This window comes from Hyperolius riggenbachi, chromosome 2 (assembly GCF_040937935.1).
Source record: "Hyperolius riggenbachi isolate aHypRig1 chromosome 2, aHypRig1.pri, whole genome shotgun sequence".
Taxonomy (NCBI): domain Eukaryota; kingdom Metazoa; phylum Chordata; class Amphibia; order Anura; family Hyperoliidae; genus Hyperolius; species Hyperolius riggenbachi.
The window spans coordinates 116,627,710-116,699,798 of NC_090647.1; the positions used below are offsets into that span (position 1 = coordinate 116,627,710).

General features: G+C 43.8%; 1 protein-coding gene across 2 annotated transcripts; it reads right to left on the reverse strand.

Annotated features, from left to right (window-relative positions):
* Positions 1–8,328: 8,328 nt before the first annotated feature.
* On the reverse strand, positions 8,329–44,906 carry RACGAP1 (Rac GTPase activating protein 1). Of its 2 annotated transcripts, XM_068267253.1 has the most exons (17): positions 44,739–44,906; positions 32,293–32,381; positions 29,790–29,992; positions 29,434–29,570; positions 26,681–26,750; positions 24,663–24,716; positions 23,974–24,051; positions 23,301–23,415; positions 23,093–23,217; positions 22,673–22,837; positions 21,174–21,269; positions 19,518–19,716; positions 12,532–12,637; positions 11,944–12,076; positions 11,728–11,857; positions 10,053–10,161; positions 8,329–8,548 (listed from the first exon to the last, which is right to left on the reverse strand). In XM_068267253.1, the coding sequence occupies exons 2-17, from the start codon at positions 32,375–32,377 to the stop codon at positions 8,473–8,475; spliced, it is 1,881 nt and encodes a 626-aa protein (XP_068123354.1). In that variant the 5' UTR covers positions 32,378–32,381; positions 44,739–44,906; the 3' UTR covers positions 8,329–8,472. The 2 variants fall into 2 exon arrangements, with proteins under 2 accessions (XP_068123354.1, XP_068123355.1); XM_068267254.1 differs by lacking the exon at positions 24,663–24,716.
* Between the last annotated feature and the right edge of the window lie 27,183 nt (positions 44,907–72,089).

Sequence of the window (72,089 nt, forward strand, 5' to 3'; positions counted from 1 at the left end):
GGACCGTAAATAGAATCATAATCAAATTGCACAAAGAATCGTATTGTGTAGATGGGGCTTTACATGTGTTGGAATGCCTAGTCAAATTCTTTTTCAGTGAGAGACACGATTGTCCAAAGAAAAAAAACAAAACACAGCATATTAGAGTGCTAGGTACTGCACATACACTTCTATCTCATGTTCTCCTTTAAATCAACAGGATTGAATTTCACTTCTTTTAGTATTGGTCTGAGGTGGTTAGTAATGGTTTGTCCATTTATGCGGTCTTGGCTGTCTACCTCACAGTGTGCTATTATCATTGGGTTACTATACGCAATATTGTAGTCACTATATGCTAACAATAGAACAACCCTCTGAATTTTTTTTGCATTTAATTTTTCTGGTCTTTTCTGGAAAGTTATTGCAGATATATTAGCATAGTTCTGTATTAAGAGGTTATTCCTCTTTTTCATTAGGAGTATAGAGGTTAGTTTTTACCTCTTGTGGTTTACTCATTCTTCTTGGCTGTATTTTTCTATCTAAAGCCCCATATACATACACTCAACAGCAGTCTTTTAGGGTCTCACAACTTTTCTTGCGAAACACCTAACAAAATCTCTTGCTATTGTTCAAGCAGCTGATAAGAAGTCAATCCAAAATGTTGAAAAGACTTCTTATCAGCTGCTTGAACAATAGCAAGAGAATTTTTATAGGCATTTCACAAGAAAAAGTTGCGAGAGCCTAAAAGGTGCGTACACACGTCAGATTTGCGCAAACGACTGGTCATTCAGACATCAAATAGGGCGTGTGTACAGTCTGTCGTTCACCTGAAAAGAGCTCTTATCAGCTGAACGACAGACTGTACACGCGCCCGATTTGATGTCCGAACGACTGGTTGTTTGCACAAATCCGACGTGTGTATGTACCTTAAAAGACCGCTGTTGAGTATGTATGGGGTTTTACGCTTTTTTCTTTTTCCAATTGGTGACAAGATTGGAGCTCACAATTGGACAAAGTAAGAAAAGGAACCCCCATAAACAGCACCAGACTAATAAGTATCAATATATTAACCAATCTTTATTGTATTCCAAAAAACACCATCAAAAATAAAAACATTTAAAAAAGGTCATAACACATGACCAACCGGGTCTCTCAATCCCATACATTAAATAAGAACATATAGTAACAACACCTGGCTTCAAAGCGATATTATAAATACATATCAACACCTAGCTGCTAAAGAGATATTAATTGGGTAGGCGGAATCGCCTCAAAAAATGGGATTAGTGTAAAAACCACAAGGGAGTTTATATTGGATATACCTGTGTATCTAAATTAATCATACATATAAATAAGTGAAAATAGATACTGTGTGCAAGCAAGCTAATATGGATAAAGTGCATAATAAACCGACTCTTCTGAAGCGGGTTGAGCCCGCGTGGTGCACTAAGGCTGCTCGTTCGGGTACCTCTCTTCTCCCTCCCTGGCGTCTGGCTAGCTGCACCAGCTTCTTCAATCTATCACGTAAGTTCCACAGTGTTTTCTATCTCTCACTGGTACTGCGCTTTTTTACCCAGTATATGCTTATATACCTGGCTCTCTCCTACTTTTTCCACGCTATGGCGGTTTATTATGCACTTTATCCATATTAGCTTGCTTGCACACAGTATCTATTTTCACTTATTTATATGTATGATTAATTTAGATACACAGGTATATCCAATATAAACTCCCTTGTGGTTTTTACACTAATCCCATTTTTTGAGGCGATTCCGCCTACCCAATTAATATCTCTTTAGCAGCTAGGTGTTGATATGTATTTATAATATCGCTTTGAAGCCAGGTGTTGTTACTATATGTTCTTATTTAATATTGTATGGGATTGAGAGACCCGGTTGGTCATGTGTTATGACCTTTTTTAAATGTTTTTATTTTTGATGGTGTGTTTTTTGGAATACAATAAAGATTGGTTAATATATTGATACTTATTAGTCTGGTGCTGTTTATGGGGGTTCCTTTTCTTACTTTGTCCAATTGTGTATCTTCCCCTGTTCCCCCCTAGCACATTCTAATTGATATATTGTTCTAATATATTATACATATAAAATATTATTTTGCATGGTGCTGGTCCCAACTTTTTTGAAAATTGGAGCTCAGACATTAATCCCAAGGACTCCTAAAGTGATACCAATTTTATTTAATTATGGTTTCTGAGATTGTTAAAGGGACTCCGAGCTCATCTAAAAAATAAAAGTTGTACTCACCAGGGGCTTTCTCCAGCCCAGTGCTGGTCGGGAGGTCCCACGCCGGCGTCCTGGCTGGTCTCCTTCTCCCCGCTCCGGAATGGCTGACAGGCCGCAGCCCGGGCGACACTCTCCCGAGTGCCGGGCTGCTCCTTCCGCATATGACGCGGATTACGTCACGGCGGCCGCCTCGCGTCATCACGGCGGCCGGCGTGAAAGTACTGCGCATGTGCGATTAAAGCGCGCATGCGCAGTACTTTCACGCCGGCCGCCGTGATGACGCAAGGCGGCCGGCGTGACGTAATCCGCGTCATATGCGGAAGGAGCAGCCCGACACTCGGGAGAGTGTCGCCCGGGCTGCGGCCTGTCAGCCATTCCGGAGCGGGGAGAAGGAGAGGAGCCAGGACGCCGGCGTGGGACCTCCCGACCAGCACTGGGCTGGAGAAAGCCCCTGGTGAGTACAACTTTTATTTTTTAGATGAGCTTGGAGTCCCTTTAAGCAACCTTTTTTGGATTGTGTTTTTCCAGAGATATCCATGTTTGTTTTTAGACTTTTTATTACAAAGGCCTGATGAAAAGCTATTACAGCTTAAAACAAACTGGTGTTGTTGCCTAAATGTTATGTAAACTACCCTAAGCAATCCTTACATTATCTGATTTTTATGAAGAATTAGCGGGCCTGACAAGTGATGCGATAGCCCTAAGCCATTAATATCCATGCGATTCTCGTGAAGATTGATTAAAAACACACTAATTTTTGTATTAATGTGCAATAAAGTTTAAAACAAATTTCTGGACTGCAGAGACTTCTAGTTTTTACTGAACTATGATATCCTAATGCAACATGTGGATACTGTGGGTGGCAGGTTCATCAGAAAACTGTACTTTCATGCAAGTGTTGCTACATTTTTTTCTTTTAAAATAAAGACAGGCATACTAAGATAACAACCAGACTTTTAATGTCCTCTTTCAGACACTGATAATATTAAGTCAACATTTAACTTGATTAAATGGTTAATACCTCATGGAAGCAATAAACAGGCGCTGTAAAAATGTAAAGTCCAAACAGAAACACAAAAGGGGTCATTGCATTTACAAGCCAGATCTGGGCAAAGTCCTCCAGCTGACTAAGCTAAAATGTAAAGTGAACCGGTCTCAAATTCGCCATGCCCACTGAAGTTAAATTTGTATTTTACTTGACAATAACTACCACCCTGCTCATCCACTTGACCATACTTTAGCCTTTGTAATGGATGAGGATTGGTGCATCCATGCTCCTTGAAACCAAGCTATCAACCTAGTCAGCAACACATTTGAATAAGTGTATGACCAGGTTGGTGGGAGACTAACAATGGGGGGGGGGGGGGGGGGGGGGAAACCAACTCTAGTCTCAGAGGCTGATGTATTGAAAGACAGGAAATGTCAATGGCCATATCTAATACTTGGGAATCTTGAGATCTAAAGAGGAAACGAGGCAAGCAGGTTTTCTGCCTCTATCACATGAATACAAGACTACCATTTTTACTTTTTCGTTATGCTGCATTTACAACTCCATTATTAGCAGCACTGACATTTCAGTAAGTCTTCTACATGATATTACACCTGCTTTCAGACGTTTTACAAAACACGACGTTTGTGCTAAAGAGGGTCCCATGGGTCTACTTATAGTACTCTAGAACAGTGGGCCCCAACCTTTTCCGGCCCGGGGAACACTTTCCGGTGTTTGCGCGACCTAGTGGACAGTGTCGTGCGCAGCGGGTTATGGGGGGGGGGGGGGGGCTGGGGTGCGGCTGCATAGCTAGCATAGTTGATCCAGTATAGGGAGTTTAGTTGCCCCAGTATGGCTAGTATAATTACCCCAGTATAGCTAGCATAGTGCCCCAATATAGCTAGTATAATGACCAGTATAGCTAGTATAGTCCCAGTATGGGTAGATAGTGCCCCAGTATAGCCAGTAAAGTGCCCAGTATAGCCAGTATAGTGTCCAGTATAGCTTCCTAGTATGGGTAGGTAGTGCCCCTCCCCCCTCCGCTCCTGTTACCTTATGAGCGGGCGGCCGCTTGTCCGATTAGATTCCCCCGTAGCCGCTCTCCTCAGTGGCATCCCCTATTACAGCAGCACGCTCGGCAGCTGCTGTGATGAGCAGGAAGTGGTACAGCGGCTTCCTGTAGCAGTGATATGCATCGCCGTTACCATGGGAACCGTTGTACCACTTCCTGCTCATCACAGCAGCCGCCGAGCGCGCTGCTGTAATAGGAGATGCCACTGAGGAGAGCGGCTACGGGGGAATCTAATCGGACAAGCGGCCGCCCGCTCATGATAAGGTACCAGGAGCGGCGGCCGCGGGGAGGAGGCCAGACCTGCCGCGGCCCGGTGGTTGGGGACCCCTGCCATACGGCACACCAGGCAACATCTCGCGGCACACTAGTGTGCCGCAGAACAGTGGTTGAAAAACACTGCTCTAGAAGACATTTTACCACTTGTCCAAGTAGCTTCCACCTCTTCAAATTGGGCAAGTAAAATCTCCAGCACTTAATTCTTTATTAACTCATTAGCATAAGGAGTTTAACACCACTATAGTCGCAAGATTATGTCTCAAGCAGAGATTACTGTTCAGGTTTGGACTAATATTCAAGGACCTTTGACTTTAGTTTGAGATCAGTTCAGCATGCGAGATTACTGTTCAGGTTTGGACTAATATTCAAGGACCTTTGACTTTAGTTTGAGATCAGTTCAGCATGCGTTCAGCTGGAATTTCATGCCAGTTAGTTTGTTTTTTAGTTCAAGCCCATTCTTACATCAGGTAGATCCCAAGTTTCTGTTCAATAGTATTAGCTGGGAAATAAACATGTAAAACTGAAAGTCAACTGTAATCAAAGATCATGTATACAAGGGCTACTACAATAAAAATGTCAATGTCCAGCTACCCCAATGGTCAAATCAGTATGTTGAAGGTATTCTGCTGTAACTACTAGTGGGTCAAAAATGAAAGAATTCGCTACACCTTGTGTAAATGTCTCTTCAATATGTGACATATCCTCATCTGCCAGCAGGGCAACTGACAGAACAATTTCTTCCTTTAACCTGGTCTCTTCCACCTGACAAGACTTCCAGTTAATGTTATTTAGCTGCAAATATCTGCTTATCAGTGTACTAAAAGTGAAGCAATTTTTTTTTTCAGATGAAAGAAAAGGGCCCATATGCAATTAAACTTTTCTCCTGCGTTTTCTCCTAGATAATTTTTCATCTTCTATTTAGAATAACTTTTCAGCACTTTGCAATTGAAAAAGTACCGAAAACCAGGTGGAAAGTACCATCAACTCTATTTTAAAGCGAGTCTGAAGGCTATGCAGCAGCGCTGTAAAGGAGATCGGCGATCCCCGGCCTCTGATTCGCCGGGGATCGCCGGCATCTGATAGGCTGAAGCCTATCCTAGTCGGCACAGCCCATAGAAAGAGGGAAAGCGAGGTAAGGGCAGAAATCGCTGCGGAGGGGGGCTTTGAGGAGCACCGCCCCCCCCCGCAAATCACAGGCAGCCGGTGGCGATCAGACCCCCCCCCCCCCCCCAGCAGGACATGTTCCCAAACCTGATCTGTGCTGTGGGCTGGTGAGCCCACGCTGCACAGATTAGGCAAAAAGAGCCTGGTCCTTAAGTGGTTAACCCCCTTGGCGTTGATTCTTTCCGGATTTTAGGATCTAAAAGCAGTGCAATTTTTTTGCACCTTTTCAGACCCTAAAACCTGGAAAAAAAAATCATGCTGCCAGGGAGATCTGCAGCAGTCCTTCAATCACTCACCTCCCTGGCTCCAGCACTGCAGTTAGACCTCCATCCTCTGAGTGGTGCTGCAACTCTAAAGTGAAATTACCAGCTGTCATGACAGCCAGCGCTCTCACCAGCAGGAAGCAGAGCCCCAGGGGAGAGGAAGAAGAATGCCAGCCGACGGCAGGATACCCAGGAGGTATGTAGAAACGCTCCCGCTGCGCGCATTGCTCTGCATACAGCCTCCGGCAGCTATCCCGGGCAGAAGTCGTGCTTACCTTTTAGCTGCGGTTTTCCCACCCCAACCGTAGCTCGGGATAACTGCCAAGGAGGTTAATTATTTTTCCTACATGCTGGTGATTTAAAAGGCATTTTATTGACAAGACTGAAAATATCATCTGGGAGAAAAAGTCAATTGCATACGATCCAAAGGGTGAAATTTCGTTCAAAGCCACCCCTGCTGCTGGTGAGGATCAGATACTGAAAAGAGCGCCATTTGAGCTTTTTTCCAAAGTGTATTGAATTTATTCTGCTCCTAATACATAAATGACTACAGTAGTGGCAGAATATTAAAGCCTTCTCTATAGAGGTCAAGTAAATTGCTGAGGCCTCCGACAAGTTATTCACACTGTCAAAAAACCCAAACATTTGCTTTGTGTTAGCAGCCAAAACAATACAAATGAATATCATAACATGAATCCACAATATATACACTGTATACCTATTTTTTAAACTTATGTCCCCAAACAGCCATTATAGTAATGAGATATAGAAAATCTCAATAGGCTGGTTTATGATTAGGTTTGCAGCCAAAAGCTATTCCAGTGAGGACGACCATCCTCACCAAATGAATTCAGTTTCGTAGTAGCGGCAAGCTGTAGTCTTCCAAAGTTTACATCAGAATGATATAGCTTAAATCAAATCAGCTATGGGGCTTACAGGGCAAATGCAGAACTTGTAAAACAACAACATTAAAGCCTGAGATGAATAAAAAAATAAAAATACAAAAAATAATGTATACATACCTGGGGCTACCTTAAAGAGACTCTGTAACATCAGAAACATCCCCTGGGGGTACTCACCTCGGGTGGGGAAAGCCTCCAGATCCTAATGAGGCTTCCCACGCCGTCCTCTGTCCCACGGAGGTCTCGCTGCAGCCCTCTGAACAGCCGGCGACAGACCAGACTGTCAAATCAATATTTACCTTTGCAGGCTCCAGCGGGGGCGCTGTGGCTGCTTTTTGGCTCGGATAGACGGAAATACCCGATCTCCGTCGGGTCCGCTCTACTGCGCAGGCGCCGGAGACTTGCGCCTGCACAGTAGAGCAGACCCGATGGCGATCGGGTATTTCCGCCTACTTCGGAGCCGACAGCCACTAGAGCGCCTGCGCAGGAGCCGGGAAGGTAAATATTTACGTCGCCGCTGTACGGAGGGCTGCAGCAAGACCCCTGAGGGACGGAGGACGGCGTGGGAAGGGAGGCTTCCAACACCCGAGGTGAGTACCCCCCAGGGGACGTTTAGACGTTACAGATCCTCTTTAACGTTGATCGGTCCCTCGCCATGTTCCCACACCGCTTGGATCTTCCGCTAGGCGGGCTGGTAATTCTGACAGTTGGGGCTTACTGCGTATACATGGCCCGCCTACATGCCCTGCTGACTGACAAAAAATGCCTAGGCCACCTACAGGAAGATCCAGGTGGCGTGGGAAGATGGTGAGAGTCTGATCAGCCTGAAGGGGGCTGGAAGAAGCCCCAGGTATGGGATAGATTTTTTTTTTCTTTAAATCATCTTGGGTACACATTAAGCAGGAATGCCAGATCACACCGGAACCAACATGTAAACGCAAGTGTAAAATCCTCTACTTTTTATACATGAAACAAGTAGATTCCCTTTAACTCAGACAATTAGAAGGAATAACCCACACAGACTTTTTTTACACTTGGGATTAAGGATCATCAATCAGTGATCTATTTACAGAAATTACACAATATAAAATAAAATGTACACGTTATTGTGGTAATGCCCACAAGGCGGTTTGCAAGTCATTGTGATGTGTGACTTTTCCCTTTGAGTAAACCATATTTTCTACAATATAAAAAAAAAACGTATTCCATGGTAAAAGGCGTACAAAGAAAAAAAAAGTTATGCAAATAGAGAATTAGAATGGAACTGCAATTAGCACCTAGGCTTAGGGCTACGCTGTTACTGGTCTCTCCAGCAAAAGGGAGGGGCTTAATTTTAAATGAAACAGTTTATACCATAAACACAGATGAAAACAAGAGTTAAAATTAAATATTCTAATACTTGTAAAATGTTGACACTGAATAACTAGCTTTAAAAGCAAACTTTAAAATGCAGAATATAATAGTCATGCGGCGATGCCTTTTGCATGTTACAGTATTAATTTGTTTTAAAACTGTGAAAAGTCCATAAATCAAAAAGCAGGTTATTGGAAGGGGCTGTGCAAGATCTTCCTCAAGAGCCAGCAGCTCACTTCAGCAGAGGGGAAGAAAAGAAGTTGCCTTGTCGGGCAATGCTAGTAACCGACTTGCTTTTGCTTCCAAACCTAGAAAAGAATAAGTGGTTTTATTCATAAAGCACACAGAAGTTTAAGGATACTTTAGTGCCGTAAAAAAAAAAAAAAAAAAAAAAAACAGTAGAAGGTATGTGCAGGAAGCACTCCTCATACCCACTGCTCCCCCAGTTCTACTTCACGGGTCTGCCAGCAGTGCGCAGGTGCTGCCCAGCGCCGCATGTCCTTGATTGCATCCGGGAGCCCGCTGCCCCTGACGTCTCAACTACAGTGTCCATGCACAAAGCACTCTCCGCCACAGGCGCGATCAAGGACACATGCTGTCAAGGAGCAGCACCTGTGCATTACTCATCGACTTGGCCAACCTGAAAGCATCTTCCAGGGGGTGGGGATGGGAGGGTGGTAGTGGGTTCAATGGGGGGGGGGGGGGTTACACTTCCTACACATGCCTGATCCCTCCCAGTTTTTAAAGGGAACCTGAACTTAAAAAGGATATGGATTTTTCCTTTTAATACCACTTGCCTGAATCTCCTGCTGATCCTGTGTCTCTAATACTTTTAGCCACAGCCCCTGAACAAGCATGCAGATCAGGTGCTTTGTCTGAAGTCAGACTGGATTTGCTGCATGATCGTTTCAGGTGTGTGATTCAGCCACTACTGCAGCTAAAGAGATCAGCAGCACTGCCAGGCTGGTACTGTTTAAAAGGAAACATCCACACCCATCTCAGTTTAGGTTCCCTTTAAAATTGACCAGAGCTAAGGTATCCTTTAAAGTAATTTCTAGAGGAGGATTTGCTAAAGAAGAAATGTGTTCTCTAACAGGCACAATATGGGGAGAGATTACAAGGGCGGCATGTTTGTACTCTGTTTACACTAACAGCATGCAATCAGAGTAGGAGAAGCGAGCAATGTAAATGTAGGAGGCAGGAGAGCAGCAGTGTTTCATTTGACTTGCACAGCAGAAGGGAGGAGGTGGCACTGCTGTCCTGACTGAGGAGGAATGGAGTGGCTGAGGGCGAGCAGTTTGTCACAGGCAGCAGAGTCCAGCCCTGGCCAAGTCTATTATCTACTTTAGAACCGCGGTGATTGAAATCTACACCCTGTTTTGGCAGCGCACATTCGCCGTTTCCGTCGCTCCCAGCGGATCGCGCTGCAGCTCACAGGCTCTGCCTGTCTCTATTATGGAAGAACCATGTGAGCCAGTCAGGAGCTGATTTCATTGGCTCCTGGCCATGTTTATCAATGTAAGCTGCTCCCATTGGCTTACATTGATACACTGTCAGGAGCCAATGAAAGCGGATCCTGACCATCTCAAATGACTCTGCCGTCATAGAGACGGCAGAGTATGTCCTGAGGATCCCGGCGTGTGGCGGTTATGCACGGCAATTCGTCGGGATTCCGTTCTTGGACCAGTGGTCTCTGGTCCTTAAGGGGGCAGAGACTGCTGGTACTTAAGTGGTTAAACAAAATGCTTGCATTACTGGACATGGCTAAATATACAGTGAGGAAACCGTGTTCTTGGGCTGGTGGATACTTACTTTGGTGTGTTTTTGCTAATGGTAGATCTAACCATCTGGGAAAGGGAACTTGAGGAAGGTGTTTTGGTGATTTGCTGCTCAGGAGTTGTCAGAGGTCCCAACATGCTGACTGAAAGAGAACAAGAAATATTAAAAAGGCAAAGGTAAATGTGTACCAGTATCAGATTATAAGCAATAAGGTCCAAATGAGTCAATGCACAGACAGTACAGACTGACACTTATCTGTGATGGAAATTATAAGTATTTCATAATGAAGCAGAAGCCCAGGCAAGTGAGGTATGCCTAACAAGCACAAACCATATCCTTACCAGATAGTTTCCCCCAGCCATACTGACTCATGGGCCACATAGTGGTCCTTACTTTGAGAGAGGGGCTGGATTAGCGTAGATAGCCTACATGCACCCCCACCCCCTTCGGCCCACAGTCCAGGTAGCCGATGAGCTCCACTCAGTATATGTAGACAAGTGGGCCGCCAATATTAAGTAGTCCCCTCCAAGAGTATAGGCAGGCGTGCCCCCCCCCTCCCCCATTAGCAGCCTTGTCCTTGGTATAGGTATCCAGGTGTTGCCCAGTTATAGCAGCCCCCCCCCCCCTTCTCCAGTTTAGGTAGTCAAGTGTGCCCCAGCATTAGCAGCCCCATCCCTAATTTAAGCTGACCAGTGTGCACCAGAATTAGCAGTACAAGGCCTCTGTTCCACGAGCAGTTGATAGGTAGTGAAATGCCTCTCAAACTCTCACAACTGCTGCTGCCGCCTGGCAACGAACTGCTTGCTGAGCACACAGTTCAACTGCCCATGGAAAAAGAGGCCTTAGTTGACCCACAAATACACATAATTGGTAGCATTTTCCCACAACACACACAATTGGGAAGCAGTTCTCTCCATAATTATCAGCCTTCACCCTAAAATACACTAAGTAGTGGTGTTCCCTCCAAAATACACATATACTGCAATATTTCCTTCAAAATATACAATATGCGGCAGTATTTTCCCCAAAAATACATATATTAGGCAGAGTTCCCCTTTAAAGTTGCTCTGTCCAACTCTGCTCCCCAATCTTCATTGCAGCAAGCCTGGCTGCAAATCTCCTGCCCTGACAAGCAGAGCAGGACTACAGGAAAATGGTGGCTGGGGCCCAGCACTGGAGACACAGACTCCAGAGCTGGGCTTCAGATGCCATTTTCATGTAGTCCTTCAGGAATTCACAGACTCCTGCAGCCTGGAACTGCTGAGGTGCGGTCAGTGAACCGGTGCAGTGTCCATCGGACACGCCCGCAGTTTGCCCACCCCTGCCCTAAACCAATAAATACATCAGTCTTATGCCAAGGTAGCCCACTATACTCATCCGCAATCATACTATCCCAGAACTTGCTAACTTCCTACCTTCCTACATTTATATTATGTAACCATCAACAACAGGAGACTGTAGGAAAACAACCTTCATTAAAGAGATCTGAATTGATAGTGGAAAGTTGTCTCTTGTTCATCCATATAATTTCTTTGTTTTACAAGCATATCATACTAGTCATTTATACAGAACCATTGAAAATATTGGCAGTATACAAATCAATACGATTACCAGCAACATGGGAAAAAAATGAATGCTGCCATGCTATAATGGATAGGTAGACTGTAGTAAAATAAGCATTTAAGTATTCTACATTTCTAAGTTTTACCTTTCATATCAGGAGTCTGAGGAGTGCTGAAGACATTTGTATTTTCAATGATGTGAGAAGGGTCTATGTTTTCCACCATCAGGAACTGGTTCCAGTAATCTGCAGGTAAGGACATCAGTCGTTCTATAACCTATTTAAGCACAAAAACACCATACTGTAAAAATGTGGCCACCCTTTATGGAATACTCCGCGTTACATATTTTCAAAATGATGTACCCGTGGCTGCCGCTTTGTATCATGTAGAATTGTCATGGCGTCAGGATCTGCAACTGCATGGCCCACCAATGTGGGGCCAAACACCTTAGCCAGGTTTGTCACATCCATCCTGCAGTCTGGACTCTCAGCCACTCTGCAGAGTACAAATACAGATTTACATAAACACAGGGATTAAAAAGAACAAAAGAAATGGGAGAACAAAACTTAAGACATTATGTTCATACATAAGTAAGGTTTCCCTGGGCCAAACAAAAGATAACGGACACCTGTATATAATGGCTGTTGAAGTGAAACAGTGATGTCTGTCTTGCTGATGCATTACACTCATAATGGGAGCCAAATACATGAAGAGCAGTGGGACTGAGTTTAAAATTTGAAAAATCCTACCCCATTCCAAGCATGAAGCACATCCAACATTACTGGCTGCACACACAGAGCTATCACCTAGATTACATGATTAGAAGAGTGAGGGGACTGACCAGACTGATTATCTATCCATACAAGTATGTGTCTGCTTTAAAAAAAAAAAAAATTTAAGTCTATTGTAAAGTGGTTTTTCTTACTTTCCTGGATCAAGCTTCAACTGACCTCTGAAGATGAATAATTAAGAAAGCCAATGTATCTCGGTTGGCTGCAGGAAGTTCATCAACTGCTTGGTAAATGGCAGCAATGCTATTATCATCATCTTGAATTTCTGAAGATAAAATAAAAACAAACAAAAAAAATTATGGGGAAGAAAGACTTCAAGAGTGAAAGAAAGGTGCTGGATTCTAGACCAAAGTACAGTATCTCATTGCTATGTAAAAAGCAAATTTGGTTGTCTACCTTAAAGAGACTCCGTAACAAAAATTTCATCCGGTTTTCTTCCATCCTACAAGTTCCAAAATCTATTCTAATGTGCACTGGCTTACTGCAGCACGTTCTACTATCACCATCTCTGTAATAAATCAACTTATCTCTCTCTTGTCAGCCTGTGTCTGGAAGGCTGCCAAGTTCTTCAGTGTTGTGGTTCTGTGATGCATCTCCCCCCTCCAGGCCTCTCTCTGCACACTGCCTGTGTGTTATTTAGATTAGTGCAGCTTCTCTCTGCTCTATTATCTTTTACAAGCTGGATAAATCCTCCTCTGAGCTGGCTGGGCTTTCACATACTGAAGAATTACATACAGGCAGAGCTGTCTGCACTCTGCAGGAAGAAACAGCCTGACACTTCAGTGGAAGATAGCTGCAGGGGGAAAGAAACACACAAATGATCTCTTGAGATTAAAAAGGAAGGCTGTATACAGCCTGCTTGTGTATGGATGTATTTTCTATGTGTACATCAACCTACTTGATAAGCTGATTTATTACAGAGATGGTGATAGTATAAAGTGCTGCAGTAAGCCAGAGCACATTATAATAGGTTTAGGAACCTGTAGGATGGTAGAAAACACAATGACATTTTTGTTACAGAGTCTCTTTAAAGAGACTCCGTAACAAAAATTGCATCCTGTTTTTTATCATCCTACAAGTTCCAAAAGCTATTCTAATCTGTTCTGGCTTACTGCAGCACTTTCTGCTATCACCATCTCTGTAATAAATCAACTTATCTCTCTCTTGTCAGACTTGTCAGGCCTGTGTCTGGAAGGCTGCCAAGTTCTTCAGTGTTGTGGTTCTGTGATGCATCTCCCCCATCCAGGCCCCTCTCTGCACACTGCCTGTGTATTATTTAGATTAGAGCAGCTTCTCTCTTCTCTCTTATCTTTTACAAGCTGGATAAATCCTCCTCTGAGCTGGCTGGGCTTTCACATACTGAGGAATTACATACAGGCAGAGCTGTCTGCACTCTGCAGGAAGAAACATCCTGACACTTCAGTGGAAGATAGCTGCAGGGGGAAACACACAAATGATCTCTTGAGATTCAAAAGGAAGGCTGTATACAGCCTGCTTGTGTATGGATGTATTTTCTATGTGTGGACATACTGTACATCAATCTACTTCCTGTTTTGGTGGCCATTTTGTTTGTTTACAAACAAACTTTTTAAAACTGTTTTTAACCACTTTTAATGCGGCGGGGAGCGGCGAAATTGTGACAGAGGGTAATAGGAGATGTCCCCTAACGCACTGGTATGTTAACTTTTGTGCGATTTTAAAAATACAGATTCTCTTTAAACCAGTGGTAGTCAGAGCAAGAAAAAAAAAAAATCTTGAGTACAGTATATTCTCAGGGACTATCAGTAAAACTGAGCCTGCACATTCTTGGGGATTGTGGAGGGGACTGGAGTCACATTCTGCAGCAGTGGAACACAGCAGCAATTAATTTTTTTTTTTTTTTTTTTTTCTTCAGGTTTGGGTGCTAGTGACACTTTAAATCCCCTAAAGGGGTTGATTCATAAAAGGTTGTGCGAAAAAATTCTGGTCAGGAAAATACAGCATTCGGTATTTGGTACAATTTTCACATGTGCGGTAGGGGTTCGGTAAATTACCGAATCCCAATGACAAAAGCCTTTGCGGTAACAGCAGAGCAGTGTAGAGTGCCAGTGTTACAAGCTTTTCCATGCAGTGAGGACATTGCGAGGCATCCCAACATCCCTTTAGATGTACATGTTTTGTTATACTGCCTCTGCTTGCTCTAAATCTATTAGTCTCTCAACATTCAATTTAACTGCCACAGCTCAGAACTTCAATAAACTTTACACAAGCCCTGCTTAGGCGATTTTCCCCACTAGCTCCTACACATAGGAGCCTAGGGTGTTTAGGGGAAGCCTGTTTTGTTCTGCTCACTCTGCTGCTGCCTGGGAGGTTTAAAAGCTTGTTGCATCTGAGAGGGCTGCTGGTCCTATCAGATTCCATCATTCAGACTTGCAGGAGAACAGGGGATCCCTACCAGTGTTGCCAACCGCCCGTAAATTTACGGGCAGTCCGTAATTTTTTATGCAAATTAAGCTGCCCGTGAATTCCGTAAGGAATTCAGCAGCGTCCGTAAAAGGGCGGCCGACTGGCCGCCCGCTCTGTTTCAGGACAGCGGCGCAGTGGAGGAAGAGCTGTTTAGTGCTCTCCCTCCCTTGCTGACTGTCCCCTCCTGATCTGTGCGGACTCGGAGTGGCGCTTGGCAGCGGGCGGGACTTACCTTCCGTCCCGCTCCTGCGCCGGAAGTTCTGCTGCTCTGGTCTGGACCAGACCGGAGTAGCGTCAGATCATCCCGCGCCGGCGTCGAGAGAAGACGCAGGTAAGTTCCGCTCACTGCCGCCTGCCACTGCGCTACATCTACTGGGCACATACAACCCTGGCGACATCTACTGGGCACATACACCCCTGGCGACATCTACTGGGCACATACACCCCTGGCTACATCTACTGGGCACATACACCCCTGGCTACATCTACTGGGCACATACACCCCTGGCTACATCTACTGGGCACATACACCCCTGGCTACATCTACTGGGCACATACACCCCTGGCTACATCTACTGGGCACATACACCCCTGGCTACATCTACTGGGCACATACACCCCTGGCTACATCTACTGGGCACATACACCCCTGGCTACATCTACTGGGCACATACACCCCTGGCTACATCTACTGGGCACATACACCCCTGGCTACATCTACTGGGCACATACACCCCTGGCTACATCTACTGGGCACATACACCCCTGGCTACATCTACTGGGCACATACACCCCTGGCTACATCTACTGGGCACATACACCCCTGGCTACATCTACTGGGCACATACACCCCTGGCTACATCTACTGGGCACATACACCCCTGGCTACATCTACTGGGCACATACACCCCTGGCTACATCTACTGGGCACATACACCCCTGGCTACATCTACTGGGCACATACACCCCTGGCTACATCTACTGGGCACATACACCCCTGGCTACATCTACTGGGCACATACACCCCTGGCTACATCTACTGGGCACATACAACCCTGGCTACATATACTAGGCACATATAACCCTGCCTACATATACTGGGGACATATACCTCTGGCTACATATACTGGGCACATATAACCCTGGCTACATATACTGGGCACATATAACCCTGGCTACATATACTGGGCACATATACCCCTGCCTACATATACTGGGGACATATACCTCTGCTACATATACTGGGCACATATATCTGCTGGCTACATATACTGAGGACACTGGCTGTTTGCCATTATGTGCATTTACTGGTGAAAAGCTGTCTCATTTTGTGCATTTACTGGTGAAAAGCTGTCTCATTTTGTGCATTTACTGGTGAAAAGCTGTCTCTCATTACGTGCATTTACTGGTGAAAAGCTGTCTCATTACGTGCATTTACTGGTGAAAGGCGGTCTCTTATGTGCATGTACTGGTGAAAAGCTGTCTGTCATTACGTGCATTTACTGGTGAAACGCTGTCTCTCATTATGTGCATTTACTTGCCATGCCCACTTTAGTCGCCGCAAATTTCCTCGAACATGTTGCCCCCTACCCATTTGACTGCCCCCTCATATGTGCCAGTCTAGAACCGGCCCTGTACCCCTGCCTACATATACTGGGCACATATACCCTTGGCTACCTGTTCTGGGGACATCTATACCCCTGGCCACCTATTCTGGGGACACCTATAGACCTGGGGCTTCCTTTTTGGGGAACCACTGCTGTCAGATTAAATGTATTTTGGGGAACTGCTGCCAGATTATGTGTATGTTGGGGGAATTGCTGCTGCCAGATTACATCTATTTTTTGGGAACCACTGCCATATTATCTGTATTTTGGAAGAACCTCTGCCAGATTACGTGGATTTTTGGTGAAATGCTGTAAGATTACATGTATTTTGGGGGAAGGGGGGAAACACTATGGCAGAGCTCAAACTTCCCTGGCAGACCTTTCAAAGCAATATTAAAATCATGTATATTTGGCTCCACCCATGACCACGCCCACATTCTGTTGCGTGACCACGCCCATTTTTTCGGCGCGCCGCGCTTCGCAGGGGGTTTTGTCAGTACAAAAAAAAACTTGTCAGTAAATTTTTAGGTATTTGTCAGTAAAAAACAACGTGAAAGGTTGGCAACACTGATCCCTACTCCTGTCACAGTTCTCACTGCTTCTGCATTGTGAGTCATGGCTCCTAGCACAGTCTCCTCGCACAGACCCCGCGTTCTTTTCACCACTTCAAAGCAGACAGTATTTTTTGCGGCTTTACCGCATGTTGTAGGCTTTATGAATTGACATTTACTGACATGTGTTGAGGTATTTACCGCACAAGTGGGTAATTTACCTCACTGCTCGATAATTTCAGTTTTTCATGCGGTAACAGCCTTTATGAATGTAAAATTTTCCTACGTGCGTGGTAAAGACAGCTATTTTCTGCATTGCCGCATGCGGTAAGGCTTTATGAATAGACTCTAAAGTAGGACTCTCTTACCAGAATGTTAACGTCAGTAGCTGGTTGAATTACCCCCTGTAGTAAATGTCTCAGTCCCTCCAGTTTCTGGAACTACAGAGCTCAGAATTAACCGAGACTATTAAAAGATACTTGAACTGAGGGATATGGAGGCTGCCATATTTATTTCCTTTTAACCAATACCAGTTGCGTGGCAGTACCACTGATTTCTTTGGCTGCAGTAGTATCTGGACCACACACATGAAACAAGCATGCGGCTCATCTAGTCAGACTTCAGTCAGAAGCACCTGATCTGCAGGCTTGTTCAGCGTCTGTAGCTAAAATTATTGGAGGCGGAGGACCAGCAGGGCAGCCAGGCAATGTGCATCGTTTAAACTGTAAATATTGCAGCCTTCATATCCCTCTCAGTTCAGGTGTCATTTAAAGGACAAACTGTAATAAGATGGATATGGAGGCTGCCATATATAGTTACATAGTTATTTTGGTTGAAAAAAGACATACGTCCATTCAACCAGTACAAAGTACAACTCCAGCCCGTCCCCCACATACCCCTGTTGATCCAGAGGAAGGCGAAAAAACCCTTACAAGGCATGGTCCAATTAGCCCCAAAAGGGAAAAATTCCTTCCCGACTCCAGATGGCAATCAGATAAAATCCCTGGATCAACATCATTAGGCATTACCTAGTAATTGTAGCCATGGATGTCTTTCAATGCAAGGAAAGCATCTAAGCCCCCTTTAAATGCAGGTAGAGAGTTTGCCATAACGACTTCCTGTGGCAATGCATTCCACATCTTAATCACTCTTACTGTAAAGAACCCTTTCCTAAATAAATGGCTAAACCGTTTTTCCTCCATGCGCAGATCATGTCCTCTAGTCCTTTGAGAAGGCCTAGGGACAAAAAGCTCATCCGCCAAGCTATTATATTGCCCTCTGATGTATTTATACATGTTAATTAGATCTCCTCTAAGGCGTCTTTTCTCTAGACTAAATAAACCCAGTTTATCTAACCTTTCTTGGTAAGTGAGACCTTCCATCCCACGTATCAATTTTGTTGCTCGTCTCTGCACCTGCTCTAAAATTGCAATATCTTTTTTGTAATGTGGTGCCCAGAACTGAATTCCATATTCCAGATGTGGCCTTACTAGAGAGTTAAACAGGGGCAATATTATGCTCGCATCTCGAGTTTTTATTTCCCTTTTAATGCATCCCAAAATTTTGTTAGCTTTAGCTGCAGCGGCTTGGCATTGAGTACGATTATTTAACTTGTTGTCGATGAGTACTCCTAAGTCCTTCTCCAAGTTTGATGTCCCCAACCGTATGTATGTATGTATGTATGTATGTATGTATGTATGTATGTATGTATGTATGTATGTATGTATGTATGTATGTATGTATGTATGTATGTATGTATGTATGTATGTATGTATGTATATATATATATATATATATATATATATACATACACATACATATACACATTATCAGTTGCCTGGCTATCCTGCTGATCCTCTGCCTATAATACTGTTAGCCATAGACCCTGAACAAGCATGCAGCAGATGAGGTGCTTCTGACATTGTCAGATCTGACAAGATTAACCACATCCTTGTTTCTGGTGTTATTCAGACATCACTGCAGCCAAATAGATCAGCAGGACCGACAGGCAACTGGTATTGTTTAAAAAAAATACATATATAAATATAGCAGTCTCCATAGTCTACTCTCTTCACTTGTCCTTTAATTTCGGACCAGACAGGCCGGGCCCCTTTAAGACCAGAGCAGTTCTTTTCCTACTTTGCATTGTGATTGCCTCACAGCAATCATGGGTTCAGGAGCCAATGGCAGAGATCGAAAAGCTCTGCTCCGTGTGACAGCAAAGGGAGCAGGCGCAGCAACATGAATGGCGAGACCGTTTAGCGGGGGTGATTGAAATCTACACCCTGGCAGGAATAAGTGGCCACAAACAGTGTAGATTTCAGTCATGAAGATCTGGAAGCGGTTAAAGAACAGAATAAATCTTACTACAAAATAAAGGGCTCTTTGTAGTCACACATTTTATAATTAGTATTAAGAAAAACTGTTTACACTACAGATCTCCTTTAAAATCACGGATTGTACTAATAATTTAAGGCGAACGTTCCAGCCAAGTAAATAGCATCTCTTCTCCTGCCCGCACAATGAGACGTATAATGCTCACCAGCCGCATTCATGAACACTTTGTTGAGGTGGAAAGTGAGAAGAGGTTCTTTCAAGTTGCGCAAGAAGTCCTTCAAGAATCCACAGACTGCATGAATGTCATCAACTTTACTAAGCAAAGGAACAGCCTTCATTCTCAAAAACTTTTCCTTGAGATCTTTCACTGTGCGATCACATCCCGAGATTCTGTACAGACCAGTCTGAGACACAGAAGAAAGAAAATGTTGGTTTCCCACAGATGGACAACAAAAACACTGGCTGGGTAGGGAAAGGAGCCGGGGAACCCACACCTTGGAGCTTATGCGACTTCCAATATTACTACATCCTCCACAAAGATATTACATTTATATAGCTACATCTGTTCCACGTAAAAAGGCTAAAGGCCCAATCACAAAATATTGTTTATTCTTGCATCCTGGCATTAAAATATTTGGTAGCCAATGCTGAAATTCTAGTAATGCTATTGTATTACCTGGATCTTTTTTACTAAGTTGAGCAGCCCATAACACTAACCATTCAGAAATGCCATCCTTACTGATCAGTGGCATGGTATACCTCCATTTCAATGGTAAATAATGAAATCTACTGTGAACGTTTACACCTTCCCAATATGGTTTAACCACAAAAAGAGCAACATGTAAAATAACGGTTATCAGGGAGCAGTTTGTTGGACACATATGAAATGGGAAAGAACATACATCAGTAATAAAAATCTTGAGTTACAAAGCTTTACCAGGGTTGAAGATCACACAGTTTGAACAGTTTCAAGGGTTTCCTCCACTATCTGTTCACCTTTAATAACTGGCTGGACCTCACGACCCACATGGTAGTAACACAGAGCTCTGTGTTTGTGCCGGGCATGTGAGCTGCCCTTACAATCTTTACGCCACTGGACTCACCGTTATCTGGCTAGTAGATACACACTACTGTTCTGCAGACAGCAGTTGTTGGAGTGGTGAGAGCCGTATTTTATCCGTGCCACCTTGCACACAGTTTACTGGCATCTGCAATCTACCTAGTGCTTAGTTCAATGCCGGCTTGTGTTGTGTGATCTGGTTGTGTGGTGTGTGAGAGACCGGTCTACCGTAGGGCTTTACCGTAGGGCTTAGCCGTAGGGACCCCCCCCCCCAATTCATGCTTTTTAGAGTGGGGTACCCTCTGCTCTGCGAGAATATACTGATGTGATTTGTTAATTCATTTTTCCTTTTACTTCACACGGAGTTGAGCACTGTATTTTTTGTATAATGTAATGGTTTACCTCGTTCGGGATTAACGCTGCTCTTTAATTCCACCTATTTGGATATACAGGTCCTGGAGGGGAGTGCAGCGAGGAGTACAAAGCTGGGCAATTTTTGGGTACCCGAGTCAGTGGTTTCATATACTGAGGAGTCAGAAATTTTTTGTACCCTCTCCATAGCCCTGCAAGAGTTGGAGTTGAAGTCAAATGATTTTTGGACTGACTCCACAGCGCTGGGGGGGGGGGAGGTAATACATCTTAAGACCCACTATTGCAAGGTGATAAATGATAGGGAGAGACTGATCATTTACCACATCTATAAAAATGTATGCTCAGCCTCAGACAGCATTTTTTTTTTCAGTAGTGCAGTCACTGGCAGCTTGCATGTGTATTTCACTGTAAATGTACAAAGCCTCTTACCTCATGAAGGCCCCGCTGCTCAATTTCATTGACACAATAAACCACTACAGGGGGTATCATTGGAGCAGTTGTTGAAACGAAATCCGCAAGAGTGCCCTATGGTTGCAGACACCAATAAAACATTGGTTAGACAGAGAAATGTGCTTACATCGATCCACATGTTAAAAAAGTGTAGACATTGGCAGAACTCTAAGAATATAAAAACTGTCCAAAGAAAGTTTTACATGGAAACTTTGTGTGTTCTACAAGACATGTTCTAACTAGCATGATAAGGTTCTTCAGTTCAGCTCAAGCCACATGAACTGTAGATGCCACTTATATCAGTGAGAATAGGTCATCTAGAACCTAGGTTCTCAACACATGGTACACGTACCCCTGGAGGTACAGTGTCTGGGTTCAGCACTTGAACTTGTCATAGTCCATCTATTACAGTGAATTTGTGGGACTAAAAAAAATAAATACATAAATCCTATCTCAATAAGCTTGAATAGGTATTTTAGCTCCATAAAAGCATAAAGGAATATTTGTAAAGAAATGATAAATATTGAAATCATCAAATACGTGCGTCAAGGGGATACTTAAGATGTAATTCACAACAAGGGGTACGCAAGGAACACCATCATAAAGTGATGACAACTGAAACTGAACAAATTTTAAATGCCACCATTTTCAGGTGCACGATTTAGATGCTATTGAAAGTATATGATCAGGACAACCAGGCATTGCATAAAGTTAAATACTGCAACGTCCATATTCCTCTTGCTACAGGATCACTCTAAGAACACCAGTGTCTGAACAGTTTCCTGTTGGCAGATCGCGGCCTTAGGCCTAGTGCACACCGATCGGTTTTGGTAGCGTTTTTATGGACGCTTGCGGCTGAGGAAACGCTTGGGTAATGTATTTCAATGGGCTGGTGCACACCAGAGCGGGTCGGTTTTAGCTGAAACGCAAACTCCCGGGCTGCAGCATTTTTTGGATTTCGGAGGCGTTTCTGCCTTTAATGTTAAGTATAGGAAAAACGCAAACGCTTGATAAAACGCCAGATCAGAGCGGTTTTCCAGACGTTTTTGTTACAGCAGCTGTTCAGTAACAGCTTTACTGTAACTATCTGTAATCTGCTACACAAAACGCTTCAGAATAAATCGCTAATGTTCTGCGGATCTGCTAGCGGTTTTTGGTGTGCACTAGTAGGTCTTACAGTTTCTCAACACCCACTACCTGTGCACTACAAGTCTTGCCACCTCAGACACTTTTTCCACTCTAATGCAGTGATACTGAGATTTATCTGCCCACCATCTGCACCTAAATGGGAGAGGAAGCAGGCCGTAGTGGAGTTTGTCAACTATTTTTGGATTATGAAACATTTTTTACACTGTTTAAATTTACTACAAACATGCTATTTGGGAATTTGGGTCAAGCGGAGCATTAAAACGTTGGCATTGTGTAGTTTATAAACTAGAGTGCATTTACCATACAGATACATCTGTAAAGGACTGTACCTCTCCAATGCGGACAGGAGTGTTCCCTGATGCAGGGATACATGGAAGAGGGCAGCGATCGCGGCATTCAGGGTGAGACACAATCCGGCAGTCCCGACATTTTAAGGAAATTTTCCCAAATTTGATCCTCTTCCCACAAGGAACGCAAGACTCTGGTTTTATCACCTTAAGTTTGAGAAATGACAATTAATATGGAGATAATGGAGGAGCTACAAGAACATTCATGTTGGGTTACACTCACTGTAAATAAATGGTTATAGGAGAGCCATGAGCTATACATATACAAAAACTTTATTATACCAATTTAGACAAATGCACACACCAAGGCTTAAAATACCCCCTCCTATTTAAAAACAAATAATGCATAGAGGCCTCTAGCAAAACAACAGTCCCCGGCAGGACTATAAAGGTTGCACTCACTGTTTTAGAGACAAACTCATGTAGCCTCATCCCCTGGCTTTGTGGAGTCCTGCAGAAGTCAGGCTCATTTCTTTCTTCCAGTGGTCTCATCAGACTCGAGTCACTGCTCCAAGGCTGCAGTTGGGCTGACAGAATGGAAGGAGCAAGTCAGCCACAAAGAGCTGGCCTTTCCACTTCATAAATATAGAACAGGCAGCATCAAACTCACCAGTTTTACGGCTACGTGTGTAGTAAGGCACAGTTTCAATTGTTGACACAGCTTCAATGCGCCCTCCATTGGCAGGGACGGTAACCGTTGTTTTAGTTACTATGGATTCGTTTGACTAGATTAAACAAAAAAGTGGTATGTCAGCAGGATGTGCAGAATAAAAATTGTATGCAATAAGTAATTCAGTTCTTAATTTGACCCAGAGAGAAAGTATTATGATGGAAAATGCATGAGGTTAATTTCAACCAATTCTGCATGTCTAAGCGACAAGCAGTTCCAAAGATATAGTCTACATGCACATAGCATGACATTAAAAGCAAAAGCTTTTCACATCACTGGTGCTTAGAAAAGCGCTGGTAGTGTGAACCAGCTCTTGGAGGGGTTAAAGTCAAGAATAGAAATTTGATGCATTTCCGGCAATTGTAAGCTACTGGCAATTTAGACGTTGGGCTCTCACTGTGTACTTATTTAGATCAACTTTAGATACAAGTTTTAAATCAAACAGTTAATGCCGGTATTCAGAGATCGAGCTTTTCCAGCAAAGAGTGCATACACATCAAATTTTGATTGGCCCATTTGACCACTTCCATGTAGGTGCCAAAAACGAACCCAAGATCCAATAAGCAGCATTACGAAGGTTATCAAAACAGATAATCATACATAAATTACTAACCGGATCCACAGCTAGTCCAAATGAACGATTTCTCTTAGCTGGAACAGGAGGCCCATCTTTCTGCTGTCGTGAAGAGCGCTACAACAATGGGAAACAAGCTTGAATACACCTTTTAGGGTTTGCTTTTTGTTTTTACTTTTTTTTAATACAAGGGGCCATATGAAATTTACTTTTTCTCCTAGGTGATATTTTCACAGCTTATCAATAAAATGCCCTTTAAGCCACCAACAAGCAATAAAACACTCAAAGATTGACAGTCCTATTTCACCTACTTATTACTACTTTAAGGCCCCGTTCACACTGCACGCGTTTCCAGACGCGTTTTGGAAACGCATGCGGGAGGCCGACACACACGACAGACAGTGCATAGAGTGCACTGTCTGATGTTCACACTGCATGCGTTCTGGACCTCTGCGGTCCGGGAACGCATGCTGCACGCATTTTTTGTAAAAACGCGTGGCTATCCCATTCACTCTTCAGTGATGGGATCAGCCACGCAACGCACACAAACGCGGATGGCGTGCGTTCGCATGCGTTGCGTTCCGCACGCATGGTCATCCGCGTTTGTGATGTGAACGGGGCCTAATTGCAGAGTGCTAAAAAGTTTTTAAAAAGATGAAAAATTCTCCTAGGAGAAAACGGGAATTGCATATGGCCCAAAGTGTTGAGTTTATTTTGGTTCTACTTACCCGTTTTTCTCTTTTCTTCAGCCTCACATTTCTCACTAGGGTTGAGTCCCAGTCCTTAAAAATGAGAGAGAGAGAGAGAGAGAGAGAAATTACATTAGAGCAACCTTGCCATGTGATCTCTCAATCCTCCAAGTGCGCACAAAAGCTCAATATATGTACCCAGCGCACAAAATAATTTTATACACAATGCCATCAAGAATCTACATTTCATCAACGAGGAAACAAGAGATAAGACAACACAAAATGACTAAAGTGATCTCTATGGCACCCTCAGGACACGCAGGCTTTACCCAGCATTAGGGATGGTCAATGAGATGCAAATAAGTCAAATTGATGCAGGATTATGCAAAGTTTTATGCAAATATATGCAGCTTGAAAATGGACTAATTGAATTTCACCGTAGCAGAATTTGATTGGTTTATTTTCAAGCTGCATAAATTTGCAGAAAACAGCATCAAATCTCATTGACCATCACTACCAAGCATTACTCTGTGTATGCTTTATCATGGTAAAAACCCTATTCTCACTTTCAGTATACAGTAGAATCTCGTTATAGTAAACTGGCATAGCAAACATCTGGATAAAGTAAATTCAGTCGTCAGGACCCAGCAAATGTCTGTATAAAAATACACAATGTAACCGATATAGTGAACTACCTTTCCTGGTCCCTTGGAGTTTACTATAAAGGGGCTCTGCTGTATAGCTATAAAGCTGTCCACATGGCTGATGTTAACCTAAGGCACAGTGCCGTCAACCCAGCCCCCCATCCACCAATGCAGAGCAGAATACATGGCATCACTTTGGTTTTATTATATTCCAACTGTTTGCACAGTTTTTTGAAGCAGGATAGACAGCCATAAAATCAAATTCCATTTACCCACTGCTCTGTGTTCATTATGCAGTCTACAAACTGACCCTGCACTGCAAGCATTCCAAGCTAATCATAAGCGTTTCTGGTGTAACAAATCTTTTCTCAGTCAGCATGGCTCTATTTAGTACATTGTCGAAGAGAGGGAAGCTTGTTATCTCCCCTCCCACATTCCTACTCCTCACTGATTGGCTGAGGACAGTTCAGTGTAAAAAGAGAAGGGAGAAGCTGCTGAAATATGATCTATGCTGTTCTCACATGTTTACAAAGCAAGCTAGATATGACAGTGCAGTTTCTATGAGGTAAAAAAAAGTGTGTGTGTGGGGGGGGGAATTATGTCAGGATTGGTTTCAAAGTCAGAAAAGATGGAAAATGTCTGAAACCGTTTTCTCTTTACTATATGAAATTCACTGAAATCAAAATGTAGACAGTATGGTACACAAGTTATGAAAGTAGAACAAGTATTTATCTACTAGCTTTTTTCCTGGGATAGTATGGCAGTCTCTGCTACTTTAAGTATCATAGTAAACAAAGATGTTACATATACAGGTAATACAGGTAGTCCCGGGTTAATCAACAAGATAGGGACTGTAGGTTCGTTCTTAACCTGAATCTGTTCTCAAGTCGGAGCACTGTGCCATCTCTGTCCCCTGTAACTCCTCTGTGCCTCCAGTGTCACCTCTGCACCTGCTTATACAAGTTTAAAAGCCATTTTTTCTTTGAATTTTTTTTTTTTAAATCGATTTTCTCAAAAACTACAAGTCCAATCTGAAAAATAAGGTTTTTGACTTGTTCTTATGGAAACACAGAATCTATGTCGTTCATGTCGGCGGGTCTTAAGTTGGGGACGACCTGTACTTAATATTTTGCAAAATCCCTCTTTTTTCTTGTACTTTGCTTTGATCCACATCACCTTGGATGTTGAGCATCCGTTAAACTTTGCAATGACTGGAGATTTTACACTGGCATGTAAGCAGATATCACCCACAGTGCCAAACAAGGATTTATTTGCGGGGGAAACTGCGCGGTAACAGGGACACCACACAGTATGGGCTGCAGGAATAAGGAATAGACAGTGTATATAGTCATCAATTGAAGTACAGGACCGCATTACTGGAATGATTTGTATAGCTTATGCACATAGCCTTACCAGAGAGTCATCTGTCTTGTCAAAGCTGATGTCAGACAGTATTGATCCAGACTCGTCTATTGTGGATAATCTAGAAAATAAAACAATACATTTCAAAAGGCTGTAACGCAAAATACCAATGAACTTAGCAACAATTTGGAAAGCTGTAACCGCTTCCGGGAGGCAGCGATTGAAATCTACGCCCTGTTTTGATGCTGTGAAACCTGCTAGGGAGTAGATTTCACATTACTGCCGCTGCATGCTCTTGCCGCAGCTAACTTGCCCTGCTGTCTCTATAACAGCAGAGCTCTGTGAGCCTATCAGGAGCAGATTTAATTGGCTCCTAACCCTGTCATCAATGTAAGCAACTCCAATTGGCTTATATTGATCACACGGACAGGAGCCAATGAAAGCAGCCCTAACCGTCTCACAGCTCTGCTGTCATAGCTTCGGCAGAGTGGATGGCCTGAAGCGACGGATGTTCAGCGTGGACGGTGGCAGCGACAGGTATGTGCAGCGATTTCTGGTACCAGCGATCTTTGGTCCTTAAGGGGGCAGAGGCCACTGGTGCTGAAGTGGTTAATTTTCCCATTGTACCAATAAATAACCAAATACTAGCATTTAAACATTTTTTTTAAGTATTATATTTTGTGCTAATTTTCAGGAGATAGAGTCGATGCATCAACAGAATACTACCATTGGGTTAAAGAGCACCTGTATCAACTCACAGTAGGGGAAAAAAATATTCAGGATTAGTGATGGTCATGTCTAGGAGAAGTAATGGAGAAGCATGTGATTTTTTTTGATCAGCCAATAGATTTGCAAAGCTCTGATTTGATGCGATCACATCGTAATTTAGCACATGATCATGACTAGCAAATCAAAGACATACATATCTATTACATGACCAAACTAATCACATGCTTCTCCAGGAGTTCGCGTAGACATGACCATAACTATTCAGGATACCAGGTTTGCATTATCTAGAATCTGAAATGATTCTTATAACCATATATTGCTGTATATTACTATGTAGCCCAGCCCTACCAGTAATGTTTAACCTAGACTTGAAGTCATGCACCCTTCTGCCTCAGAGGACTCAGAGGTCAACTAGCTTTACTGCTCTCTACAGAGGAGAGGGTGGGTTACACGGTAATTTACCTTGCCAGCAGTAAAGATGCCAGGTGCTAATGATAATTGTAAGAATGTAAATCTGGGTGAGGTAATATTTTACAACAGGGAGAAAAAAAAAAAATCTATACTGTATTGGAAAAAAGAAAAATTTTATTCATTGAGGTACATTCAGCAAGGACTCTCGAACAAAAAACAAAGCCAGTGTGGAAAATTCTATGTTTTTCTGGTTGAACTCGATGGACGTATGTCCTTTTTTCAACCCAAATAACTATGTAACTAGGTTTTACTGGCTACCCATCTCAAGTACCACGTCGCAAAAAAAAAAACCCACACCACACGTCCAGAATGTTTGCGCAGTAGCCCAGACTGACGCGACTGGGGCTGATCACGGCTGAATGGCAGACTGTGGGAAGACGCATGCCTATGGAGCTGGAGGAAGTATAACATTTTTAGGATCCCTCAGCTTCCATTTCTGAAATGAGCATTCTGACTTTTTCATATATGTGATCTTATCTCCACCAGTTATGATCATAAGTTGGATTCTTTAGTGGTGTGGATTGATTAAATACTCTTTTAATCTGAAGTATATAGAGTTCACTTGAAATTGCACCATTAATACCTTTACTCAAACGTCTGCACGGGTGAGGAAGCATACTTTCCAGTATCTCAGGGCCTTTAGATGGCACTGTCCCTTTCATTACACAGAGAATGAAAATGCATGCTTGTAGGATCGTCAGGGACACATCAATAAGGGTACTGGGGATATCTTCATTTTCATTACAAGCCTAAACATTCATCAATTCCTGCCAGGGAATCACAGTGTACAGCAAAGACCCTGTTATTCGGAACTTAACTAACCGGAAGTCTCAACTAATTGGCAAGCCTGAGGGGATAACGAAGACTTTGTTTTGGGGGCTTTCAGGGGTGTTTGCAGGCATTAAAATACTCACGGAGCCGCCAGTGACATCTTGTAGCAGTGTTCTCCCCAGAAATTTTTTCCAGCCAGGTGGAATGAAATAGTAGCAGAGTGGGGCGAGATGAGAGAAAGTAGGGCTGGTGCTTCTGTGCGCAACTCAGCTTACAGAATAGGAGGAGGTGAGCAGATGACAGCCGGGTGCTCTCCAAAACTAGCCGGGTGGAGCATCCGGCTAAAAGTGCCTGGGGAGAACACTGTTGTAGCCTACCTGCAGTTCCTTGCAGCTTCCAGCATCCACACATGGCTCCCGGCATGTTGCATGACCTGATGAGGGCCAGGCGACACACTGGAGGACGCCAGAAGGTCGCTAGGAGCAACAAAGGCTGCAAACATGTAGCTGGAGGCTCGTGAGGGGGGGGGGGGGTGTTCGTGCTTTTTCATTCGGAAGCTCACAGGGCTGTGGAGTCGGTGTTGAAGCAATTTTGGGTACATGGAGTCGGTGATTTCATAAACTGAGGAGTCGGAAGATTTTTATACCGACTCCACAGCCCTGGATGCTCAAGCAACCTGCAATCACATGTACCTGGGCATCAAGCCCTGCCCCCTGGTACTGGATATTAGGAACTGTATTTATGGCCACAATCCAGAGCTCAGTAGGTATATCATTCTTGCAATGAATGCATTTGTCAGTGAAAGTGAAGTTACACCTTATCAGCAGCCCTACCTTTTCGTCCCATTGCCATCAGACATGTGAGTTCTGTTGTTAAGAAAGGCTAGGGCGCTCCTTTGCTGTTCGCTGAGCTGGATACTGCCAGAGGGATCGCACATAAGCAGCTCTCTTATTAGCTGAATCTGACGCTCCTGATAATGTACAAAACCATGTGTTAGCCTTTGTCTTGACAAAACAAAGAACAATTGTTCTTTTTCAAAGTTTAAAAGAACATTTCTATGTAGCAGCAAAGCAACTAGATTCCCAGCTGTCAATTCTAATGAAAAGTGTAATATAATTGGTTGCTATGGGACACAGCTGTTATTTCAGAGACTTTGATAAATAAGGCCCCTATAATGCAGCCATCTCACCTGCTTCTCACACTCGGCCTCTGCTCTCTGTCTTCTCTTGATCTCCACATCCACCTGATTGCGAGCGTGCTTCAGCTTCACCTCCAGAGCACTGCGCTCGGTCTCAGTCTTCATCAGCAGCTCTCTGCTTTTCCCCAGCTCTTGCTCTGTCTTCTGACATTTTCTCCGAAAATCTTCAAAATTCCTAGCGAGCTGGTAGAATTCTGCGGAGTGCAGATCGACAATAGACATTTAGGAAAATGTCAGGTTAATTCTGTTGACAAACAAACCTGCAGGTGATCTCTACCTAAGGGCTCCACTGGCAAAGCAAAGTGCTTTTCCTTCCAACAATCAATTACGCTACAGGAAAGAATCTGACTGAACAGCAATGGCCTTTCCAATTATATTGTGTTTCATATTGGTGAAATCTGACGGATGCCAGCACAGTACTAATGTTAAATATTGACATCGAAGTAAAACAGTAATAAGCTTACATTGATTAGCATAACCCCAGAGAATATGCAGTTTCCCAAGCAGGGATTAAACTGCACCTTTACTTTAGTAAACACATTCTACTGAACAACAAAAAAGTAAAGGTGATAAAGCTGAGAAGAACAGATAAACAGTGATGTGCCCTGAAGTGAAATATCTACTTTAACCCCCTTGGCGTTATGATTCTTTCTGGATTTTAGGGTGTTAAAGCAGTGTAATTTTTTGCATGCTTTTAGATCCTAAAACCTGGGGAAAAAAATCAAGCTGCTAGAGAGTGCTACAGCATTCAAGCGCTCACTCACCTCCCTGGGCTCCAGCACTAGTTTTCCTTCTGTCCTCTGGGTGTTGCTGTAACCCTATGGTGAGATTGCCGGCTGTTATGACAGCCAGAGATCTCACCATGGGAAGCAGGGCCTCGGAGAGGAAGTATGGTGGCCGACATTGGGATCCCGGAGGGGTTAGGCCAGGCCTGGGCAAACTCGGCCCTCCTATTGTTAAGGAACTACAAGTCCCACAATGCATTTGCCTTTATAAGTCATGACTGTGGCTGTCAGACTCCTGTAATGCATTGTGGGACTTCTAGTTCCTTAACAGCTGGAGGGCCGAGTTTGCCCATGCCTGGGTTAGTTAAATGGCCCACTGCTCTGCATAGGCCTTGCCCCGGCTACCACGAGTTCAGCTTGGGGGTACCGCTCCTGGCATGTTTTTTGCACCCCGAGCAGAACTTGTGATTACCGCTAAGGAGGTTAAAGGAAACACAAGGTGAAAATAAACTGGTGAAAAACAATTGTGTCTATCCTCCTCCTAAAAATTATTTTTTTTTTTTTTTTTTTTTTTTTTTTTAGATATTCCAGTTTTAATTTACTTTTTTTTTAAATTTATTTACTTTTCAAGTTTCAACGGTTCTCTGCTTAACGACACATACATGAGCAGAGAAAGTTGTGCATGAGCCGCTTTGTGCCACTGTACAGGCTTGCACTAAGTGCTGAGCTCGTACATTGATAGAAGCAGTTACAAGAAAATATTCAACAAGCTCAAATATATGTTCAGAGGGTCCAAGCACTGGAGATGCAATCACCTTTTGAACTTTTCAGTACTTTATTTTACAAAATAATTATTTTGGCTTCTATTTACTTTTCTGGAGAGCATACTGCATTCAACTGCACTTATTTAACCATCTTAGCGGTATGGACGAGCTCAGCTCGTCCATCACCGCCGATGGCTGCCGCTCAGGCCCTGCTGGGCCGATTTTGCTCAAATAAAGAGCAGCACACGCAGCCGGCACTTTGCCAGCCGCGTGTGCTGCCCGATCGCCGCCGCTCTGCGGCGATCCGCCGCGAGCAGCGGCGAAAGAGGGTCCCCCCAGCCGCCTGAGCCCTGCGCAGCCGGAACAAATAGTTCCGGCCAGCGCTAAGGGCTGGATCGGAGGCGGCTGACGTCAGGACGTCGGCTGACGTCACTCCGCTCGTCGCCATGGCGACAGGAGAAGCCAAACACGGAAGGCTGCTCATTGCGGCCTTCCGTGTTACTTCTGGCTGCCGGAGGCGATCGGAAGAACGCCTCCGGAGCGCCATCTAGTGGGCTTTCATGCAGCCAACTTTCAGTTGGCTGCATGAAATAGTTTTTTTTTTGTATTTAAAAAAAACCCTCCCGCAGCCGCCCTGGCGATCTTAATAGAACGCCAGGGTGGTTAATAACAGTTGCAATCGGACCCCCGAAGTGGTAAGAAAATATATATATATATATATATATATATATATATATATATATATATATATATATATATATATATATATATATATATATATATATATATATATGATTGTATCATTAGTGGGCACCTTTAGTTTATAAGTGAAGTGCATGAGGCAAGTATACAAATTTTACTTTGGGGAGGGGATTGTAGGCAAATAGTAGAATAATCATTAACATATTTGCATCAAAGAGGGCTATGATTGGGGCAACTCAAATGTTACTTATAACACTAAAACCACTGTCAGAAAATAGTAAAAAAAAGAAAACCCATACTTACGTGGCTCTATACCCTCATTCAGGACTTCTACCTGGCGCATTAACTGGTCAAAATGATTTCGCACATTTAGCACGGAAGTTGCCATTTTCCTACAGGAATAGCAGAAAAAAAAGCAATCTGTAATATCTGCATTATACGCAAGTTTACTAAGCATTTACATAATGCCGAAATCTTCCGCAGTGCTTTTACAGAGTATAAGTCGTCTTGCTAACTCAGCTCACAATCTAATCCATACCATAGTTTTATGGCCATCATAGTCTAGGGCCAATGTATTAGAGGAGCCAATTAAACCATCCCTATGTTTTTGGGATGGGACTGGAGAAAGAAACCCACGCCAAGACGGGGAGAACATACAAACTCCGTGCAGATAGTTAAGTACAGTGGGTTGCAAAAGTATTCGGCCCCCTTAAAGTTTTCCACATTTTGTCACATTACTGCCACAAACATGCATCAATTTTATTGGAATTCCACGTGAAAGACCAATACAAAGTGCTGTACATGTAAGAACATGTAAAACATACATCATTCCAAACATTTTTTTACAAATAAACTGCAAAGTGGGGTGTGCGTAATTATTCAGCCCCGAGTCAATACTTTGTAGAACCACCTTTTGCTGCAATTACAGCTGCCGGTCTTTTAGGGTATGTCTCTACCAGCTTTGCACATCTAGAGACTGAAATCCTTGCCCATTCTTCTTTGCAAAACAGCTCCAGCTCAGTCAGATTAGATGGACAGCGTTTGTGAACAGCAGTTTTCAGATCTTGCCACAGATTCTCGATTGGATTTAGATCCGGACTTTGACTGGGCTATTCTAACACAGATATGTTTTGTTTTAAACCATTCCATTGTTGCCCTGGCTTTATGTTTAGGGTAATTGTCCTGCTGGAAGGTGAACCTCCTCCCCAGTCTCAAGTCTTTTGCCGTCTCCAAGAGGTTTTCTTCCAAGTTTGCCCTGTATTTGGCTCCATCCTTCTTACCATCAACTCTGACCAGCTTCTCTGTCCCTGCTGAAGAAATGCACCCCCCAAGCATGGTGCTGCCACCACCATATTTGACAGTGGGGATGGTGTGTTCAGAGTGATGTGCAGTGTTAGTTTTTCCGCCACACATAGCATTTTGGCCAAAAAGTTCAATTTTGGTCTCATCTGACCAGAGCACCTTCTTCCACATGGTTGCTGTGTCCCCCACATGGCTTGTGGCAAACTGCAAACGGGACTTCTTATGCTTTCTGTTAATGCCTTTCTTCTTGCCACTCTTCCATAAAGGCCAACTTTGTACAGAGCATGACTAATAATTGTCCTATGGACAGAGTCTCCCACCTGAGCTGTAGATCTCTGCAGCTCGTCCAGAGTCTCCATGGGCTTATCTGCATTTATGATCAGCGCTCTCCTTGTTCGGCCTGTGAGTTTAGGTGGACAGCCTTGTCTTGGTAGGTTTATAGTTGTGCCATACTCCTTCCATTTCTGAATGATCGCTTGAACAGTGCTCCGTGGGATGTTCAAGGCTTTGGAAATCTTTTTGTAGCCTAAGCCTGCTTTAAATTTCTCAATAACTTGATCCCTGACCTGGCTTGTGTGTTCTTTGGACTTCAGTGTTGTTGCTCCCAAGATTCTCTTAGACAACCCCTGAGGCCCTCACAGAGCAGCTGTATTTGTGCTGACAGATTGCACACAGGTGCACTCTATTTAGTCATTAGCACTCAGACAATGTCTATAGGCAACTGACTGCACTCAGATCAAAGGGGGACGAATAATTATGCACACACCACTTTGCAGTTATTGATTTGTAAAAAATGTTTGGAATCATGTATGATTTTCGTTCCACTTCTCATGTGTACACCACTTTGTGTTGGTCTTTTATGTGGAATTCCAATAATATTGATTCATGTTTGTGGCAGTAATATGACAAAATGTGGAAAACTTCAAGGGGGCCGAATACTTTTGCAACCCACTGTATATGAAACGTTACAATGTTCAACATTTGTAGGGGGAAAAAGTGAACATTTTGTTTTTCTGCTCATCAAAATAAAACACTGAGTTGCCAGTAGTTCAATACTTCTAGTTCTCTTGGTAACCTTACCAGATTGTAATTATAAGGACAAAAATTACAGATTTTTTATATCAATTCTCTGAAAGCAATAACAGAGTTCACAAATTAGATAAGAGTAGAAAGCCATTTCAGATCATGCAGTTCCGACACGGTTTATCAGCAGACGCTATAAGAGAATGAAGAATCAACACATTGCATTCAAAGACTTTAGAAAAAGCTGAAAACGACTTGAGCCTACCACGGATCAAGAATGCTGGAAGATTGTTATTATACGATCAACAATTCATGATCTTACTGGCATCATGTTAAAAAAGCTGATGCACAGCCAGCTTGTTTTGAATTCAAGCAAAAACATCTCAGTGTGGTCCACTGACCAATACCACGTTGTTGTTAGCTCACATAATATTGAGATCAGTGTACAAATTTAGTGCTCAGCTCTTTGAAAGTACCCACATCGCCATTTGGAGAGCGGACGAGACCAGAAATGTCCCACTGCAGCAGGAACAGTGGCGATTAGCTAAAGCTACATACACCAGTGATCAGCAAAGCGCTGTTGCTAATGTATACCTATGGGATCATTCTCACTGACAGGGCTGTGGAGTCTAGGTCAAAACAATTTTGGTACCTGGAGTCGGCGGTTTCAATAAACAGGAGTCTGAGTCTGATGATTTTTGAACCAAATCCATAGTCTTAGTAAAAATTAGACTAAGGAGTCGGATGTCAAGGAGTTGGAGCAATTTTGAGTACCTGGAGTCAGTGGTTTCATAAACTGAAGAGTCAGCGGATTTGTACAATGTTTCTTGTACTGTGAATTAGCCCTTATTGCTGGGCATACACGGCTCGTTTTTGATTTAGATGGCTCGATACATAATGTCTGACCTCCCACTCGATCGTTTCGCCGCTCGATTTTTGATAGCAGTGAATGGAAAAAGAAAAAAAAAAAAAAAAAAAGGAGCGGAAGGTAAGAATCGACTGCAGAATAGTGCGGGAAAAATGAGCAGTGTATGCCCCGCATTAGACCAGCGCTTTAACATTTTATTGGTAAGTACCCCTTTTAAAACCAACCCTGTACTCACCAAGTACCCCCTAGTATAGTAAACATCACAAGTACCCCTTGACAAATATACAATTGTAGTACATAATTGGTTCTAAACAATTTCCCAGCATTTACTATTGCTTTTAATTAACTAAAATACTAATTTGGTGTTTAAAGAGGAATTTTCTAAAACTCTAAATTTGTTAAATAATCGTACTCAATGCCAAGCCGCTGCAGCTAAAGCTGACAAAATTTTGGGATGCATTAAAAGGGAAATAAAAACTTGAGATGCTAGCATAATATTGCCCCTGTTTAACTCTCTAGTAAGGCCACATCTGGAATATGGAATTCAGTTCTGGGCACCACATTACAGGAAAGATATTGCAGTTTTAGAGCAGGTGCAGAGACAAGCAATAAAATTGATACGTGGGATGGAAGGTCTCACTTACCAAGAAAGGTTAGATAAACTGGGTTTATTTAGTCTACAGAAAAGACGCCTTAGAGGGGATCTAATTAACATGTATAAATACAACAGAGGGCAATATAATAGCTTGGCGGATTAGCTTTTTGTCGCTAGGCCTTCTCAAAGGACTAGAGCACATGATCTGCGCATGGAGGAAAAACGTTTTAGCCATTATTATTATTTAGTATTTATATAGCGCCGACATATTACGCAGCGCTGTACAGTGTGTATTTATATATTTATCTTGTCACTAACTGTCCCTCAAAGGAGCTCACAATCTAATCCCTACCATTGCCATATGTCTATATTATGTAGTGTAAGTACTGTAGTCTAGGGCCAATTTTAGGGGGAGCCAATTAACTTATCCGTATGTTTTTGGGAATGTGGGAGGAAACAGGAGTGCCCGGAGGAAACCCACGCAGACACGGAGAGAACATACAAACTCTTTGCAGATAGTGCCCTGGTTGGGATTCGAACCAGGGAACCAGCGCTGCAAGGCGAGAGAGCTAACCACTATGCCACGTGCTGCCCATTTAGGAAAGGGTTCTTTACAGTAAGGCCACATACACACATCAGACTATTCTTTTGAAATTGAAAGATCACAGACCAATTTTACCCCCTTCCATGTAGTATGAGAGCCATACCTTCAGTCTTTTCTATGGAGCTGAACTCCCCATCAGAAAAAAAATCTTTGCAAGATGCTGCACACAAAGATGCTGCACACATTCAAAAGATCAGTATCTGCAAAAGATCTGTTCCTGCCAAAGACCCGTTCCTGCAAATTGCATTCATAGTCTATGAGATCTGCAGATCATCATACCCACGTTGTTTAACTGACATTCATCTGCAGATCTGAAAATCCATCCTGGTGGATCTGATCTGCAGATGAATGTCTGTTAAACAAGGTGTGTATGATGATCTGCAGATCTCATAGACTATGAATGCAATTTGCAGGAACGGATATTTGGCAGGAACTGATCTTTTGAATGTCTACAGCATCTTTGTGTGCAGCATCTTGCAAAGATTTCTGTCTGATGGGGGGGGGGGGGGGGGGGGGGAGTTCAGCTCCATAGAATAGACTGTGTAAGTATGGCTCTCATACTACATGGAAGGGGGTAAAATTGGTCTGTGATCTTTCATTTTCCAAAGACTATGGTCTGATGTGTGTATGAGCCTTAAGAGTTGTTAAGATGTGGAATGCATTGCCACAGAAAGTCGTTATGGCAAACTCTATACCTGCATTTAAAGGGGGCTTAGATGCTTTCCTTGCGTTGAAAGGCATCCATGGCTACAATTACTAGGTAATGACTAATGATGTTGATCCAGGGATTTTATCTGGATTGCCATCTGGAGTCGGGAAGGAATTTTTTTCCCTTTTGGGGCTAATTGGACCATGCCTTGTAAGGGTTTTTTCGTCTTCCTCTGGAAGAACAGGAATATGTGAAGAAGCAGGCTGGTGTTGTATTTTGTTCTCTGGTTGAACTAGATGGACATAGGTCCTTTTTCAACCAAAATAACTACGTATAACTATGTTATTCTTGGTTAAATATATCAAGTCCAAGTACCCCCCGAAACCTTCAGAAGTACCCCCTGGGGTATGCTTTCCACACTTTTTGCAGGAAGAGGGGTGATAAATGCATTTAATATGTGAGTTGGTGAAATATGTGAGTTGGTGAAAAATTGCGGTTTTTCTGCATCATTTTCATGCAGGGGTTCCCTGACATTTGAAAACAAATTTAAGGGTTCTTCGGCCCCAAAAAATGTTGAGAAAGGCTGCATTAGTCTATACCTGGCTGAGATGACGGTTTAAGACTGACTTGGCCAAGAATCTAGAGTATGTACAGGTGCCCCCTGAAAAACTTAAAGTGGACCTGAACTCTTGCACAACTCAAGGTAAAACAGAGAGAAATGCACCGTGTGATCTCTCAGCTGTGTCAGCACAGAAATTTAGCAGAAACCGCTTATATCAGTTCTATGCAGGAGCTGCCACAGATGTCTCTGTGGTCTCGTTTTTAGGGTCCAAGGGCTGGTTCACATGGGCATTTGTGGCGTTTACGACGTGGCGTTTTTTGGGATCTACCGCCGTCCCATTCAAGTGAATGGGAGCATTTAGAGCTGGCTTTTATGAAAGCCTGGCAGTAGATCCCGGCGTTGCGTCTAATCTTGAAAGCAACATGCTGCTTTCAGAGGCGGTAAAGGCCAGGAAACAATAGCAGAGACCAGAACTGCTAGCCTTAAACGCTTCCCAAAAGCTTTCAAAAGCTAGCTTTTAAACGCTGGTGTTTGAACGCAGCACCAAGTGAAAGCTGAGCAGACGCCCGTGTGAACCAGCCCTAAAAGCTTTTGAAAAAAAAAAACATGGATTTTAGACTTTAAATCTGGAAATAATCATTACAAACGTCAGGGAGGTTAGAGGTTATGCTGTTGCTTATCTTTTAGAGCAGAGAGCAGTTCCGGTCCACATTAAAGGCATGTCATCACTGCCAATATCAGTGTTCTCCCCAGGCTCTTTTAGCCGGGTGCTCCACCCGGCTAGATTTGGTGACCACCCGGCTGTCATCGGCTCAGCTCCTCACTCCTCCTATGCTGTAAGCAGAGTTGCCCTGCATTTTTATCTCGCCCCACCCAGCTGCTTTTTCATGCCACCCGGCTACTATTTCATGCCACCCGGCTGGAAAAAAATTCTGGGGAGAACACTGAATATGAATTTTAAAGTGTACCAGAGCTGAAAAGTAAAAAGATTTTATACATACCTGGGGCTTCCTCCAGCCCCATCCGCCTGGATCACTCCCACGCCGCTGTCCTCCGCAGCTATGGTACCGGGCCCCCGCACTTCTGTCAGTCAGAGCCAGTCTAGCGTAGAAGTGCGCTGTTGGCGCATCTCTCCAGCAGCGGCTGGAGAGATACGTAGAGGGCGCGCACTTCTTCGCCATAGCTGGCTGCGATGATGGAAGTGTGGGGACCCGGTTCCCGGAGCTGCAGACATCGGAGGAAGGCGGCACGGGAGCGATCCAGGCAGATGGGGCTGGAGGAAACCCCAGGTATGTAGAAAATCTTTTTACTTTAGTCAGCTCTGAGTCCCTTTAAAAAGGACACCCGAGGCGAATATAAACTAATGAAATAAACAAATGTATCCATCTTCCTTCTCCTAAAAATGACTAAGATATACCACAGTTGTGTTTTATGTTTAAATCTACTTTAAGTTTTAACCCCCAGATGACAAAGAAAGGTCACCGATGAAAAATACACCAGCATAAAAATGTGATTTTAAACCAAAACAGTTTAAATGTCCATCCACTTAGATGCCTAAGCTCCAGGGGCTGTGGAGTCAGAGTTGAGGAGTTGGAGCAATTTTGGGTACCAGAAGTCTCAAACTGAGGAGTAATGCTGGGCATACATTGTGCATTTTTTATTATCAATCGAGCCGCTGATGACTCGATTGATAATAATCAGACGTGTCCGATACCCCGTCGGATCGATTCCGCGCTCAATACCGGCGGGCAGGACAAAGGAAGAAACGAGCGAAAGATAAGGAAGCGCCGCGGGGACGGGGAATCTATCCAGCGGCTCGCTACACGGTACAGAAACGTACCGTGTATTCACAGCATAAGATGATTTTTGTACCAACTTCACAGCCCTGTTAGGACACAGGTTTGCTGTAAGCCCCATAGACATATTACAGCATTCTCTGTCCACTCAGTGTACAGCTTCCAAATGCTAAGTACAAGATCATCTCAGACAGCCGCATTGTTGATTCGGCCGCTATTGCTGGCGAACGAATTACAACGTTCTAAAAGTAACTTAAGCTCACGTCTTCTGACTGCGCGTGGGTATAGCTGTATTTCCTATAACAGCCTATGGTGGTGCGGGCTACAACAAATCTCCTGCGCTGTTAGTACAGCGCTTGCTGATATTTATTAAAGGGGTTTTGTGCTAGTTAAAAAAGTAAAACAAGCTGACACGTACTGCCGGGCATTATTCGTTGGACGACAGACGAAAAATGCGCGTTCCCGTTCGAGTCATTGGGAGCCTACTGCGCAGTACGAAGTTTTCTTGTACTGTGCCTGCGCAGTAAGCTCTGATGACGTGTGCAGAAGCGAGAGCTCGGCCACACAGCCGCAGTGTAATCACTTGTGTGATTACACAAGAACCCGGCGACGGGGAACGGCACATCAGGAGAGGACGGCGTGGCACATTACCACTGCAGGGGGCTGATAGAAGCCCCAGGTAAGTGTCAGCTCGTTTTACTTTTTAAATTACACAGAACTCCTTTAAATACATTAGAAATTAGTCCTGGAACTCAATGTGACTTGGTTATATGTCCACAACAGGGCACAGTGAATTATCACAATTGCAGGAGAAAGCAAGACAAGGTAGCATTGATCTACCTTTATGCCAATTTTACATTGGAAACAGAATTTTCCCTCAAAGATTGCTTGCTTGCTTATAAAGCCATCTCCACTTATCACTCTGCTGCAAGTCAACACTTCAAGTCTATGGCAACTCTGAGGCCCCATTCACACGTAGAAATGCAAAATGAAAGATTTTTTTCCGCCGTTTTGCATGAGTGATTTTTCCACGATTTCATGCGGAAAAATCACTGAACACCGCTGCGATTTTGCCGCGATCGCATTTAACGATTCTATAGCCAGGAAATAGTCTGAAAATGGTGCATGCGACACGTTTGCGTTTTTGGGCGATTTATGGCGATTAGCGTAAATCGCCCAAGTAAGAACGGGCCCATAGGGTTTCATTACACTAGCAATTTTTAACTGCGCTAGCGTTTTGCTGAAATCGTGGCAAAACACTCTAGTGTGAATGGGATGTAACCATAGACCTACACACAAACACTTCCAAGCAGTGCACAGCAATATGCAGGTGAATTATGTAAATCTGTTAGAGACTGTTTAAATCCAAAAAGAAAATATGCCCTAAGGCCACAAACCCACTAGGAGCGATTTTTAATCGCTAGTTATTTGAAAAAGCTCTTGCTAATGCAATGTTGTTGGGGATTTTTATAAAATCGAATTGCTCAAGTTCGATCACACTCGTAGCATTACATTAGTAAGAGCTTTTCAAATCGCAAGGCGCTCAGAAAATCACTCCTAGTGGGTTTCTGGCCTAACTCTACTTTTAAGACTCATGCAACATATTACCAAACAAAAGAAAGGAAATTGGAAAATATAACACCTTTATTAACCACCCTGGCGTTCAATTTCCCCAGGATTTCCATGCAAAAAGTGTTTCAATTAATTTCCAATAATTTTCAACCACTTTTTTTTGCAAGCAATTTTTTTTTATATTGAACTCAATACAGTGTTTTCTGCAAGTTGTTGATGACGCTGTGTGACCCTGGTGTCATCAACTCCGATCAACAAGGGACATGTGATCACAGAGGGAAAAGCAGAATTCGCCAAGGGACATGGAAGAAGACACTGGGGAAGCTATCAGAGGTACGCAACGAGGGATCAGCACGTCAATGGTGAGTATGTGAGCCAGGTATATAGTGAGCCAGGTATATAGTGAGCCAGGTATATAGTGAGCCAGGTATATAGTGAGCCAGGTATATAGTGAGCCAGGTATATAGTGAGCCAGGTATATAGTGAGCCAGGTATATAGTGAGCCAGGTATATAGTGAGCCAGGTATATAGTGAGCCAGGTATATAGTGAGCCAGGTATATAGTGAGCCAGGTATATAGTGAGCCAGGTATATAGTGAGCCAGGTATATAGTGAGCCAGGTATATAGTGAGCCAGGTATATAGTGAGCCAGGTATATAGTGAGCCAGGTATATAGTGAGCCAGATGCCCCCCTCTCAGCATGCTGTGGGTAGCGATCTGTGCTACCCCAACGTGCAGAACAAGCATCCAGCCACCCTAGGGAATCCCTGGGCAGCCAGCAGGGCAGAGAATGTGCAGGGGTTCCCCCTTGTATGCGGAGGCTCCACCTCTGTGCAGGCAGGGGAATCCCCCTTCTATGGCGGCTGTTTGGGTGGCCTATCCCCCTCCTCCCTGTCTCAGCCCGGTGAATAAATAGATCTACTCACCCGAGGGCTTTCTCCAGCGACGGCTGCGGCGCATACCCTCCTCCATCTCTTAAGTATCGTTCTCTGTACAGTTACATTATGAGACTTGGTGAGGTCACCAAGTTTGGTAATGTGCTGTCCTTTAAAGTTTAACTTGAACTGATAGTAAAAAGTCAAAATAACCATACACAGGTCATACTTACCTCCTGTGTAGGCTATTCATCAATCTCTTTCCCCTCTCCTGCGTCCCATTTGTCCACTGTGATCAATGTATTTCTCCATCCTCCATTTTAAAAATGGCCATTACCCCCTAACAGCTTCCTGGTCAGCACACTGTTAAACTGTAATATCACCCACTTGAGCCATAGGGAAACAGACATTACCTTGCACATTCAGTTGTAACTGACAGCTGCTGATATATAACTGACAGTAACTGGTATATTTCAGTTCTGACAAAATATTGTCAGAACTGGAAGGGATCACCATAAGAAGAAAATGGTGAGTCTCAGAGAGGAACTGACAGTGAGGTTAGTATGTAAGATTTATTTGCAGCTACATCATAGGTTTATTTGAAATAATTTTCCTCACTTCAGGTTCCCTTTAAAAACCTGTATAAAAAAAAAAAAAAAAAACACCACCGTACAACTCACCTACTCCTAGATCCGATCACTGATTTTTGCACCTTGTCAGCACTCCCGTTCTGCTGCTGTGTCCCCCCTATCTACCAGCATCTTCACTGTAATAACGCTGACCCAGAAGTACTTTCAGGTTACTTCCAGGTCAGCGCGGTGAAGCTGCCAGCAGAACGGGACAGCTGACAAGGCAGCGATCAGATCCAGGAGTAGGCGAGTTGTGCACTGGTGTTGCTGCGGCCGGTGGTAAACTACTAAAAAACGCAGTGCTCTAACCGGAACTTTTTTTCCCAGCTGGGTGGCATGAAAAAGTAACCAGGTGAGGCTAAATGAGAGAAAGCAAGGCCGGTGCTTCTGTGCACAACCCTGCCTACCACATAGGAGGAGGTGAGCCGATCACAGCCGGGTGCTTAAAACTAGCCGGATGGAGCACCAGGCTAAAAGAGCCTGGTGAGAACACTGAACCGTCTGTGTGAACTGGCTCTCACATAGAACTTGTTCCCCTGTGACAGGTACACTTTAAAGGTGGCTATACATTGTTCTAATTAAAGGTTTGTTCACACTATACGCGCTGCTGTGCACATTTCAGCAGCACATATGGTATGCGATCAGCAAGAACATCAGAAGTGCATAGAGAGCACTTCTGACATACTATGCATGCTGCGCAGCACTGCTGCACACATTTTTGGCTAAGCGCATTGCTGATCACATTCACTGTAATGAATGGGATCAGCAGCGCAAGGCACAGCAACGCGTAAGGCATGCGATCGGGTGCGCTTGCGTTCAGAGCGCACAGCCATACGCATTGCCTAATTGAACAAGGCATTAAGCCCCGTCTACACTATAAGATGTTGCAGCGATCCGGCGGCTCGATTAGCCGCCGGATCGCCTCTTCCGCGTGCCCGCCGCGTCCCCGCATTTGATTCCCCACTCGTCCCCGTCGGCACCGCTTACCTGCCATTGTCCCCTCACGGGGAGCGAGCAGGGAATCGGCGGTGCGGAGATCCGTCCCGTCGGATCTTATCAATCGAGCTGCATCAGCGGCTCGATTGATAAGGAGCATCGCGTCCGCATCTACTCGTGTAGATGCGGCTTTAGAGATTAACCATTAGATCTATTGCCTGCCTGCACACTGCAGTCATTTCCAAAAGTTCTCAGCATGAAATCTATTAGCAATCCAATCACCCTGCTGCCCCATTTCTTTCTAAAAGATAATTTTCCTTCTATTTAATACAACTTTTCATCACTTTGCAATTGAAAAAGTACCAAAAAAACAGGGTGAAAAAGTACCAAAAAAACAGGGTGAAAAAGTACCAAAAAAACAGGGTGAAAAAGTACCAAAAAAACAGGGTGAAAAAGTACCAAAAAAACAGGGTGAAAAAGTACCAAAAAAACAGGGTGAAAAAGTACCAAAAAAACAGGGTGAAAAAGTACCAAAAAAACAGGGTGAAAAAGTACCAAAAAAACAGGGTGAAAAAGTACTGGCAAATTTTTTTGAGTATTATTATTAATTTATATATATAGTGCCAACATATTCCGCAGTGCTTTACAAAGCACAGTAAGAACACACGGGGAACATGGGTACAATCAAAAAATGTACAGCAGAGTCTCAAGCAGCACAAATATTGCAACATAAACTGTAAAAATTAGGAGGATGACCCTGCCCTTGCAAGCTTACAATCTAAAGGGTAGTGGGAGACACACTAGGTAAGGAGACATGGGGGAAATGGATGAGGTAGTGAGCCTTTGATTACATTTGTGAATAAGTAAACAAGTATGTTCTTGCTTGCTAGTGGTTTTAAAAGGTAATTTATTGACACGTTCGAAAAGATCACCTAGGAGAAAGAGTTAATTGCATATGGGCCCAGGACTTGGGTTGCCAGATTAATGCTGCTGGTGGGTATTATGATGGTAATGTAAAACTGTATGACTTTCAACATGCTCAGTAGCATTTGTATGCTACTTCCGATGGGTATGCTGAAGTAGATGTAATCTGCTGATCAGGCAGGTGAAACACTTCCACCGGTCTCTCCAGCTGAGCTGGAAGGAGCCTCATCCCCAGGGAGGTATCACACATGCCAGTGCTGCCCGGTGCACAGTAACAGGTGTACGGTTACACAGCCATGCACGCTACCTGCAGCCTCCCCCCACCGCTTCCTGCAGGACACAGGCCTGGCCACCTCCACAGCCCCGGGCTATCTACCACTCTCTATACACTACAGATGCAGCCGCGCTCTCTTACCCTCCTGTGTCCGAAGCCCCGTCCAGCCACGCTCAGCAGCACATGCGCAGTCCCACTATCACCGGCCTCCACTACCGGGCTCCGTGCGAAGATTCCGGTCACAGTATCCCGCACAACGGCTCCCGCCTGCTCAAAGTTTGAATCAAACTCCGCCTACTGGAGGAAGAGTTACTAGGGTAATGACGTAACGTCGCGGCAGTAGCAGCAGCCTGTTGGGCGGGAATTCGTGTGTGACAGACACAGGAAGGAGGCGGGTCTATAGCTACACGCCACGCATGATAGAGGGGAGGAGGTGGGGAGACGCTTTCTACTGGCTCTTCTGCAGCAATTACGTTACTGCAATGCTATGTGATAGACGTTAGTTGAACTTTCGTGGTTGGAGGGCATGATGACACACTGAACGTTTGTCAGTGTTATTGAATAATATACGCAAAGCTCCGTATAGAAGCAGTGTGATCAGTTATAATGTTGACTTTGCAATACATCCTATTCAAAGCCTAGCAGTTTGAGAGGTGCTGAATTTCCCTGAGGTTTCCTGCTGGGGCCCCAAGTAGTAGACCAGCGCTGCGCTTAGGGATTAGGGGCAGGGATGGATGGAGTCAGTTCTACGATGGCTTTGAGTCTGAATCCTCATCCCTTTTCCATAGAGGTGACCAACTTTAGCAGAATTTGTACGATTTTCTGTTGGCTGAGATTGCTGAATCACTCCTGAACTGACTCCATAGTTATATTTACTTTTTCCACGGACAGCATGATTTTGCTACCTATTAAAAAATATAATATTGGAATAAGTAAATAAAGGAAATGTAGCATGAAGTGCAGGTGATTTGGGCCCAGTTGACATCATCATAGGCTGTAAAGGAATTGCGGCGCACAGTGAGTAACTTCAACGCCGTCAGTTAAGTGACAGTTAAATTTACTTTTAAAACACTAATTAGTCCGCCAGCAACAGCTGGCGGCCGAATTACATCATCCCCACCATCCATATCGACCTGGAGGGCGAATAGTAATTAACACCGCTGGGGCTTGTGCAGGCGCAGGGTAAGCCGTATATCGGCTGTATCCTGCACCCAAGTCTCCCGGCGGCGTATTCATAGGTACGCCACCCAGGAGGACTGTCAAGGGGGTGTGCTGACAGACCTCCTGAGTGAACAAGTGCCAGCGGCGGGAAAAGGACTTCTCAGAGGTCCTCTATCCTAGCTGCCTCCAGCAGATGCACTGCATCTAAGTCTTCAATTTACCATTAAACCTGAATGGCAGCAGCGCCAGTGTTTTGCCTCTTTTCCTTCTAAAAAATTGTATGTGGTCATCTATTGAAAGACTTCTACCTATTAACATGTTTTATTATCTGGAATCATACTACAAAGTGCAATCACGTCATTTGTTGCATGATTTTCCTTAGTTGTTTGTGGTGCGTTTTTAGGTGTCAGTTCACTCAAGTGATTTTGGAAAGGCCTCTTTCAGACAATCATCAGACAGGCAGTGAATTCACAGCCTGTCAGCTGCTTTCCTGCACTGGTTGGTCACTTGCTAGCCCTCAGTACCGCTTTAGGCAGGTGCCCCCTCCATAGAGTTAGATCTGTGCTCAGACTCGACATGTCGCAGTTGGCAAGTACGCAGTTCAGCCTCCAGGCTTATAGTGTTCCCACTTATGAGCTGCATTTGTGCAGTGCTTCCATTTATAGTTAATAGAAGCACATGAAGAACACTTTAAAGCACACAAAAGCGACTACCGTATGTTTTTATAGTATTCTCTCAATCAAAATACAAACCATAATTAAAAATGTGCATAAATGCTTGCAAATCACACCAATGTGGTTCGCCGTTTGTAAATGCATTATCTTTTTTAACCCACACAAGAAACATATAGTGGGCTTGAGCCCTAATGGATTGAGCCTTAATGGAAGGAATGCCATGACATTTGTAGCTATGTACAGTATTTGGGCTCGTTCACACTGTGTGCAGTGAAGTGCCCTTTAGGGCCCTTTCACACTTCAAGGGTAAACCTGCGTTGAGTTGTCCTAATCTGCTGCATGGTACTGTTAAAGCAATGAAAGGCAATGGAACCTTTTACCCATAATGCAGTGTGCCGGAAGCTGGCAATGCAAGGGCAGCAGTGCGTTACCGCACAAAGCCTGCTGTGATGCAAGTCTATGGTTGACACGCGCAGCGTAATCAACATAGCACGGTGCGTTATGCATATGCAAACCTACTGCATTTTACCGGCCCTGCAGATCCTTTTCCGATAGAGACCTATGTAAAAATGCATCCACCCTGAATGTGACAAGTAAATGGAGTGGAGTGGACACTAAACTGGTCTGATCTGCTCTAAACTGAACAGACCATCACAGACTACCTATAATCACCTATAGCTGGCTACCTATGCTGGGGGCAACTATACCAGGCTGCCTATACTGGGGGTAACTATACCAGGCTGCCTATACTGGGGGTAACTATACCAGGCTGCCTATACTGGGGGTAACTATACCAGGCTGCCTATACTGGAGGTAACTATACCACCCTGCCTATACTGGGGGTAACTATACCATCCTGCCTATACTGGGGGTAACTATACCAGGCTGCCTATACTGGGGGTAACTACCAGGCTACCTATACTGAGGGTAACTATACCAGGCTGCCTATACTGGGGTCAACTATACCAAGCTGCCTATACTGGGGGTAACTATACCAGGCTGCCTATACTGGGGGTAACTATACCAGGCTGCCTATACTGTTAGTAACTATACCAAGCTGCCTATACTGGGGGTAACTATACCAGGCTGCCTATACTGGGGGTAACTATACCAGGCTGCCTATACTGTTAGTAACTATACCAGGCTGCCTATACTGGGGGTAACTATACCATCCTGCCTATACTGGGGGTAACTATACCAGGCTGCCTATACTGGGGGTAACTATACCAGGCTGCCTATGCTGGGGGTAACTATACCAGGCTGCCTATACTGGGGGTAACTATACCATCCTGCCTATACTGGGGGTAACTATACCAGGCTGCCTATACTGGGGGTAACTACCAGGCTGCCTATACTGGGGGTAACTATACCAGGCTGCCTATACTGGGGGTAACTACCAGGCTACCTATACTGGGGGTAACTATACCAGGCTGCCTATACTGGGGGTAACTATACCAGGCTGCCTATACTGGGGGTAACTATACCAGGCTGCCTATACTGGGGGTAACTATACCAGGCTGCCTATACTGGAGGTAACTATACCACCCTGCCTATACTGGGGGTAACTATACCATCCTGCCTATACTGGGGGTAACTATACCAGGCTGCCTATACTGGGGGTAACTACCAGGCTACCTATACTGAGGGTAACTATACCAGGCTGCCTATACTGGGGTCAACTATACCAAGCTGCCTATACTGGGGGTAACTATACCAGGCTGCCTATACTGGGGGTAACTATACCAGGCTGCCTATACTGTTAGTAACTATACCAAGCTGCCTATACTGGGGGTAACTATACCAGGCTGCCTATACTGGGGGTAACTATACCAGGCTGCCTATGCTGGGGGTAACTATACCAGGCTGCCTATACTGGGGGTAACTATACCATCCTGCCTATACTGGGGGTAACTATACCAGGCTGCCTATACTGGGGGTAACTACCAGGCTGCCTATACTGGGGGTAACTATACCAGGCTGCCTATACTGGGGGTAACTACCAGGCTACCTATACTGGGGGTAACTATACCAGGCTGCCTATACTGGGGGTAACTATACCAGGCTGCCTATACTGGGGGTAACTATACCAGGCTGCCTATACTGGGGGTAACTATACCAGGCTGCCTATACTGGGGGTAACTATACCAGGCTGCCTATACTGGGGGTAACTACCAGGCTACCTATACTGGGGGTAACTATACCAGGCTGCCTATACTGGGGGTAACTATACCATCCTGCCTATACTGGGGGCAACTATACCAGATGGCCTATACTGGGGTCAACTATACCAGGCTGCCTATACTGGGGGTAACTATACCAGGCTGCCTATACTGGGGGTAACTATACCAGGCTGCCTATACTGGGGGTAACTATACCATCCTGCCTATACTGGGGGTAACTATACCAGGCTGCCTATACTGGGGGTAACTACCAGGCTACCTATACTGGGGGTAACTATACCAGGCTGCCTATACTGGGGTCAACTATACCAGGCTGCCTATACTGGGGGTAACTATACCAGGCTGCCTATACTGGGGGTAACTACCAGGCTACCTATACTGAGGGTAACTATACCAGGCTGCCTATACTGGGGGTAACTATACCAGGCTGCCTATACTGGGGTCAACTATACCAGGCTGCCTATACTGGGGGTAACTATACCAGACTACCTGTACTGGATGTATTTTTTTGTTTTGTGTTTTTATACCCTGCCTGGGCCCATCCAAAGTTTCACAGGGGGGCCCAGTGATATCTAGATACACCCATCTCCTACCCATGTATAACAAAGGTTAAAGTTTATTACAAATAAAAGTTGACTCTACAAACTTCATTAAAATAATTTAAGGTTGTTTTTCGGCCACACAGACTCAGAATAACTATTGTACATACATACCGTATTGTTAAATAGGAAGCAGCTTGATTCCTGTCCATCGCTAGCTCTTTGTTGAAGTTGTATTGTTTTCATGCCATAGCAGAATATTCTTCTGTTTGTCTTACTTTAGCACAGAACTGGAAGAAACAGCCCATAGTCTGCCTGTCTGTGTTGCACTATCTGCCTACCTCTCATGTATAGATATGCTTTTTCTGTCACAAGTTCTACCTCAGAAGGTAAATAGTGCATAGTGCTGGAAAAGTCAATAGGTGTATGTTAAAAGTCAACAAGATCAGGAAGGAATGCGAACTATAGGATATGGCCAAGGTGAAACCTGAAACATCCTGGAAAAATATTCCAATGGTCTGGGCCCCACAGGAGCTGTATCAGCCTAGGCTAATGGCAATTCAAGGCATTCCACAGGAGCAATTTTCTCAAATCGTGGCTCCTGCGGCATTTTTGGAGCAATTTTGCTTTAAAGCAGGAGAATTAGCCATACTATGCCAGGGAAAAAACACATAAATAAGTAGATAAATACTTGATCTACTTACATAACACATGTATTGTACTGTCCACATTTTGATTTCAGTGAATCTTATATAGTAAATGAAGAGAATTCTGCTCCTGGTGGGAACCATGTGGTTTGCCCACAGTTTAAGGCTAAATACTGATGTCATTTTTTCCCTTAACTTTTTTTTTATTCTCCAATCGCTGAGTCACCTCAGCCTTGCTTGTAAACACAAGTGAGCAGAGGATCATGTTTCAGCTAGGCAGAGAAATAAAGGGATACGGAGGAATATATTAAGATAAAAAGAACCCCCAGCATGCAACTGTTTGGCAATGACTATTAAAAGGGCCAGTGCTCCTAAGGTATGTGATAACTCCAAACTATAACAGTAGAAAAAGTTTTGAAAGTTTTAAATGCAGGATTAGCATCTTTATCACTTAATACACTCAGACCAGTTGCTGATGAAATTTGATTTTTATGGTGACAATTCTGCTTTAATACAAAGTATAGGGTTGCAGTTAAATAGCTTTTTAATCGCTTATACAAATCGATTTGGCAGCGATTTTACTACCCAGAACAACAACAAAAAAAGGAAATCGCAATCACTGTGCAAAGCGCTAGCAATTAATTCAAACGAGCTATAAAATCACCAGAAATTGCTCTGGAAAACGCTGCTAAAACCGCTGCAAAAAGTGCCTAATGATTGTGATTTGTAATGTCTAGTGTGCCCAAGCCCTAAGGCCTGGGATTTACTAGAGTGCCTTCAGCAGCGGTTTATGCTTCGAAGAAATTGCCAGTGTTTCCATAAGCGCTTTGCTGCTGAAAGTGAATGGTCATGATCCCGAAATCGCAAATGCTTTTCATGCAGCATTTACAGATCGATTTCATAAGGGAGAGCTGGGCCCAACATCGCTTTCCTAGAAATGTTTTAAGTGGCAAAAGCACAAGTGGGTCCCAGGCCGAAGGGTGTGTGCGGCTAAACCCATACATTCCAGTGGCAGGAGTACGCTTCTGGGTGTGAATTATACTTTGTATTACGTCACGTGTGCATTGTACTGTTGCTGCATCCAGATTGTTGATGATGCTGGATGCACACATCTCACTTCTCATCATTTGATAGCACTTTTAAGTCGATACGATCACATCTGTGCAAAATCCATGTAAAAAATTAATAACGATCAATTATCATTTTTATTGGAATCTGATTGATTGAGAGCATGGGATTAATTCCCATTTGCTGTAATTGAACATAATCAGCATTGTCACCACACTCTCTAGTGTGAATAAGCCCTAAGAAGAGTGGCACATTGACAGAGGCACATGGAGAGGAAGATATGCTTGTTGGTTAGATAGTGTGACACTGCAGCAGACAGCCTGAATTAGAAGAGAAGAAAAGGGGTTAGCCGAGGACAGGTGGATGATGTTCCTTTTCAGTGAACAATGCCAGCAATTTACTTAAAATAATTGATCACTTACATTATGATGCATGGCATTACAGCCTGGAGTGGCCTGGATTAAATTCCAGGCAATGCCCAACCCCACATAAACCATAGCTTCTTACATACATCACCCAGCCTCATCCCAGAAACTGGAGGCTGTACAGAAGCATTACTTTCCTAATCATAACCACAGCACTTACTAAATGGATGTCTTATTTTCTGCTGGTGGATATCATATAATGGATTAAACTACAGGACATGCAGCAATCACACCATATTCTCTTAATAATTCACATTGTGGCCAACCACACATTCTTTGGAAATGGGTGTAGATTCATTACGTTTTATAGCGATGTCTATTGCTCCTTCTTCTTCTTCTTCTTACAGTTGTCTGTGCGCAAGAAGTTGCTGTCTTAATGAACTCTGGGGAGTCTGAAGGCGCACTCAGCGCAAGCAATCTATTGCTAGAGCCTTTATTTTGCAAACATTTCCTGTACAGCCATAATGATTTAAGCTGTTATTTCTTTGTTCTGTCTCAGAGCTGGTTGTACTGTGAGGCATTATTATCTGCTACCTGGAAGAACTGGAGATAGGAGTGTACAGTAAATCCAGGTCTTTTTTCACCACACAATTAAGTTAGAACTCCTCTGTTGTTGAGAAATGAGTAATCCCTTCAGTTCAGCTCTACAAATTGCTAGGATTAAAGACCAACTAAACTCAAAATAGAAGTTGTAAAAAGGGAGTCTGAAGCGATTTTAAAAATAAAAAACAAATACTCACCTGAGGAGAGAGAAGGCTCTGGGTCCTATAGAGCCATCCCGTTCCTCTCCTGGTCTCTGCATTCCTCTGCAGGCTCCCCCATTAGCAGTCCATGACTGTTCGGTCGTGGACTGGTCTCTCCACCTTGGGTGGGCTTCGGCAGTCTTCGGAAGCATTATTCATTATACAGGCAATCGCTCTGCCCTCCCAACCTGAAAAGCCACTATGGTGCTTCCCAGCTTGGCAGCAGCGGCTTAAGTGGTGGCTGCCAAGCTGGGGCGGGAAAATGGCTGCATTGCAGAGGAGAGGGACAGAGGCTTCACCTGTATAATGAACTACAGGTAAGCAGGTAATTAACCCTTAGTCTAGTATCAGAGGCAGGAGAGGTCACAGAAAATGTAGGATATTTTGATTACTCTATTTACCGGTAAATTGTTCCTGTTTAATCAGCATTGGCATACTGGCACCCTAAACAGCTGTACAGGTCTGTTGTCTACTGTAATTTGACAGATTCACTTTAATATTGATATCCTGATTTGATCTGATTCCACTCACTGCATTTAGTATATTTAAATTACTCAGATTTGTGAGAATAGGGTCAGTAGGTGGCCTGATTGTACATACAAAATATATAAAAAGAACAATGATACATTCAAGTTACACTTTGAAGCGGAATATAACCCTGCATTTCAACTTTGCTCTAAAACATTATTTACAGTATATTATATGCAACCAGCATTTTTTTTTTTTTTTTTTACTAGACCAGCATTGGAAGGGTTATGCTGGATACACACGGTGCATTCGTGCACTCGATTTCCCGCTCGATTCCCGTCGATTCGTTTATTTCCAACATGTCCGATTTGGATTTCGATGGATCGTTAGGTTGATTTGGCATACTTTGCATGTGAATCGACCTAACGATCCATCGAAATCCAAATCGGACATGTTGGAAATAAACGAATCGACGGGAATCGAGTGGGAAATCGAGTGCGCAAACGCACCGTGTGTATTCAGCATTACACAGAGCTTTCAAGTTCCTGGACAGAACTGCAGACGCATCCGAAGCTGACATAGATACATTTTGTTTACATAAATGTATCTAAGTGTTGAATGTGACTCACTCTCTCTGACTGAGAAGGAGCTGGAGGACAGCCAAAGAGTATGTAACATTTCTCAATAGATACATTTAACTAAATAGAATGTAACAATCTGAACTTCTGCATATCTCTCCACCGAACTTTAAACCTCTGTGTTTAACCCTTCCAATGCTGGTTTAGTAAAAAAAAAATGCTTTTTGCATATAATATGCTGTAAATAATGTTTTAGAGCAAAGTTGAAATGCAGGGTTATATTCCGCTTTAAAAAAAACTTGGAGAGGCTATATGTGTTTGATGTAAAAACGTACAACATCTCAAAACTTTATTTTTATACAGCTCCATTTTTCACATCTCTGTACACGGTAAGAACGTCTTCTAGTTATAAAGAAATAAAATAGTCAAAAAAAAAAATCCAGAAATTCATGCAACAGTAGTAATGAGAGCCCTGTTGAGAAAAGGTTCCAGTCTACAAGAAAAAGGAATATATACAAAAGGAAAGGGAGATTTGATTTTGTTCTCGAACAAGTAATAGCCTAAAACTTGGAAAATGTCTTAAAATAGGATAGTAGTAGAAGAAATATTTTACAAGTCAGGGTTTTATGCTTACATGAAGGATAGGTTAAATAGTACATTCATAGCCAAATTCCATATTTTACGTTTACAGTGGTGCATTGTAGAGATGGTCAGAAATGACAATTTTCGATTCTGTGGAATTTCCACAAATTCTGATTTCCGCTACTGCTTTCTTTCGACGGTATTCCACTTTCTGCGGATTTCATCAGAAATTTCCACCGACCGCTTACCGCACTACAAATCCTCCCTCTCTGATTGGCATATTCATTCCAAGTCTTCTCATTGGCTTAAAATTACTGAATATCAGTATTGCGGCTTTCCGTGGAAATTTCTGCTTGCTGCACTACAAATCCTCATTCTCTCATTGGCTTTTTCAGTCCGGGTCTTCTGATTGCTTAAAATTACCGAATAACGGTAATGCAGAATTTCTGCTGAAATTTCCGCTGTTTCCGCCAGAATCCACCTACCGCACTATGATTTCTGCATTTTGATGTGGAAATGCAGGAAATTTCAATTCTGCGGAATCTGAATGAGCATCCCTAGTGTGTTGCGGTGCGACGTAATGGCTGCATTATAACCCAGAAAGTTGCACTGCAATGCAAAACCTATGCGGCATTCACAGTGCAGCCGGTGTGCTGCCACCTAAGTATGGCATCCCAGCGCACTGCATGCAGCGTGTTTCCGCATGCGTTACCAGTGACAGTTAAGCATACTTTTCCTTGATGATATGCTTCACTATATGTGACGCAACTGTCGTATAATGTGCGGTGCAACTTTTCCATTCCGTTGTATTTCCTTCCTGTTTTTACTGGGAATGAAATGCAGCTCCCACTGTGAAGGTAACCTTATTAATGCAGGACTGTTTTCTACCCTTGAGTACTGCACCTGCGCAGAACGCTCCCAGCCATCGGAGCGTGAGCGGTAAGGCCGCGCTCACGCAGGCGCAGAAGACATCTGCAACAGAGGGAACCCCGGCTGGAAGCGGAACTGCGGTGAGGGACAGATAGGCTGCTAGGGGCTAGAGCAGGCATGGGCAAACTCGGCCCTCCAGCTGTTACGGAACTACAAGTCCCACAATGCATTTGCCTTTATGAGTCATGACTGTGCCTGTCAGACTCCTGCAATGCATTGTGGGACTTGTAGTTCCTTAACAGCTGGAGGGCCAAGTTTGCCCATGCCTGGGCTAGAGGAAGCCCCAGGTAAGAAGATTTTGGGGTTTTTTTTACCCTGGATGTGTCCTTTAAAACTTAAACTAATGATAATTTTGCAGTTATCTTAAAAATGGTTTTGAATAACCTGGTGACATCATCATTCTTTCCTCACTGTACTCTCCTAGCAGCAGAGCTATTAGGGGGCTTGATGTTGCCACCAATTGCATGTTGTTCTCAGCACTATGTTGATCTCAAGTGGTGACTATTAACTGCTAATGCCCACTCATAGATGCACAGAATCCCCCGGCAACAAGAGTGTACGTTAAGACTCATAGCTGCGCAGAATCCTCCTGGCAACAAGAGTGTACGTTGAGACTCATAGCTGCGCAGAATCCTCCCGGCAACAAGAGTGTACGTTGAGACTCATAGCTGCGCAGAATCCTCCCGGCAACAAGAGTGTACGTTGAGACTCATAGCTGCGCAGAATCCTCCCGGCAACAAGAGTGTAATCAATGAGGTGCTCCACTAGTCCAGCTCATGTGCAGTATTGTGTGGCTTAGCTAAATTACTCACTGTACTGGGCCAAAATGCAAATCGAGGAAGGGGACCAGGTGGACAGCGAGAGACCAAAGAAGCCTACAGGGGCTGGAAGAAGCCTCTTGCAAGTAAAACAAAAAGAACACTATTTATGTTTGACTGCCACTTGGGTGTCCTTAAAAAGGAATTTTATGGTGACACATCTTAAACGATATAAAGGGATGAAATAAAAAAAATTCAGCTTTACTTACATGGGGCTTCTTCCAGGCCTTAGAAGTCTTATCAGTTCCAGCACTGCAGTTCGGCCTCCCTCCATGGTGCTGCTCTCCCGTCCATAACATCGCTGACCCAAGCAGGGTTTCTGGAATCTGTGCCTCTCGCATTCACACTCCTGTGGCTGTGAGCGTTCTGCACTTGGGTCGATTATGTCACGATGGGACGGCGGCACCGTGAAGGGTGAAAGAAGTCTTTGTCCTGCATGTGCAGTTCAGTATCACGCTCTCCTACCAGCTGCTGTTTCCTGTGAGTGCGCGCATCACATGCAAGAGCGCGGCCACAGTGTTCTGAATAAACTGCTCATGCGCATTATGCAAATGGCCTGAACTGTGCACGAGCAGCAGACTTCTTCCAGTTCAAACGCCCCAACCCCCAGTTCGGACCAAATTGCAGCTAAATGGAGTCATGGGGGGCGGAGGACGAAAAGTATGGACACTGCTTAATTACAATTAGCCAGGATTTCTTTTAAAGGAGATCTAAAGTAAAAAACTTTTTACACTTTCACACTTTTTACACTTTCTCGCTTCTTACCAAACCATCTGCTCCCAAATTACAGATTCTGTTGCACGTGGTATTCTTTGTGAATTGACATCTATGAGGTATTTCATACCTCCCAACTTTCTGAGATGAAAAAGACACTTGAGCCACACCCCTAATCACAGCCTTGACACACTCCTAGTCACTGATACTATAGTGATTTAATAAGAATTTATGTTCTTTTATAATTTAATCCACACTGGTCCTTTCTATCCTGGTTAATTCTCATCCAGATTAATATTTGAAAATAGGAAATATATCAATTTAAAGGATAGAAATCAACCACTTTACCCCCGCCCGTACGGATTTCTCCGTCCCTTTTTCCATCCTTTAACCCCCAGGGACGGAGAAATCCGTACTTTGCGCACTCCCGCCGCTGCCCGCGCTCCCGCTCGTAAACACGCCGCCCGCCGCTAGTAAACACGCCGCCGCCCGCTCGCTCGGAGATCAATGAACGGGAAAATCCATTCCCGTTCGTTGATCTTAGCCCCGCAATGGTCCGCTGCTCTCCGATGGGCAGCGAGATCATTGTGAAACGATACAAACTTACCCAGCCTCCAAGTACTTCCTCCAAGCTTCCGGAAGGACGCTTGGAGGTCGCATTAAAGCAAAAAGTTACTGTGGCCATCTTGTGGCCAAATAGTAAACTACACCCTACACATTTTTTACATACAAATAAATTACTTTTACACAAAAAATTAGCTCATTACCTCCCACACTCCCAATTTTTTTTTTGTAATAAAAAAAAAAATAAAAAAATGTACAATAAAAAAAATACATAAATAGTTACCTTAGGGACTGAACTTTTTAAATATTTATGTCAGGGGGGTACAACACTGTTACTTTATAAACTATGGGCTTGTAATTAGGGATGGATGCAAAACTGAAAAAAATGCACCTTTATTTCCAAATAAAATATTGGCGCCAAACATTGTGATAGGGACATAATTTAAATGGTTTTATAACCGGGACAAAAGGGCAAATACATTTCATGGGTTTAAATTACAGTAGCATGCATTATTTAAAAACTATAATGGCCGAAAACTGAAAAATAATGAATTTTTTTCCCACATTTTTCCTATTTTCCCATTAAAACACATTTAGAATAAAATAATTCTTGGCATAATGTCCCACCTAAAGAAAGCCTAATTGGTGGTGGAAAAAACAAGATATAGATCGTTTAATTGTGATAAGTAATGATAAAGTTATAGACGAATGAATGGAAGGAGCGCTGAAAGGTGAAAATTGCTCTGGTGGTCAGGGGGTAAACCCCCTCAGTGGTGAAGTGGTTAAGCTTAGAGTCAGTTAAACACATTTTTTTGTAGAAAATACATATATTTATATTAAAATACGTAGGTTTGGATATATGGCAAAGCAGGGGATATGGCAGGTCTCAATTCCAAACAGGGTAAATCTAAAGACTTAAAACAGCGCCAGATAGTGTAAAACCATTTAATATCTTAAAATGTACACAAGCGTTGAAGGTCAGATAGTGTTTAGATATATATGCAGAGAAGGGGAGAAGAATATTATAGCAGACAAGCAAAGAAAGTTTGCACGTGACAGTGAGGCGCATAAAAAGAAATTGCCATATAAATGGCAACCGATTGTACAAAGACGTTGGCTGATAAAGCTAGTAGAAATTGGGATCAGGAGACAAGTAGTGGAACAGGGGCTCAGCCCACTGCTTCAGTACAGAATGTCCCTGCCCAAATAGTACAACCAAAAGGAAAAACACCAAGACTACAGGATGTGAGGGCAGGGGTATTGATAGAGTCAATTCTGGACCATATAAGGGGAGAGGGGGTGGTTTTCAGTTTAATAGGAACCCTCAGTGGAACAGGAGACAGGACCCACAACCTTACCATCAGTATCCTGTCCACAATCAGAATAGATATCAACCACTTATGGATGAGACAAACTTTGGACAGCCGCATTTTTTAGCCCCGCGCCCCCGGTATTGGAGAGAAGGTTGGGAGGAGGAAGAATACCTAGGGAGGCAACCTATGACACCAAGAAAAAGAGGTGCAGCAGGAAACAAAAGAAGAAGGCAGTGATAGGAACAGGTATCTATAACTTAAGTGGTGTCCCTTTGGATAAACAAGAAATGAAATTGCTGGATCATGGGTTGAAGTATGCACCACAAAGACAATTGAATAAATGTAATACTTTTATCGATGTCCATCGGTACACACGGAAGTTGAATATCAAGAAGTATTTTATTCAAAAGGAAGGGCCATCAAAGAGGGTCAATTGTGTTGGAGCGACCCCCGTATGACCTTTAAGAATGCTTCTACCTTTAATCCGCAAGATACTTCAACCCTGAATGCAGTTGAAAACTTTAAGGATCAAGTAATTAATGACCTTAAAAAATGTAATGTCAAGTATAAGAAAACTAATGAACAAACTATAGATGGTATATTGAAGTAGAAGGACCTGGTTGTACGTTCTGCTGACAAGGGGGGGAGGAGTGGTGGTATTTAGTGTTGGGCGAACAGTGTTCGCCACTGTTCGGGTTCTGCAGAACATCACCCTGTTCGGGTGATGTTCGAGTTCGACCGAGCACCTGATGGTGTTCGGCCAAACCGTTCGCCAATATGGCCGAACTAAGAGCGCATGGCCGAACGTTCGGCTAGCGCTGTGATTGGCCGAACGGGTCACGTGGTTCGAACCCGAAAGCGCTCGGATTGGCCGAATGGGTCACGTGGTTCGGGTAAATAAATACCCGATCCACGTCATTTCTCCGCCATTTGTCTGTGGGTTTAGCTTTGGGTAGGCAGGCAGGGTAGTTCTCTCTCCAGCCAGGCTAGCCAGGGTCCCCCCAGTCATTGTGTCGCTGCTGGGAACAGTAGTACACCGCTCACCCACACTATATAGCATTGTGTTTACTGCCACTCTGTGTACACCGCTCACCCACCACTGTATAGCATTGTGTTTACTGCCACTCTGTGTCTCTGCTGGGAACAGTAGTACACCGCTCACCCGCCACTGTATAGCATTGTGCTCTGTGTCACTGCTGGGAATAGTAGTACACCGCTCACCCACCACTGTATAGCATTGTGCTCTGTGTCGCTGCTGGGAACAGTAGTACACCGCTCACCCACCACTGTATAGCATTGTGCTCTGTGTCGCTGCTGGGAACAGTAGTACACCGCTCACCCACCACTGTATAGCATTGTTCTCTGTGTCGCTGCCTGCTGGGAACAGTAGTACACCGCTCACCCACCACTGTATAGGATTGTGCTCTGTGTCGCTGCTGGGAATAGTAGTACACCGCTCACCCACCACTGTACAATCAATTTTCTCAAAAACTATAAGCTCTTTTTCAAATATTTTTTTTCCTCTTGTACCCACTCCCAAGGTGCACATACCCTGCAAATTTGGGGTATGTAGCATGTAAGGAAGCTTTACAAAGCACGAAAGTTCGGGTCCCCATTGACTTCCATTATGTTCGGAGTTCGGCGCGAACACCCGAACATCGCGGCTATGTTCGGCGAACGTTCGCGAGCCCGAACATCCAGGTGTTCGCCCAACACTAGTGGTATTAAGAAAAGATTGGTATTTTGAGGAGTTGGACAAATTGATTTATGATGAAAATACGTATGAAAAGCTGCCAGGAGACCCCACTTTAAAATACAAGCGTGAACTGACCCTTCTGTTGGATGAAGGGCTGATAATAAGCCTATTAAATAAAAAAAACCTGTAAATTTTTGGTACCATTGTATACCATTTATGTACCAACTACCAAAAATTCACAAGAGTACCACCAACCCCCCTGGGAGACCAATCCTGAGTGGAGTCGGTTCCATCACACATTGAGTAGGCCAATTTATAGACAGTTATCTGCAACCCATTGTCTCCAAACTGCCCAATGTGTTATTGGACACCAATCATACTGTTCAGTTGTTGGAAGAACTGAGGTTTGATTGATATATCTTGCTAGCAACAGCAGATGTGAGGTCATTATATACTAATATACCCCATGACAATGGTATCGAAGCAGTGAGGACCTTTTTGCATTGGTTGTGCGACATGTGGGGAATTCAAAAGGAATTAATTTAGTCTTTGTTAGATTTTTCTTTTAAACGAAATTATTTTTTGCACAAACATCAGTTCTTCAGACAGGTGTACGGTTGTGCAATGGGAGCTTTGTTTGCTCCAAGTTTAGCAACTATCTATATGGCTCTGTGGGAGGAAGAGGCCATTAGAAAAGGAGGGTCTAGGTTAGTATTTTGGAAAAGGTACATTGACGACCTGTTGATCTTCTGGAAGGGTAATGAGGTAAGTTTTCGAGCATTTATTGAGGAGATCAACAGTATCAAGCAAAATATTCAGCTTACAGTAGAATGTGATGCTGAATCGATCCATTTCTTGGATTTAGAAATCACAAGAGTAGGAGACGGTTCCTCTACAAAATGTTTCTTTAAACTCACAGACCGTAATGCTCATATTGACACAACTAGTTGTCATCATCCGCAGTGGCTCAAGGGGATTCCTAAGGGACAGTTCACAAGAGTCAGTAGGAACTGTTCCAGTCTGCAGGACTACTTTGTGCAGTCTGACACCTTGAAAGCAAAATTTGTGGAGAAAGGTTAGACGATGTGCAGAGGGAGGTGGGTAGAAAAGACAGAGGGACATTAGTTCGGGGAGGGAGGGAGAATCCTGGGGGGGACGGGACTCTAAGTCGTTCTCCTTTCTGACTGATTTTTCCACACAATATAAACAAATTGAGAGAAATTTCTGTAGACACTTGAATGTTTTACAAATTGATCATGTGTTGCAGGGTGTATTACCACTTAGGCCCCCAACCTAAAGAATCAGATTGTCCCGAGCTGTGTAGCCCCTCCATAACAGAATTATATGTCGGGATGGCAAACAGCAGGTTTTTCCCCTGTAAAGGCTGTAAGTGCTGCATAGATGCCATAGGATCAGTGAGATTGTATCAATGTCCACTGGTAATGCATTTCAAATCAAACAGTTTATATGTTGCGCTACAGCTTATGTGGTTTATGCGATCTGGTGTGATTGCGGCCTACAATACGTGGGTCGCACCAGCAGACCATTGAAGGAGAGGATAGGGGAACATATCAATAATATTAAGAATGGGTTTGCACAACACAGTGTCTCCTCCCATTTTAAACTTAAGCACCAGTGTGATCCAGGTATGATGCACTTTTGTGCAGTGGAGAGGTTGGTACCTAACTGTAGGGGATGTAATAGGGTAAGAGAACTTTCAAAGAAAGAGACCAAGTGAATTTTCAACCTGGACACTTTTAGTCCTGTTGGACTGAATATTTATTTAGATATAAATTGTTTTATAACAAATAATTGAGTGCTATTTAAATAGATTCCCATTTCAATCTGGCCTTCGATACTTACATCGGCACTTTCGGTGCGCGTGAGTACCCCTTTAAATGTGCACCTGGCTATTCTTTTATACCGACGTGGGTATTGGTAGGCGGCGGTCTGATGAGGTTTTGATCGCAATGTCTGTATTCTTATTATATGCACTCATTGCAATCTTTATATGAGATGGGATCCATTTATAGTTTTTGTTTTTTAATGTATTGTTTTTAATGTATAATTTGTGGTATTAGCATTGTGATACAAAAGTAGCATGAATTTTTATTGTAATTTCTATGACTGTAATTGCTTTGTTTTAAGCTTGTTCTAGCGCTGTCCCAATTGGGTAAGCGCTGATACAGAGGTCTGCGGAGGACCTTTTTAATTTTAATACAAGGCGGGGTCTTGGAAGGGTGGGTGTTTCAGAAGGGAATATAGGAGCCGGCACTGCTACGTGACGTAAGCCCCTGATGAGTCAGTTTCCTGACAAAATGCATAGGGCGGAGCTACGTCACGTGACCGGCAGAATGAGGAAGCTACAGGACGTGAGGGTCTGAGGCGGTGTGTGTATGAGCGGCTACCCGGGACTGCATTCTGCATATGTATCTAAACGCTATCTGACCTTCAACGCTTGTGAGTGCAATTCTTGTACATTTTAAGATATTAAATGGTTTTACACTATCTGGCGCTGTTTTAAGTCTTTAGATTTACCCTGTTTGGAATTGAGACCTGCCATATCCCCTGCTTATGCCATATATCCAGACCTACGGATTGGTTGGAGGCTAACTGGGTGAGTGCGGGCGCATTGGGGGGAGTGTGTAACTGCACGAGGTGGTGTTCACTTTCACTTTTGAGTGGTGACGGGCAGCTATGTGATTAATGGATTATGCTGTGTGCCCTCTCTCTATATTTTTTATATGACGTGTTGGCTGAGCGATCAAGGAGTTGGTTGAAGTTCTGGGACATTCAGTTGAATGATCTGAACATAACTACTGTATGGTGACTTTATTGAACTGAACTTGTATTGGTTTGAGCCGTGAGCGCGCCTGAACATATATTTATATACCGCAAATCTATACATCAGTCCTGAAAAGGGAACAAAAGAGGAACAAGGGGATTTGGTTCCCAAAAAGACACTGTCCCTCCAAAAGAGGGACAGTTGGGAACTATGGGTATTTACCTCACAAGTTGGTAATTTACCTCACTAGTCCTAATTTCAGTTTTCCATGTGGTAAAAGCCTTAGTGAATAGACATTTCACAAAATGGTTAGTAAAAATCAGTTGTCTTATATTTTACCACATGAACTAGTGCTTTGTAAATTGAGGACTTTGTGTTGCAACTGTTTGTGAAAACTATTTGTAAATAAAAAAAGTCTATAATGTTTTTGGTCTTATATTACTTCAAACACTTTATGCTAAGAAAGATATAAAAGTAACGGACTATCCTTAAAGGAGTCTGTAGATGACTTTGGAATTGTATCCTGGGGATGTTTGGAAGTCGGTGTTCAGACTTACAGAGGAATAGAGATCTTTTATTTCCTTTTACGTTTAGTGATTAAAGTCAGCAGTGAGTTTATTTATAGAGGAAGAAGCAATAACCTGAATTGTCTTATAGATTCATAGCGCGCATCATGACAACAATTCATAGTACACGTAATAACAACAAGCAGGTAAACTCTCATCCCTTGAGTGGGCTATGTCAAAGAAATCTGCACTGAGCTAATAATCTAAGTACAAGTTTAGGTTGTCAACAGCAGTGAGTCTTCCCTCCAGGGCTAGAAATCCACCGCTTATAATGGCCTGCCAGCTGAGTCAGTGCGAGTTTGATTTCCAGTTCCCAGATGCTGCTGTGTGTATTGTTTTTTTGCGAAAGTCAAATAGTCAGAATCATTCGGTTCAATAAAAAGATGCGGTTTCACTTAGTTCCACTTAATGAAAATGCGAAACATTGTGCTAAATCACCTGAAGGCTACTTGTATAGGCCAAAGTGGCAAGTACAGCATTTTGTCCAATAAACGCTGTAGCGCTGTAACCGTGTGCATCGGGAGTTCTCTTAGGCTTGGGCTACATCGGTGGCTGTAATTGCAAGAGAAATTTAACCCCTTGGAATTTGTATTGTTTACCATGCACTGATTTTTAAATAGTTATTCAAACGCAAATGAAACCATGTTCACCATCCAGACACTTTAAATGGAGTCTGACGTGAGCGGTATATGGGAGCATCCATAATTATTTTCTTTTGAAGTGGGATTGTCAGCCATAAAATCAAATTCCATTTACCCACTGCTCTGTGTTCATTATGCAGTCTACAACCTTACCCTGCATTGCAAGCATTCCAATATAATCATAAAAGTGTCTACTGCAATAAATCTGATCTCAGGACGCCTGGCTGTATTTGGTACATTGCCGAGGAGAGGGAAGCTCTTTTATTTAAGGCCCCGTTCACACTTGCGGTTTTGTAAAAACCGGAACGGATGTCCGGACCGCACCAGATCCGGACCGGACCTAATCCGTACGGTTCCTATCCGGATCAGGTCCGGATCCGGTCCGTTTGCATCCGTTTTCCGTGCGGTTGCGGTCCGGATCCGGTTTCTTAAAGAGATAACAACCTGTAAATACCTGGGGTCTGGGAGGTCAGCAGAAGCTCTGGGGTCATTGTTGGAGACAGGTGAACACGTGGAGACCATCCGTGGATACAGAGACTGCAGTTGGGACCATGGATCCAGTCATTTTTACCTGGGAATTCCCTCCTTCCTGTTGTTCACCTACTACTATGTGGGGAGAAGGCCTCACCTCCTCGTTATCAGACATATCATCAGACATGTTGCTGCCAAAGAGCTCCAGCATGAAATCCCTGCTGCTCCACTCTGTGAACGCTGGGCCCATGTGGTCCCCATCCAAAATGGCCACTAGAAAAAGCATAGGAAGTGGGGTAGAACGTCCGGTTTTTATAGCCAGTGTGTTGTGCGCTCTCTGGTTCTCATTGGTTTGTATTGGCCGGATGCAACAGTCTGGCTCCGCTCCGGATACGTCTGCCGGAGGAGCCGGACCAAAAAATAGCGCATGTTGGATCTTATGCCGGAGTCCGGATCCGGTCCGGCTCCGGTCCGGACGAAACGGACGCATGTGAACGGACGCATAGACTTTCATTGCTATGCCGTCCGTTCCGCATGCGGTCCGGCTCCGGCACGGCGATTCCGGACGGCGACCGCTAATGTGAACCGGGCCTAAGGTATAGCAGAATACCACATAGGGCAAGCAGTGACGACGTTTCGACGGGAGCCTCCGCTCTTTATCAAGTCCACAAGCCCTCTGAATAAAAACATTCACAGCAGCTTAATATAGTGGTGGCTCCACTTGGGAGCCAATCAAAAGTGACCAGAACGCACTGTTGCCAAAAAATCCCTTGTGAGCCTACTTTCAAAATCCTTCGAAAACACTCCCACTTACAAAGAGGACCTGTTGGGGGGACTGCTCCAACCCAGGAGCACCAATCCCCATCAAGTAAATGTATGAACGCTGACCAATGGTCAGAGAGGAGCAGCCCATGTTCCAAAATGTCGCATGACGCACTCGCAAAGTACGCAAAAAAATATGCATGCGTCAAAATAAAAATGTACGCGTACAAACCCAGAAGCGTCAATCGCCATATCAATAGGCGTATCAATAAACGCCCAATCCGGGGCGCAAAAATCCGCCCAAATATAACCAGTTAGGAACATGTGGTACCTCCTCTCCCCACACAAAAAAAAAATCAAGTGGGAGATGTAAAAATTCAAGATTAAGATGGTAAAAAAAAGACAAAATATCATCTCTGACTGGCGGCCAAGCCGGCCACCAAAGTCTTTGGCGGCCAGTCAGCGCATCAAACAAAAACCAAAAGTTTGTACATTCCCGAATCGGCAGCCACACCTGATGGTGACAGAATAGTGACCGATTCTGATCTTAAATATGTTCGCCTTCAAGAAATGGCCCCGTAGATTTATACAGAGAGATTATCCTATAGATTTGTGTACTCCTTCCGTTCCTCCCCATAGCCAGTCAAATAGATCACGTTCCAGACAGGCCGATCAGATCCCTTTGGCCACCCCTTATTCTACTCAGTCAAAACAGGTGGAGGCCATTGTTAAAAAACATTGGCCTGTTCTTAAAGTGCATGGGAACCGCATTTAAAAAAAATGAAGCAAATAATTACCTAAGGAGAGGGAAGGCTCTGGGTCATATAGAGCCTTCCGTCTCCTCTCTCGGTGCTCTCTATCCTGTGCTGGCTCCCCCCCCCCCCCTGTTTCCACCCCCCGCAGAAAGGGTATTTGGAAGTCTTCGGGAGCCGTGTCCTCCCGAAGACGTGCGGCTCCATACTGCACAGGCGTGAGCGTGCAAGAGAGCGTGCTTGCGCAGGCGCAGTACAGGGCCGCCCTTCTTCAGGAGCACTCGGGCTCCCTGAAGACTTCTGAAGCCTCCTTCAGCCAGGTAAAGCAGTATTTGACTAATTTAGTCAAATACTGCTACCGGGCGAGCCAGCACTGGAACGACGGGTTCAGGAGAGGAGCCGGAAGGCTCTATTGGACCCAGAGCCTTCCCTCTCCTTGGGTAAGTATCTATCTCATTTTTTTAAATGCGGTTCCTATACACTTTAAACAAGGTTTTCCTCATATCAAGGAGTTCCAGGACTTCCCACTCATGTCTTATAGACAAGCACCCACAAGTTGTGACAGTTTGCTGAGAGCTGACATAGGTTCACGTGTAAGACAATTTATAACTCAGAGAAAAGGGACTTTTCCTTGCCCATCCCTTTCCGTGCCCGTGTATAAGACATGAGTGGCAAAAGATGGCGTGGTCATTAGTTTTCTTTATTGCTGTCTGTGTTACGGGCTGCTTTGCCCAGGGATTTGAGGATGCGTAGGATTAATATTACACTGTGCTGATTTTAAATTAGATAATTATCAACAAGAGAGTTACTGGTATGCCTCTTGATTACAATCACTTGTTTATCCCAGTCTTTACATCTGTGTCTCAGAATGAACTTAGTAGAGGTCAGAATGACATGACAGATTCTCCGTATTGACTTTTAAATTGTAAGATATAGATCAATGCATTGTGATAAGTAGTGATTAAGTTATTAGCTAATGAATGAAAAAGGACCACCATTTCGAAATTTATAAAAAATGTGAGTGAGGCTTACTGATGGGTTATGGGAGACTGAACTGCGGGCTGCTAGTTGTCCAATGGCATTTCAGCTAGTAGTAAAACCGTCTCCTGATCTTAGCCAGGCAGATACACGCAGCACGTAGTACAGCCTCCGGAGGTAAGCTCCCCTAACATTCACGCTGTCATGAATGTGTAAACAGCAGTTATTTATTAACTAATTCTTAACCCTTTACTGTCCCTTCTACTAGCATTCTCCCCAGTATAAATCTTTTTTAGATTTATTTTTTTTAGAAATTTTGCGATGGTGGTCCTTTAATGTCATGAAATATGATAATGATAAAATGTTTTTTTGTTGCCTCCTCTTGTAGACTGAGAATATGAAAGAAGTGATGAACAGAACCTGATGTTTGTATGGTATTATTTGTATAATAAATAATGCCGCTTGACATAATAAAAGGTTATTTTCATTGGGGAATTCAGTATATTGTTTGAATGCACACAGCTTTGTCTGACATTAACCTCTGTTTTAAACTGGCACCGGACATGATTCTTTTGTCCACTCATGGCAGACAGGCAGCTCCTTCACGGACCTGCCATTGAGTAGGCATGATAACAATTATTAAGAATTATGTCTGCCAAAACATTTCTCATTAGCAGTGCTTCAGCAAACATATCATTGGTGACTGAGGAGAGTGTATCCAGCACCGGCTGGAATTTCCATAGAAAGATGGTGCTAAACCCAGTGCTTGCGTGACTGTCCAACTAAAGCTACCCATAGATGACACTCAGGCAAGGCGGAAGTTTTGTACTGTTTTACCCAAGAATGTAGTGTGTGTACAGGAGTTACCTGATGTTGTATAAAGATTAGCTACAGCGCCACCTGACTTACCCACAGCAGATTGATCTCCTTATTCCACTCACTAGAAGCCGCTCCATCATCCCTTCTTCCCAAGCATAGCAACAAAGCACTGCTGCATCTGTTTCCAAAATGGACGTTGTCTCGTGCTGATGTGAATTCGTATCAGAATGGCTGTAGCCTTACTTTGCATGGCTATGGGGATTTGGATGCACAGTGTGTAAAAACTGCAGCAGGCAGCATTTTTTCCCTGCACACAATTTGGATGCAACCTATGGATTTCATTAAGCTGCGATTCTGCATACAAATATGCATGAGGGAAACCACTGTGATTCAGTTAAAGTGGAATCGGGCCCTTAATCGAGCAATGCAAAACAGAGGATACGGTATTGTAACGATTGGTGTCAGCAAATAACAGATGTCTGGTTATTAGGTGATCTGCAGTATCACCAATAATCCAGACACTATACCTGATTATGTGGTGATCTGCAGAATCACCAATAATGCAAGTATAGTAGGCAACTGAAGTGATAGCTAATAGCAAAGTATAGTGCTTGGTGCAACAGTAGTACTGATAGGTTTAGCTATACCTCACCAGAGGAGCTGGCGGGTACTAACAGTACAGAGCCCCTCACCAGAGTCAAGGGCCCTCTGGTGAGAGTAGAGTGGTCAGACTAATCGAGTTGGCAACAGACAGACAGATACAGTACAAAATCGGAAGGCAAAGACAAGAAGGTTTAACAGGCAGAGTCGGCAGCAAGATCAGATGGGCAGAAGTACAGGATCACTGAGCGGAAGAGTAGTCAGAACGAGCCAGAGTCATACACAGATAATATACAGTCTTTCAATGCTAAATAATTAAGCTATCAAAAGGTCTGATCGCTAACACGAAGTATTTGCAACAGCAGACAAGTCGCGAGTGATTCAGCTTGGCTTATGAAGCAGAGGAGACCCCTCCGGCACGCCTACTCCTATCAGCCAATGAGGAGCGGCAAGCGTCTCCTCTGACGTCAGCCGACCGGCCAGTCAGCTGACGCGCCTCCTCCCCGCATAAAGGTCCTGTCTGTGCGCACGCAACAAGGCGACCTTTTGTGCGTCTGACAAACCCGTCCTCGGCGTGCTAGACGCTCGAGACACGGGTAGAATGCTAGGCAGGGAGATGGAGGCAGCTGCGGTGGTAGCGCTGTTCACCGCAGCTGCCTCTCCAGCGTTCATTACAGGTATAACGGGAACTGAAAAGCGAAGCACACCTGGATATAACAGACTCGGAGAACTGGACACATATATTTTGTGCACACCTCCCAACTTTTTAAGATAAGAAATAGGAACACTTAGCCACGCCCCTGTCACACCTCTAACCACCCCACCATTCCTCTAATAAAGCCCCCAACACACCCCTAGTCATACATACCATAGAGATTTCATAAGAAAAATATGTTGTTTTATAATGCAAACAACACTGGTCCTTTCTATCCTGGTTCTTTTTACTTCATATTAACATTTGGAAATAAGAATTATACAGAGGCGTATCTACGGGGGTGCAGGTATGGCATGTGCCATGGGCGCCTCTTACTGGGGGAGCTGCTCCATAGCATCCTTTGTCTTCTCCATACAGATTCTAGTTTTTATCTGGGGGACATTATAATGCAAACTACACTGGTCCTTTCTATCCTGGTTCTTTTTACTTCATATTAACATTTGGAAATAAGAATTATACAGAGGCGTATCTACAGGGGTGCAGGTATGGCATGTGCCATGGGCGCCTCTTACTGGGGGAGCTGCTCCATAGCATCCTTTGTCTTCTCCATACAGATTCTAGTTTTTATCTGGGGGACATTCTGCTGCCTGGTTACATCATTTGGGGGAACAAGCTGCCTAATCATAATTTGGAGAATATGCATAGGCTGACCTATTGGGATACTCCATTCTTACAGGCCATGCTTCGCTTCAACTTGGACACAATTAATTACCCAAGACTACATGTTACGATATTTGGAGGATGCATTCACCCCGTTTGCCATAGGCGCAGTTTTACCGAGATACGCCTCTGGAATTATATCAATGTGAAGGATGGGTATAACGTTTAGAGTCAGTTCAACACATTTTTCAGTAAAAAAAAAAACATACTGTATATTTACATAGATCAGTACATCTGTCCTGAAAGAGGGACAAATAAATAAGAAAGGAGGACAGAGGGACTGGGTTCCCGAAGAGGGACTGTCCCTCCAAAAAAGGGACAGTTGGGAGCTATGAAAATTTTTGTGTGCAACATTGAGTCTCATATAGATTGCTCTCTGTTTTTCATTGGTTGCATGTTACTTGTGCATGCCGACTTTCAACATTATATTGTACGGACCCACTTTAAGATTGCATATGATATTACGATACCAATTGCAAGGCTTTGTGAGGCTAGGAAGCCCTTTTGGGCATATTGGGATTCTGGAGTACACTATTAGAGGAAACTGCAGCATACTATACACTGAAAATGTGCTGTGAAAGATTGCTAGAAATAGACTTGTCTGCCCTGATTATGACTGTGTGTCATAGATTAAGCTTAGATAAACAAGTAGACATTTTCACCTCCTACAACTGTGATACAAAATTCTAAGCAATTTCCTGAAGTCAATAGAATGGAGGCAGTCTGTGGATATGTCAAGAAGGCAGTCTGCAGTCTGTCTCTTGCGTTGTCTCACTGATAATTCCTGGGGAATGAGTCACAGAAGGAGTGCGAATCTTTAAAAACTTTTGCAACTAATTAAACATTTGAAGGATAATCACGTTTTAAAGAGAGCCTGAAGCCTTTAAAAATATCTGTTTTTACTTACAATTCCTCCAGAGTAGTATGGCGCTAGCTGAAACGCTGCTATCCCGTGGCTGAATGATGCCTCTTTGCCCCCTAAATCCCCGGGGCAAAATCGGGGGATTGCTTCCTGTTAGAGGCAGAGTTTTCTGCTTCTGTAGCTCTGCCTCTGCTGTGTCAATCAGCGCAGATCGCCGCCTCTCCCAGCCCCTCTCAGTATTCCTTCACAGAGAGGGGCGAGGGAGAGGCCGAGATCCGCCTGCAGATTGACGCGTCTGAGGCAGAGCTACAGCCCAAATCTCTGCCTCCCCGGGCAGCAAAATACTCACAGCGTGAGAAGGGCCAAAAACATTATCAAGGACAACACTCACCCTGGAAATGCCTTGTTTGAGCTCCTTCCATCAGGTAAACGTTTTAGATCAATCCGCACACACACAGACTGAAAAACAGCTTTTTCCCATCCGCCATAAACTTGATGAACTCTAAATCCTTTCTGAAATAATTAACGCTGTGTACAAATTGTTAAAATATCTGTAATACCTGGCATACCTGTATAATTGCTTCTCTTCCTACCCTTGTTACTATCACTATGTTCCCTATATGCACCGTGGGATTGTCATGAAAAGTAATTTTGTTGTGTTACACAATGACAATAAAGTGCTTGAATTGAATTGAATATTTTTTAAGACTTCAGAGTCTCTTTAAAAGGCAATGTTTTTCAGTGTCAAATCCAATGAGATGTCAGGCAGGGCCAGAGCTTCCATAGGGTGCAAAGGGGGCACTTTTCCCAGGGCCCCTAGAGCCTGTGGTGCCCCCCAGTCAGGGGGGATGCTGTGTGTTTACTCTGTATAGGAAAAGGAGGAGCATAATGGGAACCCAAAAAATGCTTTTTTAGGGGACATATGATAGACACCTAATGATATTGTGTGACCGGTGTGTGGGGGGAATTGGATCGGGCCTGGCAGCAAGCTCAGGGGCCCTGGGGGTAATTAGGTTTGAAGGGGGGTCCCAAGGTTACTCCAGGTGTCCCTCTTTAACGTATAAAACTTTACAATTCAGTAGTTATTTGTATACACTATACAATGTTTTTTTTAAAGATTAGCTATTATTAATGTTAAAATTAAATCTAATCAAAATCTGCTAAAACTGTAGCATTTATGATCAAAAACTACAGTATAAGCAAAATACTAATCAAATATCGATTGAACATGCTGTTCAATGTCCGATTGATGCTGGTAGGAGTGGGGTGCCGCAGGCTGGAGTTGTATGTGAGTTACTTATGCACAGATTTGTACAACACTGGGCGGTACAAAGGTAACATTATTATTATATTTGTAAAGCGCTGACATATCCGGCAGTGCTGTACTGAGTATATTGTCTTGTCACTTAACTGTCAGTCAAAGGGGCTCACAATCTAATCCCTACCATAGTCATATCTCTATGTTTGTTAGCATCAGGGGTAGTATCCAGCATCACATAGTGCCCTTTGCTGGATAGCATCAGAGGTGTCCAGCATCACACAGTGCGCTCTGTTGGATAGTATGGGGGGTATCCAGCATCACATGGTGCCCTCCATTGGGTAGCTTTGGGGGTTTCCAGCATCACACAGTGCATTTTGTTCGAGGGTTTCCAGCATCACATGGTGCCTTCTGTTGGATGGTATAGGGGATATCCACCATTGCACGGTGCCCTCTGTTGGGTATCATTGGAGGTATGCTAACATCAGGGGCATTTAGGTATTTTAACATCGGGGGCAACTAG

What these genes read in the sequence shown, in the direction of transcription:
- RACGAP1 (XM_068267253.1), bottom strand. Translation starts at nt 32,377, where the DNA reads ATGGCAACTTCCGTGCTAAATGTGCGAAATCATTTTGACCAGTTAATG. An exon ending in GATGGCAATGGGACGAAAAG is followed by an intron (nt 26,751 to 29,433) that starts GTAGGGCTGCTG and finishes TTTATTTTCTAG; the next exon opens with ATTATCCACAATAGACGAGT. An exon ending in TCAGACTCCTGATATGAAAG is followed by an intron (nt 10,162 to 11,727) that starts GTAAAACTTAGA and finishes GTTCTCTTTCAG; the next exon opens with TCAGCATGTTGGGACCTCTG.